Genomic DNA, 60,948 nt, shown 5'->3' with positions numbered 1-60,948 from the left:
CCAGGCATGTGAATGGAACCCAGGACCCTTCAGTCTGCAGGCTGACTCTCTATCCACTGAACCAAACCGACCAGGGCTAAATGAGCTGTTTTTAACCCTTTGCACTCGCTTGCTTTTTTCTAGATTCCTTTATTCTAATGCTAACCGTGTCGAGTCACACTCGACATCCGAGTGCAAAAGGTTAAACCTTATCTGGCAGAGGTGCATCCCTTTGTGATCATAGCTTCTCCCACAGGTGACCTGAAGAACTTTCTGTTGTCATCTGGTTCTCGGGGAAGCCCCAGCTCATTCAGAACTTGGGCCTCATTGATTTTTTTTTCTCACAGGGCCCTTCAGTGCAGCACAGGGGGAATCCTGGCCTAGTTTCAAACTTCAGCTTTTCTTTCATTAGTTGTACAATCTTAGGCATGTTTCTTAATCTCTTTCGTTTTTAATTTTTTTTTCTAATCCTCACCAGAGGATATCTTTTCCATTGCTTTTTAGAGAAAGTGGAAGGGAAGAAGAAAGGAAGGAGAGAGAGAGAGGGAGGGGAATAGGGAGGGAGGGAGGGAAGGAGGGAGGGAGGGAGGGAGGGAGGAACAGAGAGGAACTGACCTATTGCCTCCCATACTTGTCCTGACGGGGGACGCTCCAACCACTGAGTAACACTGGCCAGGCCATGTTTCATAATTTTTAGTTGGACTCTAAACCTAATAAATCTCAGTTCTCCCAACTATAAAGGGGAAAGAGACAATTCCATCCTCACCCATTTCCTCCAAGGTTGGGGAGAGGGAGCAATGTTTTAAAAGCTACAGGTGGGTGAACACTCAATGCCAGTAGCTGTCCTCTTCCCTTTCTCGGTGCTTGATTCTTTGTTCAAGCAGTTCCTTTCCCCTTCCTTATTGCAATCATCTGCAACAGCAGTCAAAATTGCCCTTCAAGGATTGCCAAATATATTTTTAAAATATATTTTATTGTTTTTTTACAGAGAGGAAGGGAGAGGGAGAGAGTTAGAAACATCGATCAGCTGACTCCTGCACAACCCCTACTGGGGATGTGACCGCAACCAAGGTACATGCCCTTGACTGAATCGAACCTGGGACCCTTCAGTCCGCAAGCCGACGCTCTATCCACTGAGCCAAACGGGTCAGAGCTTTTTTCCCCCTCTTAATTAAAAAAATAATAATAATAAAATCTGGCCTGGCTGGTGTGGCTCAGTCTTGAGCGTAGACCTGTGAGCCAGGTCATGATTCAATTCCTGGTGTGCAGGAGACAGCCAATTGATGATTCTCTCTCATCACTGATGTTTCTCTCTCTTTCTCTCCCTCTCTCTCTGAAATCAATAAAAAAAAAAATCTTAAAATCTGCCTTCTTGAAGTCTAGAGTGAAAATATGACATCCCTGGTTATAAAGGTGTTTTTGTTGGTTTTTTGGTTTTTTTTTTTGAGAAAATATAGTTGCCTTTCCCCAGGTCCCCCTAATATCCAATCTGCACACCATCTCTCCTTTCTCGGTCAGAAGGGTGCGCCTAGTCCTTCGGAAGACACAACAGCACGGCGGGTCAGAAATGTGCCAGATGCTCTGCTTTCAGGAAAGCAGGGCTCTCACCAGAGGTCTCAGCAGTTGGCTCCATCGCTACTCTAATCTCGGTTCAGGGTTAGTGTGTGACCTGGGACAGGAAGGGCACACATCTCTTCCTTCTAACTGGCAGGGTAAACGGTAGTATTTCCTCAAAATAGAAACTCCTTGGTTCTCCGCGCTTCTGCCACCTTATGCCTTCTGGTTTGCTGCCAAGGGCGCCAACTAGTCTTCGAAAGAGAAAAAGACTTGGCTGGAAAGGATGCCTCCACACAAGCTTATTCCTGGTGGGCATGGACAGCCCGCCGTGTGCAGGGCGCTCTCATCCCTGGCACCTCCTCCACTGTGAAAGAGGAGATAAAGTCAAAATCTAACCTCTAGATTTCTAACCTCTAACCCTCTGGGCCAGAAACCTAGAAGGAGGCACAAATATACACTGAGTGGCCAGATTATGATGATCTCTGAACGCATAATGATCTGGCCACTCAGTGTATATCCTATATAATAAAAGGCTAATATGCAAATTGTCCCCTCGACCAGGAGTTCGACCAGCAGGCAGGCTGGCCAACTGCCCATATCCCCTCCCCCTGGCCAGGCTGGCTGGACCCCACCCATGCACAAATTCATGCACCGGGCCTCATACACACACACACACACACACACACACACACACACACACACACACTGAGTGGCCAGATTATTATGAGTTCAGAGATCATAATAATCTGGCCACTCAGTGTAGTAGGAAGAACCATTAAGAAGAAACACTGCCCAGGAGGTTATTCTCGCAGTGACTAAGGCTGGCTGGGGTTGAGAAAGGTCTAGGCCAGTGATGGCAAACCTATGACACGCGTGTCAGCACTGACACGCGTAGCCATTTCTTACACGCAGCCGCTGAGGCGGACGCATGCCGAGGATGAAACATTTGCTGCTCCTGAGGATGAAACATTTGCGACTAGAGTCTTGGAGTTAGTTTTTTCCTCAAAGTGACACACTACCCGAGTTATGCTCAGTTTTTTGGCGAAGTTGGACACACCAAGCTCAAAAGGTTGCCCATCACTGGTCTAGGAAGCAGGGAACTGAACAATGTTTTCAAGGGACGGGGCAGGAGTAATAGAGTTAAGGTGGAAGGACAAGAGTTTCTAAGGCGGTAAATGAGCTTTGGCTTCTCTTTGAAGTCATGTGGAGCCTCTGCCAGGTAAGACCTCCTCCAGGAAGTTCTCAAGAGGAGCAAGGAGTGAGAGGTTAACGATTCCTTCAGCCTGAGCTCTCTATTCTGCCTCAGGACTATCGAAAACCCCTCTCCTCTTCTCCATGCCGTGAGGGTCTCTGCCCCAAAGCACAAATGATGCATCAGGGTCCTTCATCTCTAACCAGCAAGGAGATGTGGGGGGAGTGAATTCCATCACCAAAGTTCGGAGAGAGCAGAATTTGCCAACAACGAAGCCACCGATGGGGTCCGGTTGTCACGGAAAGTCAGGTTTCCAATAAAACCCTCCTTCCCTTGCAAGATGGCGAGGTTTCCCCCTCTGAGCCCGCAGCTCCAGGAGGGGACCCAGCCGCTGTGGGTGCTGCACGGTCAGGGGAACCCTGCCTAGCACTCCCCCACCTTCTCCTGGAGTTTAGCTGTCCCTTAGCTTGCCAACAGACACTCCCCCTGCGAACCTCAGCTGTTCTTACTCTCCGCCCCAGGACCAGAGTCCGAACACGACTCTATTCAGCCGCCATTTCCTCTGTCCCTCTAGCGATGGGGTCTAGCAACCGTGTGACTTCTCATGGAAATGATGCCCCAGGTCCTTCCTTTCCGGTTGTAACGCTTTCCATGATCATTGGAAATGCAAGAATGGGCTTTCATTTTAGAACACAGGTATGAAATAAACCAGGCACGGAAACACCAAAACACAAGATCTGCCTCAATTACCCCAGGGCCCGAAGGGCCCAAATCTCTTACTAGAGTTGCCCAGAAGGGAGCAAAGTTACTTGATTTGATTATCCCCAGTCTAGGTCAAGGGTATGACTGAGAAAGCAGAGAAAGGCCTTCAAGACTGGAGCCCAAGGAATTCACACACATGGGCCTCCACCCTCAGATAGCTGGGAATTAAGGAGACACTCTGCTGGGCTGGGGCTGGGCCCCCGTCCTTAAGAAGCTTGTTGTCAAAATACGTTCAGCCCAGCCAGCGGGGCTCAGTGGTTGAGCATCTGCCTCTGAATTGGGAGGTCACGGTTTGGTTCCCAGGGTGATCCCCAATGTGGGGCGTACGGGAGGCAGCCGATCCATGCTTCTCTCTCATTACTGATGTTTCTGTCTTTCTCTCCCTCTCCCTTCCTCTCTGAAATCAATAAAGACATTTTTAAAAATAAATAAAGTACGTTCAGTCTGGTGACATTTCATGGGCATTCATCCAAGTCAAGGGGCCCGATATGAATGAATTCTGCAACCCTACCGGCCCTTTCTGCTCTCCCAAGCCTCAGTGTCCACCCATAGTGCCATCAACATTATGAGCACGGGGTGAGACTGCCTGCTTCAAAACCCTCTGTCATTTACTGGCTGGCTGTCATCAGTGTTAGCTATTATTATATTACCTGCCAGCTCAGCACTCCCCTGCCTACAGACAGCAGCCAGCCTTTGAGGGGTGTACGTCTCTCCCCAATTTCCTACAAATGTCATGAAGCAGCCTTTCTTTCTCTCCCAGTTCCCATCCTGCCAACCCTATTTAAAGAGAAATTCGGAAAAAACAGTTACCTCAGTACTGTCACATCGCTCTTCCCTTAGCCAGAAAGGAAAGGTTCCAGAACATTCTCCTCCAACGCCTCCCCCAACTCCACCCCACCAGTTCTCCCTCCCTTGTTACCAAGGCTAAACTCAGGATGAATAACTGACATTTGTACGGTACCGTGCAGTTTTCAGAGTGCTTTTGCATACATGGTTTTATTCAGTTCCTAGCAAGCAGTACATGGCATCCTTAAAATAACCCTGTGAGCCAAGGGCATTATTTCCCCCCATTTTACAGATCTACAAACTGAGGCATAGATAGGTTCACAAGTTGTCCATGCTCACACAGTTAGGAAATAAGTCACACCAGGACTCAAAGCCAGGCCTCCTGACACGGAACCCACATTATCACGTCCAAGTTCACATCCTGGGAGCCTGAGGAGCCTAAAGTTTATGGCCAGGCACGAACCCCCACAGGGAACAGGGATCCCTTCATTTTTCTCCCTACTGGTCTGAACAGAGCTGTCCAGACCGAAGGACCACAGACACGAGACACCTGCAAAACACCAGGCCAGGTGGGATGAGGGAACCACGGAGTGGGAACCAAAGGCTCACGGGTGTGGGAGATCTGCGAGGGCACCGCCAGGTCATGGCAGAGACCACGGGCAGTCCAGGCCACTGCCTCCTCAAAGGAGCAACAGAGAAAAAAGCGGGAGGCCTTCCTCACCCCAGCACACCCTGCAGGCCTCCCTCACCGATGCTTCCACGGAGCGGGAAATGGACAAGCTCCCTCTGGCCGGGGCTGAGGAGCTAGATCAGAAGCCGGCACACACACACACACACACACACACACACATGCACACTCAGCAGTAAACCCAGAGCCAGGGAAATGAAACCTGGGCTCACCCAGACCAAAGGAGCTGCAGCCACCATCTCCTCCGATGCTGGCTGCCAGGCAGAGCTATAAAATGTGCCTCGACTTAATTTTTCCATGGACACCATCCCAGATGGGACTGCCAGGCTCCGGAGGAGCTGCAATTCTGAAGCCTCAGAACCACTCAGTTCTGGGACCCACAGCTGGAGTTGGGGAGGGAGGTGGTATGTGGGGGTCGGAGTTGCCACCCCCCCCCCCCCCCCGCTGGGCCATTTCTCTCCCGATATCTTTCCAAGGTCCAGTGTGGCAATAGAGCGAGTTTTCATTCGGGGACTGCTACAGGGTTGGAATTCAGTGCAAATTGCTTACATCTGCTTGGCCGTGCCCCAGTCAGGTAGTTGAGAGAGAGAGGAGGCGCCCTGTTGGCCCACTTTGGGGAGCAGGAGTAGCTGTGTGCTAAGGAATCTGGTGCCCTGCTGGGACCAGCCAGCCCAGGGTACAAAATCCTCCAATGGAACAGAGAAAAAAAACCTCAGGGCAGCCGGAGACAATGGATTCCATCCCAGGCTGGTTGGACAGGGACAGGGACAGGGAAGCCACAAAGACCCCAAATGGGGGTGCAGATGCCAGGAGAGAAGGTTGGCGTGAAGGAGCAAGAGCAATGGCAGACTCACCACCACACACACCACACAGCCCTCAGCCAAGGAGGGTGTGTGCACGCACTCGCCTCTTCCACGCAGGACCCTGGACCCTGCCAAGCCCCTGAGCTCCCCACCCTACCCCACCCCACCCCAGCTGGGCAGCCTCCCCCTGGGGCTTCCCGCTGCTGCACGGCTCCCCCGCATCAAAGCCACCGCTGCTGGGAGCTGAAAATGACTGACAAGCACAGGCCAGGAGAGGAGTGCTCTCGCCTCCCCGAGGGCCCGGAACTGGGGCCGGAGGGTCCCTCTCCCAGGATTTCTCCTTTTGCTGCAGGATCCTTATAAGGGAGAAGCCAAGTCTACCCTGCGTCTGGCTTTAAAAAAAAAAAAGGTATATATTCCCCAGGCTAGATGATGACTTTTCACCCACTGCCCGCGAAAGCACCACCCCCACCCCCCACTCCAGGGCAGCTTTGCTTTTTATTTCTCATCTTAAACAAACAAACCATTGGTCGGTTCAGATCGCCTAGCAGCTGGGAGCTGGGGAGTGTGCTGAACAGGGACGGGGCGGGGAAGGCCCGGGAGCTCGAGGCGCCCGAAACTGGCGGAGCGGGGTCGGCGACCTGCTCCGGCTGCGAGCTGGCGCGGTCGCCCTCCCGGCATCCCGGCTCAGCCCCTGCGGGCACCCTCGGCTCCTGCCATTGTTGCGCCTCGGCTGTCGCCCTGCTCGGCGGGGCAGCCCTTGACCTCCGCTCCCTCCACGCCGGGCCACCAGCAGCCCCTGGGCGGTCGCTCTGGGCCGGGCGGGCGTCCTACCTGTGCTCCCCGCGGGCTCTCCTCGAGACCCGGCCGCCGCCGCCGCGGCTCGCCCCGCGGCTCCCGGCCCCGCTCCGGCCGCGCACAGCCCTCCGCGCCGCCCCCGCCGCGGGCTCCGCGCGCTGCAGCGGTCGGGAGGCAGGAAGGGGCGCCGGGACCTGCTCCGGGGAAAGAGAGTCCTCGGCCCCGAGCGTGCGCAGCCCGCAGTCAGGCAGCCCCGCGTGAGACAATAGCGGGGGCCGCGAGCGCGAGCAGAGAGGCCATCTCCCGGGGACCCGGCGCACTGCACGGCGACGCGCGGCGGCCAGACCTGCCCCGGGCGCGGGACAGGGCAGCACAGGCGCGCGGCCGCCGCGCCAGCCTCGGCCCCGGCCCCGGCGCCCAACTCGCCGAATCCCAGCGGCAGGCGGGGCGGGCCCGCAGCTCCGACTGCCCTCCACCCCTCCCTCCCCTCCCTCCCCTCCTTCTCTCTCCACCCCTCCCCTCTTTCATTCCCCTCCCCTTTCCTCCCCGCCCTCCCCTCCCCTCCACCGTGTCCTCTCCACCTCTACTCCCCTCCCAGCCCCCTCTACCTCTCCCCCTCCCCTCCCCCTCGCCCCTCGCCCCTTCCCCGCTCCCCTCCTCTCCTCTCCCCTCCTCTCCCCTCCCTCCCGCCGGTGCGCCTGCCGGAGAAACGCGCCGGCGGCGAGTTTTGCTTGGAAAACCCTAGAGCCAAGATTTCCACTTCCCACTCGGGTGAGGGTTTCTGCAGATGGCTGTTACTCTTCCCTTTGCACTGTGTCCAGGGAAGGCCGAGTCATTCTGCTGGAAATGACAGAGTTTTGAGGTCCCTCATCGGTTTGAGGAATTTCCCCAATCCTTAGGAGAGCGATGCCCGAAAGAACCCCTACTTGAGGACTGAAGTCCAGGTAGGGGCCTGGGGAAGCTGTGTCGGCGGCGTGGTCACACTCAGCCTCCTTGGTTTTTCTGTGAGCCCCAGTGGGTCCTGGGACCTGAGCCTCAGAGAATAGCCATCAACAACCCGAGAGGGGCGAGGCGGGGAGGGGAGGTGGCGGGTCCTCCAACCCAATTGTGGGAGGTAAAACCCCTCTTTCATGCAGTATGTTATATTCAACAATTTGACTCTTAAGCACCTTTCTTTGAGTGGTGGTCTCTAGAAATTTCCAAAGGCTACGCCCAAAAGAAACCAGGAGATGACCAGCTCCTCATTTGCATTTGGTTTGCATAATAACTATGATCTATGATCTCAAAGTACATTTTTTTTTCTCAAACCATGAATCTTTGTTTTCCCCCAGGACTCTCCTTTCTTGCCAGACTATGAAAATCAACACCTGGTTCTCAGCTCCCGCCTCTGCAATCCCCTTCAGGTATCCAGGGTCTAAAGACTCCTAACCTCCTTCAGATGCCCAGGACTCCCAGCCAGAGTCCCCACGAAAACATCTGCCAACCTTCCCGTCCCTGGTCTCAAGGAAATATTTGCTAAAGTGCTACCATTAGTCTGTTTGGGATGCACCAGCGTTTAAAAAAAAAGACACAGATGTCAGAGAGGCCTTTTAAAAATGTCCTCATTATTATGAAACTGCGACAAACTCAACACAATCCTTAGATTCATAGAGTGAGAGAACTAAACGACTCCAGAGCTCAGTAAGAGGATAAATGTTGGGAAGGGAATTTGAATGCCCAAAGGAAGTCCTACAGAGGGGAGAAAGCAATTAAAAAGTGAGTTCACAATTCAGAGGATTTATTGGGAAATGCTTTGTTCTCGTGTAAGATGAAATCTGGGCAGATGCACTGAGTGAACCACGGGGAGGGGCAGAAGTTCCTCTTGAGCCTGCTGCTAAGGTCGCTTCTAGCTCAAAACCAATTGCACACAGAGAGGCACCTCTTGGGGTGACTGGTTCTGGACCTCCACATGAGTGCAGGTTGGGAGCTCAGCAAGGGGGCCATGACAATGTTCGCAGTGCAAGATCAAAGCTATGCCAGGAGTGTGAGAGCTGGGCCGAAAAGGCAAGGGCAGACACAACAGATAGTTAGGAAGTCAAATCAGTAAGAGTTGATAATGTAGTGAATGCAGGGAATCAGGGAGGGGAGGGAATCTAGTATTACTCCCCACTTGACACCTTAGGAATTGGTGGCAGGTGATGCCATTCACTAAGCGAGGGACTGTAGTAAATCAGAGACCAGGTGTTGGGGGAGCCATCGTGAGTTTAATTTTGGACATGTGGGGTTTGTGGCATCGACAGAATGTTTGGGGGAGGATGTCTCGTAGACAGTGGATTTATGAAACGAAACTCAAAGTAGAAGTGTGGACAGGGGACATCAGTTTTGGACTCTTCACATTATAGGTGGTCAGCAAAGTTAGGGGCATGGGTGAGATCACCCAGGTGGGCATATAGAGGAAGGAAGGGGCCTGCAAAAGAAATCAAGAAAGCTAAGAACTATATGACTTTGCTCATGTCTCTATGTATAAAAAGCCTAAGGGACCTTTGGACCGGTAGCTATGACATACACTGACCATCAGGGGGCAGACGCTCCGACCAGTAGATTAGCTTGCTGCTGGGGTCCGGCTGATTGGGACTGGGCGAGACAGGCCAGACGTGCCCTGGAGCCCTCCTGCAGTCCCTCCCTGGTTTCAGTCTGATCCCACAGGCCAGGCCGAGGGACCCCATTGGTGCACAAATCCGTGCACTGGGCCTCTAGTATGGTATATAAAACTGAAACTTGTGAACACAAACAGCATCGTGGTGATTGCCAGAGGGAAGGGGGTGGGGAGGGAGAGGGGGCCTAATATACGGTGACAGAAGATGAATTGACTCTGGGTGGTGGGCACACGGTGCAATATACAGATTTTTTTTTTTATATATATATATATATATATATATATATAATTGATTTTTTACAGAGAGGAAGAGAGACGGATAGAGAGTTAGAAACATCGATCAGCTGCCTCTTGCACACCCCCCACTGGGGATGTGCCCGCAACCAAGGTATATGCCCTTGACCGGAATCGAACCTGGGACCCTTGAGTCCGCAGGCCGATGCTCTATCCACTGAGCCAAACCGGTTTCAGCAATATACAGATCTTGCAACATAGAAACCCACACCTGAAACCTGTATGTTCATGTTGACCAATGTTACCCAATAACTTTAATAAACACATATTAAAAAAATAAATAAACCAAGGAGAAACACTGAAGTAAGGAAACTTTTCTCTATCAGGAAAGAGATTGGAACAGAAGCGCAGCAGGAACAGTCAGGAGGACAAGGCTGAAAATGGACCTTTGGATTGGCAAGAAAATCACCAGTACCAGTGGTGGGAGAACAGTCATTGTCAAACCAGGCTCCAGGGGGTTAAGGAGCAAGAGACACATGAATATAGACCACTCTTCCCAGAAACTGGACAATCCATGGGAAGGAGAAACGTAAGGCAGTGGATGGGGGAATGCAGAATCAAAGGGAAGATTTTTGTTGTCTGTTTTTTGTTGTTTGTTGTTGTTGTTTTTCCAGATGGGAAAGGCTTGAACTTGCTCATAGGCGGAGGGGGAAAACAAAGGAGATGGAGAGATGATTAATGAAAAATGCCCCGGAGGAGATGGGATCTAGGCACAGGAGGGTGGCGTTGCCTGGGCTGTGTTTGGGAGGAGGAATGCACAAGCCGAGGCCTTTGTGGTAGACCCAGAGGTTAGAAGTTGAGAGAATCGGTTGCCACCTGACAGCGTCTAAGTCATCTCCTGGGAGAGAAGGGGTCAAGATGGGGCTGAGGATTAAGGAGAGTGGTTAAGGTTAAAATAGCCATTGAAAGGAATGAGTGGTAGCTTGTTAGAGGAATGGACTTGTAGGCAGAGCTGAGGATGTGGCTGGGGTCAGATATTCTAGCATGTAGTGGTTTCGATATGAGTGTTTTTATCATTTTCTTCAGCTGAGGATATGGCTGGGGTCAGATATTCTAGCATGTAGTGGTTTCGATATGAGTGTTTTTATCATTTTCTTCTGCAGATCTGGGAAGCCAAAGTGTAGAATGTTAAATCAGGGCTGGGGGTTGCAGAATAGGTACCTTTGTAGGATGAAGGGGAAAGAGGGCTCCGGACAAAAGAGGAGGTGCCCAAGGAGGGACATGACGCTGAGGGAAAGCTGTTCATCTCGAAGGGGGAGTTAGGAGCCCGGGGCCACCACAGGTGTTGCTCCCTCCAACCTTTTCTCCAACACCCCAGCCAGAGTGATGTTTCTAAAGCAAACACCTGCTTCCCTGCTGAAAACCTGCTAACATACAGCTCCATAAAGAAAGGCAATTTTCACTTTGGTTTTTAAAATTGGACAGGTACATGCTCAGTAGAATTTGTCAGATGGGAGGCTCCATAGAGCTCTTAGCTAAAATGCAAACTACTTAAGAAAAGCAGCAAGGCCTCCCACCATCTGCCCCTTGCTTCTCAGTCTGGACTCAGAGGACAGGGACTTCTTGTTTGTCCTTTTATCCTCAGAACAGCACCTGCCGTGCAGTAGGCATTCAGTAAATAGCTCTCGCCTGCATCCCAACGCAAACTTCATGCTTGGTCTTACTGATCTCCCTGCAGTTCTAGTCTCCCCAGGGGGCCTTCCTACAGGCTTTTCCCACAGCCTGGAAAGGGCCTCCCACCCCCAATCGCCACCGCCATCACCCTGCGTGGCCGTGTTTCTCCACGGCAGGCAGAATAATGGCCTCCCAAAGGAGGAAATGTCTGAAATGTCTGCTTCCCACTCCCTGGAACCTGTGAATGTTATCTGAGGGAGGCGGGGAAAGGATTGTGCAGATGTGATTAAGATAAGGACCTTCAGAGGGGGAGGTTAGCCAGGATTACCCAGGTGAGCCCAATCCAATCACATGGGTCCTTAAAAGCAGAATACTAGTACCTTTGCCAGTTGAAGCCAAAGGGAGATGTGATGCCCTGGCTGGGTGGCTCAGTTGGTTGGAGCATCTTCCTGTGCACCAAAGGGTTGCGGGTTTGATTACCTGCCGGGGCACATACCTAGGTTGTGGGTTTGATTCCCAGTCGAAATGTGTGCAGGAAGCAACTGGTTGATGTTTCTCTCTTTCTCTCTCTCCCTCTCCTACTCTCCTTCTCTCCCCATTTTTAAAAAAAAAAATCAATCAATCAATAGCCCTGGCTGGTTTGGCTCAGTGGGTAGAGCGTCAGCCTGCGGACTGAAAGGTCCCAGGTTCGATTCCGGTCAAGAGCATGTACCTGGGTTGCGGGCACATCCCCAGTGGGGGGTGTGCAGGAGGCAGCTGATCGATGTTTCTCTCTCATCGATGTTTCTAGCTCTCTATCCCTCTCCCTTCCTCTCTGTAAAAAATCAATAAAATATATTTTTAAAAAATCAATCAATAAAAACATATCCTCCAGTGAGGATTAAATAAAAGAGGGGACACCCTAGCCAGTTTGGCTGAGTGGATAGAGTGTTGGCCTGCAGACTGAAAGGTCCCGGTTTGATTCCAGTCAAGGGCATGTACCTGGGTTGCAGGCTCCTCCCTGACCCAGGCCTTGGTGGTGGGGGCGTGCAGGAGGCAACCAATCAATGTTTCTCTCAGATTGATGTTTCTCTCTGTCTTTCCCTCTCTCTTCCACTCTCTCTAAAAACCAATGGAAAAATATCCTCGGGTGAGGATTAAAAAAAAAGGTGGGGGGGATGTGATGATGGAAGAATGGTAAGAGAGATACAGCATCCATTACTGGCTTTAAAGTTGGAGAATGGAGGTCCTGAGCCAAGGATAGTGAGCTGTTTCTAGAAACTGGAAAAGGCAAGGAGACAGAGTCTCCCCTAGAGTAAGGTGACCAGATTTTAACATTGGTAAAGCGGGACACCATTGACCGGTGGGGGGGCGGGGGGTTCTTTTTTTTTTTTTTTAATATATTTTATTGATTTTTTACAGAGAGGAAGAGAGAGGGATAGAGAGTTAGAAACGTTGATGAGAGAGAAACATCGATCAGCTGCCTCTTGCACACACCCTACTGGGGATGTGCCCGCAACCAAGGTACATGCCCTTGACCGGAATCGAACCTGGGACCTTTCAGTCTGCATGCTGAAGCTCTATCCACTGAGCCAAACCGGTTTCGGCCAGGGGGGGGGGGGGGCGGGGGGGGTTCTTGATTAAAAATTTGGTCTATATTGTAATCGCTTTTGGTTTTTTTAATAAAAGGAAATTCACTTCTTAGATCATCGTTGAATTTGCATCCTCTTTTCTTACTCATTATGTTAAAAATCTAAAAAAAATAATTTAAAATTATATTATAAATTATTATATACATATTGCTTAAAAACACAGTAAGTAGGTACATAATTATATGAACATATTTTATTGTTAGTTTATAAATTAAATTAATTTGATTGTTATAAAGTAACTATATTTTAAAAATTATTTTAATCCTATATTTCTTTCTAAATAATAAAGTATTATTTTTCCTCTGAATTTGCCGTAATGTAAGTCGTAAGTGTCACTTTCAAGGCCGGCATTAGACTTTTTTTTTTTTTTTTTTTTAAATATATTTTATTGACTTTTTACAGAGAGGAAGGGAGAGGGACAGAGAGTTAGAAACATCAATCAGCTGCCTCTTGCACAACCCCACTGGGAATGTGCCCGCAACCAAGGTACATGCCCTTGACCGGAATCGAACCTGGGACCTTCCAGTCCGCAGACTGACGCTCTATCCACTGAGCCAAACCGGTCAGGGCAATGGCACTAGACTTTTTGCTGCCACTATAAAATATAAATAATACGAGTACTGTCTGCTAAATTCAAGAAAATTTATGTATTTATGAAATAAATAAATAAATTACTTAACTAAATTATCTGAATAGCTGATTTGTGATGACATCACTTGTTTAACTAGCTTACTAGCACGCAGTACGATGTGTATCGTCTGAGAGACAGTTACAAAATGTTTTCGTCGTTGCCAATCCCCAAAAATGCCATTGTTCATTAAGTCCAAACAATGGTGGTCGAATTCTAACAACTGATCAACAATTCGAACTTTGATAAGCAGTTCTCGATAATCAGTTCTCAACAATTATTTGTTATTATTAAAGTTTAACATTATAAAATTAACAAAAATAATATAAAACTCATATCCTGGCTAAATAGCCACATGGCCGCCGAAAACCGTATATTCCCTTCCCGTTCTCCTGCCGTTCCCTAGCTTGTCGTGCATTCTTTCCAAAAATTGGGACTTTTTAAAAACGCTGCGGGACGCAGGACAATTTGTTAAAAATTGGGACTGTCCCGCCAAAAGCGGGACGTCTGGTCACCTTACCCTAGGCAGTGATGGCGAACCTATGACACGTATGTCAGCACTGACACGCGTAGCCATTTCTGATGACACGCGGCCGCATGCCGAGGATGAAACATTTGCGACTAGAGTCTTGGAGTTAGTTTTTTCCTCAAAGTGACATACTACCCGAGTTATGCTCAGTTTTTTGGCGAAGTTTGACACACCAAGCTCAAAAGGTTGCCCATCACTGCGAGCCTTCAGAAAGGATCACAGTCTGCTGGCTCTTGATTTTAGTACAGGGGGCCCATGTGGGGCTTCTGAAGCTGTAAGGTAAGTTGTGTTGTTTTAACCCACTGCATTTTCAGTCATTGGTTACAGCAGCAGTAGCGAACTCATATACCCTACACCTGGTTTTCCAGGAAGCTTCCCAAAATGCCTTCTAAAGATGCCTACCCACACACACACTAGCTGCCTGGATTGTAACATTAATCACAGTGTCTTAATTGCTTGCATTCGTCCGAATTGGGGAGGGCATGGAAGAGAGGGTTAACTAGTCTATAAGCTCCTTCAGGACTAGGCTATCTTTGTTGGGTTTACCTTTTAATTGCTAGGTCTACTTCATCGCCTGATCCAGAGCTGGTGCTCAATAAGGACTCGGTAAATGAGTGAATGAATGAAGATTTAACATTCTACACCCGAGAGTGACCAGGCTAGACAATGGGGCACTTGAGCATTTATGACTCCAGGGGTAATAACAATAGGTTATTAGGGAGCAAGTGGTTGAAATGAGAAGGAGGGGAAGGTGATTGAATCCATTTACTTGTGCTATGTTCTCTCATGGCTCTGCTATGGGCTAGGGCAGTGGTTGGCAAACTGCGGCTCTCGAGCCACATGCGGCTCTTCGGCCCCTTGAGTGTGGCTCTTCCACAAAATGCCACGTGCGGGCGCGCACGTACAGTGCGACTGAAACTTCGTGGCCCATGCGCAGAAGTCGGTTTTCGGCTCTCAAATTAAATTTCAATCGTTGTACTGTTGATATTTGGCTCTGTTGACTAATGAGTTTGCCGACCACTGTCCTAGGGCAAGGGAAACAAAGGAAAAAGTAAACAAATGGGACTACATCAAACTGAAAAGCTTCCGCACAGCAAAAGAAACCATCAACAAAATGAAAAGGGAACCCCCTACAATGAGGTATCACCTGCCAGAATGGCTACCATCAATGAGTCAACAGTGCTCGCTTCGGCAGCACATATGCTAAAAATTGGAACGACACAGAGAAGATTATCATGGCCCCTGCGCAAGGATGACATGCAAATTCGTGAAGCGTTCCATATTTAAAAATAAATAATTAAATCAACAAACAACAAGTGCTAATGCGGATATGGAGAAAAGGGAACCCTAGTACACTGCAGGTGGGAATGCAGACTGGTGCAGCCACTGTGGAAAAAGAGTATGGAGTTTCCTCAAAACTTAAAAATGGAACAGCCATTTGACCCAGTAATCCCACCTCTGGGAATATATCCTTAGAATCCCGAAACACCAATCAGAAAGGATGTATGTACCCCTATGTTCATAGCAGCACAATTTACAATAGCTAAGACCTGGAAACAGCTCAAGTGCCCATCAGTAGGTGAGTGGATAAAAGAAGCTGTGGTACATTTGCACAATGGAATACTATGGGGCTGTAAAAAAGAAGGATCTCTTACCCTTTGCGTCAGCATGGATGGACCTGGAGCTTAATATGCTAAGCGAAATAAACCAGTCAGAGAAAGACAAATATCACATGATCTCACTTATATGTGGAATCTAATGAACAAAATAAACTGATGAACAAAATAGGTCCAGAGGCATGGATACATAGAAAGACTGACAGATCTCAGAGGGGAAGAGGGTGGGGAAGGCTGAAAGAGATTAAACAAAGACATGTATGTGTGTATGTATAGGCCATGAACCCAGATAATAATGTAGTTTAGGCCTGGGATGGGGCAGGGGCTGGGTGGAGGGTGGGGAGGGGGGTAAAGGGGGCATCTATAATATTGTCAACAATAGGAAGGAAGGAAGGAAGGAAGGAAGGAAGGAAGGAAGGAAGGAAGGAAGGAGAGAAGGAAGGAAGGTGGGTGGGCCTCAAATATAGAATCTGTCAGTTTAGACTGACCTCTACTGGGAGAATTAAGTTCAACAGTCTATGTGAAGGGAGAAACTTGAGGGAAACACTTATGATTTCACTAAAGGCCTGGTGCACGAAATTTGTGCATGGGACGGAGGGTGGGGTGGTCCCTTAGCCCGGCCTGCACCCTCTCCAATCTGGGACATCCCTCTTGCAATCCAGGACTGCTGGCTCCTAATCGATAGCCTGCCTGCCTGCCTGCCTGCCTGATCGCCTCTACCCACCTCTGCCTACAGGCCTGATGCCCCTAACTGCTCCCCTGCTGACCTGATCGCTGCTAACTGCCTCTGCCTCGCCCCGCCACCGTGGCTTTGTCCAGAAGGACATCCGGAAGATGTCCAGTCTAATTAGAATATTACCATTTTATTAGTATAAATGCTAAATAAGGTACAGGATAGCACTCCTGGTGTGGTTTGTAATGCAGCATAGGAAAAGCTGATTCGGTTCATGTGACCTCAGATAGGACTTTGCAACGTTAACAAACCGAACTTTCAAATTTAACTGTTGCCCATTCGATAAAATTATTCTCCAGCCAGCTGTCTCCAATCTAGCACCTCTCTTTTACCTCCCTCCATTCCAGCCAGATTAATTTATTCATCCACCCCCCAAAACAGAACTTGCATGCCCCACTTTCCTTCCAGACTTACCATTTCTCCTCCCACTGTGCCTAGCTCACTGCTGTGGAAATTGTAGGTGCTCAATAAGCAACTTGACAGATTAATCTCATTCAGTCTATTTGATTTTAAACAGCTGTTTTATTATCCATTCAGAACAGGACAATAAAGCCACTGGGCAGGAAAAAAACGTGAAGGCTCCTTTAACTATCTGCCTTAAAAAAAGGTAGTGTACAGCTGAGACTAATATAATACTGTATGTTAACTGCGATTGAAAAATAAAAAAATATATAAATATTTAAAAAGTTAGGTATAATGCATCTTACTCATAAAAAGAGAGCAAAAAGTTTTTCTGTATCTAATACGGTGGGTGCTTAAGAAATGTCTGAATGAGTAAAGGAATATCTGCCTGGCTCATTACAGTGTCTTTTGTACACATCTCTGATCATGTGTTTTCTTTGCTGAAAACTCAAGGACCTCCACCCTCATTATATAACCCCTGCCTTTCCGTCCATTCTCATCTCCTGCCACTCTTGTACTTGAATTCTTATGACTGCATCTATGACTTTATTAAAATTGTTTGCTTAAATGCCTGCCTTCTTTCCTAGACTGTGACTAGGATCTGTGTTACTTATCTCCTACTCTAGAGCTAGCCTGGAGCCTAAGCAATAATAGATAATCAAGAAATGTTTGTTCAAGTAAATCATCCCTTTCCTTTGCATTTTGAGTCTTTCACTTCTAATCTTATTCACAGTGGGAGGAGTAACAGAGTTGTAAATTGTTAGATTTAGAAGGCTTCTTACAGATCATCTAATCAATTTCCCTTATTTTATAAATGCGGAAATCCAGGCCCGTTCAGGATCACACCATTTGTTGGTCCTTATTCTAAAAGAATCAGACAATTGTAGGAAAGAAATTCCTCCAACTGAGGCTGAGCTATTTTGTTGTTCATTGTGTTCAAAGCCTCAAGTTCCCAGAAACAAAAATGAATTCCCTTATCAGTCTTTAAAATTTCATAATCTTGTGTTCCACACCCTATGCGTCAGGGTTGATAAGTCTGATTGTAGGAAAAACTGGGCTAATCTGGAAATTATTATTCTTAATACTGTATATTGCTTCTTCCACGGGTGCACACATACACTGCTTTAGAAGGACTCAGGGTGTGAGTCTGACTTGAAAACTATAACTTGTCTGGAAAAGAGGGAAAGGCAAAAATTAATCAAACTCTGAATTAAAGGTCTAAAGCTCCCTTTCTCTCAAAATGTAAATCCAGAACCACATTTCCACAGTCCCTTCTCCTATAGTAGCTCCTCTATTCCTGAATCAAATGTGTCTTCGTTTGTGCTAAGGGATGCTTATCTAACAGCTACATCATCTAGTAAAGGGAAATGTATTTTTCTTTAAAGGGAAAAATACTGCAATCTGGCTCAGCAGAATAAAATTAAGAGGTCCTATCGGGAAAGTGATATTCAGCTTGGTTGCCCATTTTTCTGTAATTTCATACCATTGAGTTTTAGAGAATCCAGTAGATACTGACAATTTATCAAATATGAAAGAGCTTGAAGAACACATGCTTTAAATGTAGAAAAATAGAAAAGCGAACTTAAAAAATTTTTTCTTCAAAAAGATACTTTAAAACTAATTAACACCTAAATTTAATTTTTTGGAAAAGCAATTTATTACAATTATATCAAGTAAAGAGATGAACAGCATTTTTCCAAGAGCGCCCGGATAGCTCAGTCGGTAGAGCATCAGACTTTTAATCTGAGGGTCCAGGGTTCAAGTCCCTGTTCGGGCGTGTCGTTTTAATGCCAATGTTGAAGTGTATTTATATTTTAAGTTGAATTTACTTTGTTTTTCATTGATTTCAGACTATGATAAATGTTCTCAGGAGAAAAATGACTGTGCGCAATTACTAATTTCTTGGTGAGTAAGGAGGTTTTGCGCAGTAGTTTCGCAGCGAAAAGGAATTTGTTTTTTCAGATTACTAATAATCGAGAAAGCAAAAAAACCCCAAACAAAACCTAACAAAGACAGACGTTAACGCAATGCGCTCCGTTCAAAACAAGAAAGAGAAAGAAAAAAAAAAAGCCAAAAACGTAGCGCCCGAACAGGGACTTGAACCCTGGACCCTCAGATTAAAAGTCTGATGCTCTACCGACTGAGCTATCCGGGCTCTCACGTGGAACTGTGGCTGTTGCAAACCCTTACAAAAAGTAAGGACTCTTGTGCAATCAAGCCCTTCCGCCCGCATTTTGTGACACTTTGAAACACGCGAAAGCTCGGGATTCGTGCGCCAGAGAAAAACGTAAGACCTAAATAAATCTGATCGTAGGGTGGATGTCAGTTCTAAAGCCTCCCCGATAAACAGAAAAAAAACAAAACAAAACAATGAGCCTAAGAGAATACAAGCTATTGGGTCGAACTGTGTAATATAAAGTGGGAGAAAGGACACTCATAGTGGGATTGTATTGTAAGTAATTTTACGCGAAGAAAACCTTGGGGTCAGAAGCCTTATTAAGCCTGAGAGACTGGAAAGCCGAACATGTCTAACGGGGAGACATTATTGATCTTGGCATCGGAAGGCTGTTCTCGTCCACAGCCATCATAACCTGGGCACTGCCCTCTGCACAAGGGCTGACGTTGAGAATTGCCCACCGTGGGGCGTAGAGTGAGTGGGTCAAGAAAGGGGTTTTGTTAGCTGTTCCTTAATTCCATCTGCGATACAAATTAACTACAGCCACCATTCTGTATATAAGGCTTAACTTATTTGACTGGGTGGAGGGAGATATAATAGAGAATTTAGAAAGCTGGCGATATCGAGTTAATTCTGGGCAAAAGGAATAACGTTACCCCTAGATTTATTCCATTCGTGTACATGAAAAACAGTAACAAGGACTACCATATTAAGTGTTCTCTATAAGAATCACCTCACCAGAGCTAATCGTCTACCCAGAGCTAATGGTAGAATGGGTTCTAAAATTGGCTGTGTGTAGATGGGATGCTGAGGCATCGAATTAATAACATTAGACTGCCTTTCCCCTCCTTCCCTCCCCGCTCAAAACCCTTTGATTCTTCCCCATTATTTATGGAATAACAAGTGGAACTTTTTTATAGCAGCATTCAAAATCCTCTCCAATCTGGTCCCAGCCTACATTCCACACCAGTGTCATTTAATAGAAATATGACGCAAACTACAGGTGTCATTTAAAATTTTTTTCTAATAGCCACATAAAGTAAAAAGAAACAGGTGACATTGAATATATTTTATTCAACCCAACATATCCAAAGTATCGTTTTGGTGTGTCATCAACATAAAACATCATTAATGAGATATTTCGCATTATTTTCTTTTTTTCCTACGAAGACTTTCAATGTGATGTGTATTTGACACTTACTGCACGTCCCAGTTTGGGCCACCGCATTTCAGGCCACATGTAGCTGGTGGTTATTCTATGGGACAGCGTGATTCATCACAATGTCCATCTTCTACACAATACCCAACACAAATCAAAGCCGACCCTTCCCCGTCTTAAGACCGTGTCTTCTAATTCCTCACCCTGGGGAACGGAGGGAGAGGCCTTTTTCTGATCAGCTGAAGGCTGCCTCTGAGGCTGCCCTTCGGTTTCTCCCCTCCCAGGTTTCTGATCGCCTAGGACGCGTCTGCCAGGATCACAAGACCTCGCCATTTCCCCGACATGGTCACTCTCTCCGCGGTCTAGGCCTCGCCACTCTGTCTCCCGGAAGAGGGTCTACTCTATGGTGGGGAGAACTCGTCCCCTCTAGCTCTCCAGTCCTCCAGTGGACCATCTATGGTCTCCCCGGAAGCTCCTGCGTGAGGCGGCTGGGAAACCGGAAATTGCGCTCTCATTGGTCGCCACCCGGGTTTCAAATTGCGGCTGAGGCCTGAGGACCTTTGACTGACGTCCTCTGGGCTTCGCGCGGGAGCGACTCGCGAGTGGCCCCTCAGGTGTGGTTCTGGGGTTTTCGGCGGCGCGGCGCCGGGAGGCCGGGGGGGGGGGGTGAGGGGGGGTGGGGGAGGGGGGAGTGGGGAGCGGCAGCTGCGCGGCGGGCGGGTTCCGCGGGTCCCGAGCGGGGAGCCGGGCGGGATGAGCTGGCGGCGGGGGCGGCCTGGGACGGTGGCGCCGGGCGGAGCGGGCTGTGGGGAAAGGGCTGGGAGAGGAGGACCGCGGGAGGTGAAAGCCGAGGTGCAGTGACCACCTAACCAGTAGTCGGGGTACCATGTTGCGCTGGACGCGGGATTGGAGGGAAACTGAGGCACTCCGGAGCACGGAGGTGGGGGAGAGGGCGGCGGGAGAAGGCCTTGGAGGTGCGTCAAGAGTTTAGGGCAGCGATTTTCGGGGCTGCGGGTCCAGTGTCTCAGAGGCCTGGGGTGCTTGTTTGAAGAATGCTCACTTTGGGGCCACATCCAGACCTCCCAAACTCTATCAGGAGATGAGGCTCAGGAATATGCGTTTTTATCAGCACAGCCCCCTCCCCTCCACCCCCCGTTGATTCCTGTACATCCTAAACTTTGAAAACCACTGTTTTAAAGCGACGCCGTGAGAAAATGCTGCTGCTCATTCTGTTGGCGTTTCTGTTGGCGTTTTTTTTGGGGGGGGGGGAGGGGGGAAAGGCTGTGAAAGAATTCACCACTGAGAGAAGAGATCAAGGCCGAGAGGAAGCTTAATTTACTTTCCTGGAAGGGAAGGAAGGGAAAGGGCCGGTGCTTTGCTAATCAATACAAGGGCCACAGTGATAGGAAGGGAGGAGGATTTTGGGGTTGAAATTGAGCAGACCTGAGGGGGTGGTAGTTTGTTAGTTCTTCAGGAGACCATGTGGGCAGATGTCCTAGGGAGGTGCCTTATCAGTCTTCTTCCAAAGCCTGTAAAACACGCTTAGAGCACGAGTTACGAAGAGTTCAAAAGAGGCTTGTTTGAAGGGGAGGGGGAAGGGAACTGTCTACTAACTAGAGACTTCTGGGTGCAAATTATCCCCGAGTTGTAAAAAAAAAGCAGGGAGGCGGGTTATGCAAGAATGTAACCTTGAAAGTGGGTTATCTTGTCTTGCAGTTTGAATTGAGAGGCTGTTTGAATCAGAGGAACTAACCATTTTGGGATTAATTACCAGGTGCTTCTCTTAAAGTGTGGAAGGCCACACAGCAAGGAAGAAAGAGGCCTTTTTCTTGCTCTCACACTCATCCTTTCTCCCGCGACCGCACTGGGCAGGATCACAGCTTTTTACAGTCCTTAAGTGACAAAGAGTGTGTGCCAGCTTAAAAAAAAATGCGCAGAAAACAGAAGTGTGTGAAGTTAATCTCTCATCCCTAACCGGTTTCCTCCTCAGGCTGGCTACTGTTAACTGCCTGATGTTACAGCTTTCCTGACTCTACACATACTCACATATTTAAACAATTGTGCGATCATTTTGTTTGTATTGTTCTGCACCTTAAGTTTTTTTTTCAAACAATATCAGGGACAGCTTTACATAAAATATACATGAAACACTTTCTTTTAAAGATTTCGTAGTACCGTGTTACAGGGCTGTACAACAGTTTCTTTAAACAGTTTGCCGTTGATGGATTTTTAGGTTATTTCCTGGCATGTTGGTTTGGTAAACTCTTGTATACTATCTTTGTACATGTGTAACAGACCTAGTAAGAACTAAAAAGTCAGAATAGTCGTGTGTTGTTTCCTTATAAGAAAAAAAGTTTTTATTAACTTGTTAAAAAACAAAATTCAACCAAGTAAATTTGAAGAGCCAATTGGCTTTAAATATGGGCAACATCCCATCTAGCAATTAGAAGGGGTTGTACAAAATGGAAGATTTTTATAGGAAGATGGATGGAGCAAGGGAAATGAAGGATTACTTTTTTTTTAATCCTCACAGGAGGATATTTAGAGAGAGGGGCGGGGGTGGGGGGGGCGGGGGGGGGGGGGAGGAGAGAAACACGGATGGGAGAGACACATGGATTGGTTGCTTCCTGCATATGCCCTGACACAGGCCCAGGTTGGGGATTGAGCCTGCAACCGAGGTAAGTGCCCTTGACTGGGAATCGAACCTGCAACCCTTCAGTGCAGGGGGTCAATGCGCTAACCACTGACCAGGGCAAGAAGTTCATTTAAAAAAATTTTATATATATATATAAATATATATATATATTTTTTTTTTTACAGAGAGGAAGGGAGAGGGATAGAGAGTTGGAAACATCCATGAGAGAGAAACATCAATCAGCTGCCTCCTGCAACACCCCCTACTGGGGATGTGCCTGCAACCAAGGTACATGCCCTTGACCGGAATCAAACCTGGGACCCTTCATTCCGAAGGCTTGATGCTCTATCTACTGAGCCAAACCGGTTAGGGCTGTTTTTATTTTTATTAGTCTTAAAATCACAGTTGTCTTCAAAGGTAGAGATTTAAAAAGATTTTTTTATTGAATTTATTGGGGTAACGTTGGTTAACAAAGATAGAAATTTGAAGATGAGATGTAGAGTCGTTTGAACTAAGTGTAGGGTAAAAACCACTTCTTTTTCATCATCATGATGAATAGAACTATTCTTGCTCTATGATTTCAATGTAGGAGGGGATAGACATAAAAACATAAATATAATATGGTAACTGTTAATAGATTTGCTCTGGTGTCACCAGCCTCCCTTGGGGAGTCAGAAAAGCCTTGACCAAGGAAGTGACTTTTGACCTAGATAGAAGAATGAGTGGGAATTTTTGAGAACAGAAAATGGAACATAGAAGGAGGAGAAAGGACGGAGTGCTAAGGCCCGCCCTCCCCCAGTTGAAAAATCTGATACAACTTTTGACTCCCCCAAAACTTAGCTACTAATAGGTAATGTTGACTGGATGCCTTACTGATAACATAAGCAGTCGATTAACATAATTTGTATGTTACATGTATTCTATACTGTATTCTTACAATAAAGCTAGAGAAAAGAAAATGTTATTAGGAAAATCATAAGGAAGAGGAAATACACTTAACAGTTATTTATTGGAAAAAACTTCGTGTATAAGAGGACCCGTGCAGTTCAAACCAGTGTTCAAGGATCAACTATAACTGGCAGCTTGGTATAGTGAAAAAGGATAAACTTTTGACTTGAGCAAGTTTTTTGACTTCTTTAAGCCCCAGTTTTCTCTTTTAAGGCTTAACAGTTATCAGGCTGCACTCAAAAGAGGTTCCAAGTGGAAAAGGAACAAGATCTAGCTTTGGCCGAAACCGGTTTGGCTCAGTGGATAGAGCGTCGGCCTGCGGACTGAAAGGTCCCAGGTTCGATTCCGGTCAAGGGCATGTGCCTTGGTTGCGGGCACGTCCCCAGTGGGGAGTGTGCAGGAGGCAGCTGATGGATGTTTCTCTCTCATCGATGTTTCTAACTCTCTATCCCTCTACCTTCCTCTCTGTAAAAAAAAACAATAAGATATATTAAAAAAAAAAAAAACCAAGAAAAGATCTAGCTTTGGATTCACAGTCCATCAACTGACTTCTTTTTCTCACATACATCCTTGATCAAAGCCTTTGCTCATGGTGTTTTCCCTCCCACTTTTTCCAGTATTCTCCCATTTGAAAATCCTTCCACTCCTATCTCCATTCCCTCTCATCCCTCCTCTGCCTAAGAGTCAACAATAATTTGTCCTGCTCTGAACTTCCATGACTCTTAAATCAGTATCTTTTTTAATGGCACACTTTCTGCTGGTGTTAGAGCCAAGTAAGCATCAGAAGAGTAGGACAAACTGGATGCTAAATGCATCCATTTATATCAATTACAATAAATGGTTAGAAAGATGATTTGACAAATTGGATTTAAAAACCCAAAGTTTTAGATATATGCTTTTTACGAGGGACACACAAAAAATTTAAAGGTATGCAAAAAATTGAAAGTAATTTGATAAAATACATACCTGGAAATATTACCTATAAGAAAGTTGGCATGACTATACTAATATAAGATAAAATATATTTTAATACAGGAAATATCTTATTTGAGATGGAAAAAATTACTGAGTAATGATAATCACTATACAATGACAGTTTACCAAGAAGATAAAGCAATTTAAAGCATATATATCTGATTAAAAGTCCTTAAAATAGATGAAATCCTTAAAATAGATTACATCTCTTTATTATTTATAGGTCAAGCTGGCAAATTAGCAGATATGGGAGATTGTAAAAAACCAACAAGCTTAACCTAATGAACATAGAGTTTTTTGCAAGCATACATTACAGAATTGATCAAGTAGACCAGAGGTTTTCAACTGGTGTGCTGCAAGAATTTTTAAAACATGCACTATTTAAAACCTGACTATTTTGTCAGGGGCACTGAGCTCTTTTCCCTTAGATTGTCAAATAAAAAAATGACAACAGCTAACACAACAATAGCTACTCTACTCTGTGTGAATGAATCAAAATTATACCTTTTTTTTGTCAAATCAGCAAAAAATACTTTTTGGTGTGACGCAGAATTTTAGTAATTAGCTTATGTGTGCCATGAGATGAAAAAGGTTGAAATCGCTAAATAGACCATGGCGCAAGCCATGAGGGAAGCGTGCTACAACTTTACAAAGGCCCTGGTATCACTAGGCCATAGGATTTTTTTTTTTTTTCTAATTTAAACTTTTTTTTTAAGATTAACAAAATAGAGGAAGGGAGGGATAGAGAGACAGACAGAGAAATAAGAGACATTGACTTCTTGTTCCACTTACTTAATGCATTCATTGGTTGAACCTTATATATTCCCTGACCAGGGATTGAACCCACAGTCTTGGAATATTGGGTGGATGCTCTGAGCTACTGGGTCAGGGTTAAGTGATAGAAGTTTTTCAGCTTCATTATCCATTGTGTACCAAGACGTCCTTATGTGGCACATGACTGTAGTAAGACCTAGAAACAAATCAGCACACACTGGAATATTATACAACAGTCAAAATAAACGACATGGATGAACTTTGCAAACATTATGCTAAGTGAAATGTCAGACACAAAAGGACAAATATTGTTTAAGTTCACTTATATGAGTTGCCTAGAATAGGCATATTCATAGAGGCAAAATAGGATAGTGGTTACCAGGGTCAGGGGAGATTAGGGAGGTAATTGTTTAATGAGTAGAAGTTCATTTTGGGGTGATGAAGTTCTGGAGATGGATGAATAATGGTGATGGTGTACAATATTGTGAATGTACTTATTGTCACTGATTTGTACACCTAAAAATGGTAAATTTTATGTTATATATGTGTAGTTTACCGCAATAAATTTTTTAAAGAACTGAAGTGACAGTACAGCAAAATATTATTTTAGTGAAACAAAAATCCCTAAAATAATCCAGATATAACATATCTGCTTTTATTTATTTTCATTTTTTAATATATTTTTATTGATTTCAGAGAGGAAGGGAGAGGGAGAGAGATAGAAACATCAGTGATGAGAGAGAATCATTGATCAGCTGACTCCTGGACCGGCCCTCCCCTCTCCCACTGGGGTCCAAGCCCACAACTGGGCATTGAACTGTGACCTCTTGGTTTGTAGGTTGATGCTTAACCACTGAACCATACCGGCCAAGCAACATGCTTTAAAAAAAAAAAAAAGGTAAAGGCAACCAAACTATACACACACACTTTTTAGGATTCCATTTTGATGCACTTAAAGTGCACAAAAAGCAATGGAAGAAAATAAAACCTTAGGAATCAGGATGGTTGTTGGGAGGCAGGGGAAATGGGATGGGCAATATGGTTGTCAGAGTCCTAGTTTGTAGATGCTTATTGCATTATTATTTTTATATTTTTTAGAGAGATGACGGGGGTGGGGTCGGGAGAAGGACAGAATAAAAAAGAAAAACGGGGTCAGGGAATTAACCTGCAACCCAGGCATGTGCCCTTGACCAGGAATTGAACTTGCAACCCTTCAGTGCATGGGCCAACGCTCTACCATGGAGCCACACCAGCCAGGGCTGGTCAAACATTTTTTAAATATATATTTTTTATCGTTTGGTTACCTCATACATGCCCCAACCTGCAACCTGGGTTATGTGACCTGACCGGGAATTGAACCTGCCACCTTTTGGTTTATGGGACGACATCTGACCATCTGAGCCCCTAAGCACAGCCAGGGATGCTTATTGCATTATTAAGAATCGGAAGTGAGCCAGGTATGGATAAACAGAGTATGTCTTGAAGCAAAGGATTGTGGTAAATTCTGTGCACTTGAGGTCTAAAGGGAAAAAAATGCCAATAGTGGGGATTTAAGAGCGCTTCGGAGTTCGACATTTTGACTACAGCAGTTTATTAATTGGCACATAACATCCTTATGTTTCTCCTGCCTCATCTATAAAATAAAGATAATATTGCCTACGTCATAAGGAATATCTAATATTAAATGGGGTAACACATGTGCCTGGTACAGAGTAAACTCTAAGTCTTTGCCATTTGTTTTATCTAATGCTATGCAATAAACCACCAAGCAATTTAGTGAGTTAAAGCAACAGCTATTTTGTTTATTTATTACCATTCTGTGGGCTGAGATGTGGTTTTTCTGGTGGTTTCATTTGTGGTCTATCATTTAGCTGTAGACAAGTGTCAGCTGGGGCTAAAGTGTCTGAAGACGTGTGTTGCTTTTTCAGGGTATGTGTGCCTGAAAGGCTGGGGCTCAGATGAACAAATAAGACTCTCCAGATATCCCTTTTTCCCCCTTAAATTTATTGGGTTGACATCCACACAGCCTTTCTGTGGGATCTCCAGTAGAGTAGCCGATTTTAGGGGCTTTGAAGAACATAAAAATGAAGCTGCCAGGACTGGAATTGGGACGTTTTGGTTCTGCTGTGACTAGAAAAAAAAAATTCTGAGATGTTCTGAATTAAATTACAGCTGCAGGAGAAAGAGAACAGTTAGTAGCTGTGGACCATCTCTCACAAAAGGATGCTTATATTCCTGTATATCTGTTGGAATTTAGGCTTAATTTGTAGGTGGCTATTTTTAAAATTATGCGGAGGAGAATATCCAGACGACATAGAACCCCAGGAGCCTCCGCTTTTTGTTTACACATGAACGTGAACTTTTCCAATCCACTGCCCTCAGCTAATCCATAGGAGCTGACACTTCTTTCTTGCTGACTCTGTGTCTCTCCAGAGCTGGCCCTGTTTCAGTTCAGTTTCTCCCACCCCCTCTGTCTATAGCTAATGTAAATTCTTTCAGAATGATTTACACCCCCCTCCTCCCCCTGCATCCCCCATTTGCCAGGACAGTAGACCTGTCTCTTCACTCAGCCATGCTGCTGGTAGTCAGGCTTCATGCTCCAGGACCTAGTCTTTCTTGCTGTCAATGGCCTAATCCTTTCTTTTGTAAAAGACTTTCCCCCTTGGAAGTTAAAACTTCTGAACCTGGGACCCTTCAGTCCGCAGGCTGACGCTCCATCCACTGAGCCAAACTGGTTTCGGCGTAAGTTAAAACTTTTTAAAAAATATATATTTTATTGATTTTTTTACAGAGAGGAAGGGATAGGGATAGAGAGTTAGAAACATCGATGAGAGAGAAACATCCATCAGTTGCTTCCTGCACACCCCCTACTGGGGATGTGCCCCCAACCAAGGTACATGCCCTTGACCGGAATCGAACCTGGGACCCTTCAGTCTGCAGGCTGACGCTCTATCTACCGAGCCAAATCCACCGAGCCAAACCGTCCAGGGTGGAAGTTAAAACTTTTTGTTTAACAGTTGGGTCCTATTGATTAGCTTATGTCACAGAGCCAGTGGGGAGATGTGATTCATTGGGGACCATTTTTAGAAATCATCCACACTATTATTAATATTTGTGTCCATTATGTTGCTGTGCCATGTATATAATAGTTATCTTAGGCACTGGGAATATATTAATGAACAAATAAATACAAATCCCTCCCTACTTGTAGCTTGTATTTTACATGATAATTAAAATGTGTAGTGTGTTGGTTGGTAACATGCCCTGGGAAGAAAATTTAAGCAAGAAGAGATAGGGAACTCTGGGGGTTGGGAGTTGTAGTTTGAAAAATGGGAACTGACATTTGAGCAAAGACAAAAGGAGGAGGCTAGGAGCTAGAGGAGCAAAGGTGGAATAGAAGAGGGACATGAGAACTAGGTAAGTTAATTTAGGTCAAAGCAAGTTAGCCCTAGCCAGTTTGGCTCAGTGGATGAGTGTCAGCCTACAGGTCCCAGGTTTGATTCCAGTCAAGGGCGCAGGCCCGGTTGCGGGCTCGATCCCCAGTAGGGGGCGTGCAGGAGGCATCTGATTAATGATTCTCATCATTGCTGTTTCTGTCTCTCCCTATCCCTTCCTCTCTGAAATCAATACAAATAATATTAAAAATATTTTTTTAAAAAGCTTCAAGTTAACCCCAATGTGTTTGCCCGCTCTCTATTTCCCCGTACCAGTGATTTTCCATAGAAACTAAAAACAGCTACAAGCTCAACTTCTAGAGACAGTTGGGGTCTTTTCCTCCTCTTGTGAGGAGATACCATTACTCTGTGAAGTAGCTTTTCTTGCTTATCCTCTCTGCTCAATAAACTTGCTCTGGTTTTAACCTCTTGTCTGGCTTGAGCCTTGAAATCTTTCCTTCATGAAGCCAAGAACCCTCTTGGCTTGGGCTCAAGTCTCCCCTAGGGACTTACCCCTCCGGCATCAGAAGCAAGAAAACTTTAAAAAGGCTGATGCAGTTTGGAGATGGGTGGTTGGATTAGTATAGGGAGAAGTGCTTAGATTTTGAATACATTTTGAAGACAGCTTCAGAATTTATTTATGGACTGGGTGTGGAGTGAGAGAAAAAGGAAGCTAAGAATGATTTTAAAGTCATTAACCTGAGCTACTGAAGGATGGAGTTGCCATTTACTGAAATGAGCAAGACTACAGAGCTAGCAGGTTTGGGGAGATCAGGATTGGTTTTGAAGGGGACCAAAATTTTGCCTCTTAGGCTATTGATTTTAAACTGGTTATTAAGAAACAAGACTCAGAAAGAAACTTGGACCCTCTTCCCCTTTCTTGCCTGAGAGTTTCAGGTGGAACTCTCCACCTTAGCCCAGTCTGAATTGAGTGTGGTGGATAGGAGGGTGTCAAGCTGGGGCTCATTAACTAGCCGCCCCTCACAGCATCTCATTGTTTCTTAGCAAAAATTTATCTGGCATGTATGTTCCACTCTTCCTCAGTTCCTGTAAATGGCCCATTCTCATGTTTGAAATCTAAGATCCCATTCCCTCCTCTTCTCCTTTGTCTAAAATGTCATATATAGCCCTGACCGGTTTGGCTCAGTGGATAGAGTGTCGACCTGCAGACTGAGGGGTCCCAGGTTTGATTCTGGTCAAGGGCATGTACCTTGGTTGCGGGCACATCCCCAGTAGCGGGTGTGCAGGAGGCAGCTGATCAATGCTTTTCTCTCATTGATGTTCCTGATTCTCTATCCCTCTTACTTCCTCTCTGTAAAAAATCAATAAAATATATATATTTTTTATTATTTTTTTTTAAATTTCTTTATTGATTACGGTGTCACATATTTGTCCTCATCCCCCCATTCCTATCCCCCACCCCTCCCCACGGATGCCCTCACCCCCCTGTTGTCCTTAACCATTGGTTAGGCTCGTATGCATGCACACAAGTCCTTTGGTTGATCTCTGTCCCCTACCTCCAGATCTTTCCTCTCCTACCCTCCCTCTGAGGCCCGACAGTCTGATCAATGCCTCCTTGTTTCTGGGTCTGTTCTTGTTTTTCTATGTTGTTCATCATTTCCCCTAGATGAGTGAGATCATGTGTTACTAGAAATATAAGAACCGAATGTGAGACGAGCAATAATAGTTATGCTGACAGGCAAATGAATCAGTCTGTAGTGAGTTTCTTTCTGGACCAACAGTTCTTTTGAGACCCAATTTCAATGTCCACCAGTTCCTTATGTGTACATGTCGGCACTGACTTTTCAGTTCTGGATGGTGGACAAATGGTGGTAATGCAGGTCCGACTCCCTCTGGTTTGGTTTCGCCTGGACGCAGGGGCACGGCTTCACCCGGACTCAGGGGCGCGCGGCCTCACCTGGACCTGGGACCCAGCATCACCCAGGCCCCGGGGCACGTGGCCTCTAAAATATATTAAAAAAAAAAAAGTCATATATACCCAATTTTCCTCACTGTCTTTGGAATTTTCATGCTTATGTGAATTCCTTGTGCATATATATTAAAAATTTGATTCTCTGTTAATCTCTGTTAACCTGATTATTAGCTCAGCTAGGAGAACTTAGAAAGTGGGAGGGAAGGTATTTTGTAGCCCCTATTTTATTTATTAGGTTTGAAATGCCAATTAAAAGATATTAGACTGCCCTTTTTTGTAGCAAGGGAAGCTGATAAGAGGGAGGAATTGATGCCTGTAATAGTTGAGTCTTCTCCGAAGAGTGAGGAATCTTGTTAGTTTCAGGTAGACTATTGGCTTTTCTAGGCTCTTTTCACCCTTTTCCTGATGTGGCTTGTTCACTGAGTGTCACCTTTTTACTAGAAAAAGGCTTAAAGTAAACTCAAGCAAGTTTATTTAAAATTGTCCGTTTCCTTTCCTACAGTTTTTCTTTAAGGAGAAAAGGTAGAGGTGAGAATATGGAATTAAAATCTTACTCTCTATTTCAATTCATGCTGTATCTTTCCTTGATGATGTATGTCCACCTTGGTTTAACCCAATTTGTAAGAATTTAGTTGCCTTTGACCAGAGAAAATTTCAGATGGTCTAAATATAGCTGTTTGAGAGTGAGAAGAAACAGGAATAATTAACAGTTAATAGCTGTGGGCCAATTAACAAAAGAGTGCTTACATTCCGGAATATATATTGGAGCTTTGAATCAAACCCCAGGCATCGGAATCCTGCATATGCATGAACTTTTTGGACTGTTGCTTTAACCAATCAAAAGTAGTAAATCTTTCTTTCTTACAGACTGTGCTCCTGTCAAAGAACTGCCCATACTTGACCTTATTTTCTCCCCACTTATCTCAAGAGAAAGAGCAAACATGTGATAAACAAATTCTTACTGGTCCACCCACAAACAACGGGACTAAAGGAAACCGGCTTTGCTAGATTTTTCCCTGACACATTTCGATTATATTATGATATTAATGTCCCTTTTTTTTTTTAAACATATTTCATTGATTTTTTACAGAGAGGAAGGGAGAGGGATAGAGAGTCAGAAACATCGATGAGAGAGAAACATCGATCAACTGACCCCCTACTGGGGATTTGCCCGCAACCAAGGTACATGCCCTTGACAGGAATCGAATCCCGGACCTTTCAGTCTGCAGGCTGACGCTCTATCCACTGAGCCAAACCGGTTTCAGCTAATACCCCTTCTTTTAAGCAGGTTTTTCTATCTGAATTCTTTTAGGCAAGTGAAAGGGGAGATGTCAAAGTTCTTTCTGAGTCTTTTGTTTCCTAATAACCAGCTTAACTCAATATCCCAAAAGACATATTTTGGGGTGGCAAAACTTTGGTCCCCTCAGTCCCACCTTTGAAACTTTAAAAAGTTTCATGCTCCAGAAGCAAAGTTGGTAGATTGCATAGATGGTTCTTACTCTTGATTAAGCTCTTCAGTTTTTTGCAGTATTTGAACTAGGAAGTGATCAGAAGGGTATCAAGCATCTCAGCAGGGGTATATTACATTTGTGTAGGGCAGTGATGGGCAACCTTTTGAGCTTGGTGTGTCCAACTTCGCCAAAAAACTGAGCATAACTTGGGTAGTGTGTCACTTTGAGGAAAAAACATTATTTCGCAAATGTTTCATCCTCGGCATGTGGCCGCCTCAGCGGCCGCGTGTCATCAGAAATGGCTACGCGTGTCAGTGCTGACACGCGTGTCATAGGTTTGCCATCACTGGTGTAGGGCGTTCTGACGTGTCTTATTTCTGATGGCTGTTTTTTTTTGTAAATCCTAGAGAGAATTTTCTACTTTAGAAGAGATTTTGTAATTTTTTATCCTTTTAGATTTATCAACAGATTAATTTCTTCACTGCCAAAATGGCATCACTTTCTACCTCTGCCCAGTGTTCAACATCTGACAGTGCTTGCAGGAGCTCTCCAAGACAGATCAAGCAGGTAAAATGTTTTAGGCATTCCTATTTCTCTTTTAAGTTAAAAAAAAGTGAATAAATTGAATTGGGGATGTAGCTGGCTTAACTGACTGTAGGATTTTATGGAGAGCAGAAGTATTTTAAAATGTCATCTTAGGGAAACTAGTCAACAGTATTAATGCTCATAAATTTGAATGGATCATTGATTCCATAAATGTATGGAAGTTACTGTTTGTTCAGTGGTACATTTTGAAAACTAGAGTGTATTGGGGTACAGGTGGCTAGTGGGGAATTTGGGACCAAGTTATATAAGTTAGTTTTTGTCTCTTACTTCATTCTAATTTGTTTGTTTTCTTTAAATAAAATTTTAAATTGTAAATATAGCAAATGTAATCTTAGAAAAGATTCAAACTTTATAATGTACTTATCTTTAAAGTATTTATAGTGGCTTTTTAAAAAATGTATTTTTATTGATTTTAGAGAGGAAAGGAGAGGGAGAGATAGAAACATCAATGATGAGAGAGAAACCTTGATTGGCTGCCTCCTGCACATCCCCTACTGGGGATTGAGCCTGCAACCTAGGCATGTGCCCTGACTGGAATTGAACCATGGTCAATGCTCAACCACTGAGCCACACTGGTTGGGCAGTATAGAGACTTATGACCCATGCCTTTCCCCAAAGTCCCTTTCCCCTAACACAGTGGTCAGCAAACTGCGGCTCGAGAGCCACATGCGGCTCTTTGGCCCCTTGAATGTAGCTCTTCCACAAAATACCACGTGCGGGCGCGAACATTCAGTGCGATTGAAACTTCGTGGCCCATGCGCAGAAGTCGGTTTTCGGCTCAAAAGAAATTTCAATCGTTGTACTGTTGATATTTGGCTCTGTTGACTAATGAGTTTGCTGACCATTGCCCTAACATAACACTGTTAATCAATTTGATGTGTCTTGTTCCAGATCTTTTCCTCTAACATACCAAAATATGTAATTTTGTTTTGTGTTTTCATAAAAATGTACACTATATAATATTATGTAGCTCATTTGATTAGAAACGTGGAATTTAGATTTGATGGGAAAATGTAGCCTGTAATAAATGGTTTTGATGTAATTTGCTATCTCTGGAAGGATACAAATTAAGACCTCAAACCTTATGTAAAAACAAATTGCAGATAGATACTTAGATGTAAAAAAAATGAAATGATTAAAAATATTGGAAGAAAATTTAAGAAATACTTGTGAAACTTTAGAATGAGGGAGGCCTTATGATAACTGTGGAGGCTGTAAGAGGAAGAGAGAGACAAACTTGACTAACTTGACTATACAATTTAGAAAACTAAATTATGTGGCTAAAGACAGACTCCACAATCAGAGTCAAGAGATAGCAAGCAAAGTCATTTTGCCTTGTTTATATGTTTATTTGCCAAACATAGTCCAAAGTATTTTCCATCTTTGGACTATTGTGAATAATGCTGCTATGAGCACTGGTGTACAGATAGTGGCTTGAGTCCCTGCTTTCAGTTCTTTTTGGTGTATACCTGTGAGTGGAACTGCCGGGTAATGTGAGATTCTATGTTTAACTTTTTTTTTTTTTAATATTTTTATTAATTTCAGAGAGGAAGGGAGAGGAGGAGAGAGATAGAAACATCAATGATGAGAGGGAATCATTGATTGGCTGCCTCCTGCAGGTTGGACCAAGCCCGCAACCCAGGCATGTGCCCTTGACTGGAATCGAACCTGGGACCCTTCGGTCCGCAGGCTGATGCTCTATCCACCGAGCCAAACTGGCTAGGGCTCTATGTTTAACTTTTTGAAGAACTGTCAAACTGTTTCCACTGTAGCTGCACCATTTCATGTTCCCACCAGCGGTGCACAAGGGTTCTAATTACACCACATTCTCACCAACACATATTTTCTTTTTTCCTCTTATAGCCATTTAGTAGTGTGAATGTGCTATCTTTTGAAAGTATAATTTTTCAGTAAGTAGTCTGTTCATCTGTAGTTACTCTATGCTTTGAAAGATTATATAGTACTAGAGGCCCAGTGCACGAAATTTGTGCAGTGGGGGGCGGGGTTCCTCAGCCAGGCCTGTGCCCTCTCGAAGTCCGGGAGCCCTCGGGGTATGTCTGACTGACAGCTTAGGCCTGATTCCCTAAGTGGGGAGCGTGCCTGAGCCGGCAGTTGGACATCCTTAGCGCTGCTGCGGAGGTGGGAGAGACTCCCACCACCACTGCTGTGCTCACCAGCCTTGAGCCCAGCCAGGGGGCAGCTCCTGCATTGAGCGTCTGCCCCCTGGTGGTCAGTGTGCATCATAGTGACCGGTCGTTCCACAGTTCTGTCGATTTGCATATTAGCCTTTTATTGTATAGGATTAGATAAGTATCTACCACTTTTTAAAAAGTTGAAGGAAGTTCTCGTTCCCTAGGGTATCAGAAATCAATCTAATTGAAATGTAAATATCAGGTTTATTTTATGTTTTTATTAGGTACGACCAAAACTGCCACTTCTGAAGATTTTGCAGGCAGCAGGTGCGCAAGGTGAAATCTTCACTGTTACCCAGGTAAGCTATCAAAGAAAATTGTTTTAAGAACAGCTCAGAAGTACAAGCTGATGAATCTGTACTTCTGAACTCAGCTGTAAGGAGGGAAGTTCTCCTGAGGTACTGGAGAGGCAACTTTTGCTCTGTTTCAAAGACCATGGAGCTAAGTTGAATTTCATATTTCCCTTTTGAAATTTGTTGTCAGCTAAACAAAACTAACCATGAGTTTATTGATCTCGGAATTAAAATGCAAAACATGTATAATATTTTAAAAAATGAGGCTGTCTGTGATTTATAGAATATGCTACCAGGCAGGAACTAAATGCTGTAGCTTTGCATTATAAATGTGTCAGGTAATTTTTTGAACACTGTGAGTTATTTTATTTTATTATTTATTTATTTATTTTTTGAACACTGAGTTATTTTAAACACTTAACTTATTTAGCTTCTGAAGTTTTTAAAAAAAGCAAAAACAAACTGAATTCTTTATGTAGAAAAGAGTATTAAAATGTTCATCTCTGCCAAAACCGGTTTGGCTCAGTGGATAGAGCGTCGGCCTGCGGACTCAAGGGTCCCAGGTTCGATTCCGGTCAAGGGCATGTACCTTGGTTGTGGGCACATCCCCAGTAGGGGGTGTGCAAGAGGCAGCTGATCGATGTTTCTCTCTCATCGATGTTTCTAACTCTCTATCCCTCTCTCTTCCTCTCTGTAAAAAATCAATAAAATACATTTTAAAAAAAAAGAAAATGTTTAAAAAAAAATGTTCATCTCTTTGAACTGTGCTTGTCTTTAGTAAGGTGAATGCTTCCTAAACAGAAGAAACAAAGTTATCAAGCTTTCTTTGAGTATTTTAGGAAGCTTAACACCTGTCTGTAATACCCCACTCCTGAGCCATTAAAAACCCTCAAGGAAACAAATCTGGAGGCATTTCAGATTTTTTAGAATGCTCACATTTCCTTTATCATTTTAAATTATGTATAGTCCATAATTTTGGATGATATCTCAAATTCTGCTAAGTATTACTTTTTTCAAACTTATTAAAGTGTGGATTGTTATTATTTATTTTTTAAATATATTTTTATTGCTTTCAGAGAGGAAGGGAGAGGGAGAGAGACACAGAAACATCAATGATGAGAGAGAATCATTGATCAGCTGCTTCCTGCATGCCTCACACTGGGAGTCAAGCCCACAATTGGGGCATGTGCCCTGATCAGGAATCGAACTGTGACCTCCTGGTTCATAGGTTGACACTCAACCACTGAGCCATGCTAGCCAGGCAAAGTGTGGATTTTTATATCAAAATGGTTAGTTATGCTAGCTTCAATAGCATGGCAGAGTTTACTGGGGAAAAAGTCGGATAGAGTCAGTTTATATGATAAGCTCTGTTATGAATTGACCCTACCAGGTGCATACAGAGGAATTCCCTAAATATTTTAAAATGTTAGTTGTTAGTATGGGTATTAAGGCAGTATGATATAATGAGAATAGAGGAAAATTCTGTCATTAAGTGAACTTAATTATTAAGCAATTAAAAAAAAATCTGTTACCTAGAGAAAACATTAGGATAAAATTAGATCATTTGTAAGTTTTGAATCATGGACTAGTCTGTTTCCTTCCATTTTGTGAACTTGTGAGAAAAGCCAGATAGATTAAATTTTTTGATAAACACTTAAAGGGTGTTTTATGCACTTATAGTTTATTAACCATTGTACTTTATTTGTCAAAAATAATTATGTGAACACACAGTACGTCTGTTGTAGTTATATACCCCTGGACTTATAAAATTTTATGACCCAGGCAAATTTAAAGTTTATTCCTTTGAGTAATAGGAGAAACCCCTTTATTTGGATTGGTGAGAAAATTTTAAAGGTGACACTAGGTAAATTCACCACTTTTTCTCATTGTCAGACCGATACATTTCTATTATAAAATGTAAGGCTCTGTTAATGTCCAGAATGATAATAAGTGGATGAACCTAGTATTTGGGTTCAGTTATCCTGTTGTAGGACCCCAGACCCTTTTATGCTACCTCTTCCTCTCATAAACCTAACTTACCTTATCTCCTTATAATTAACCAAAGGCCTGGTGCATGACTGGCCGGGGAGGGATGCAGGAGGTTGGTCAGCCTGGGCGAGACTGCGGGAGGGCTCCAGGGCATGTCCGGCCCATCTTGCTCAGTCTTGATCAGCCGGACCTCAGCAGCAAGCTAACCTACTGATTGGAGCATCTGCCCCCTGGTGGTCAGTGCACGTCATAGTGAATGGTGTAACGTCCTTAGCATGTCATTAGCATATTACACTTTGATTGGTTGAACGGCCGACTGGTCCACTGGACACTTGGCATATTAGGCTTTTATTATATAGGATTTGTGTGTTTTTTAAAATATTTATTGACTTCAGAGAAGGGAGAGGGATAGAGAGAGAAACATCAATGATGAGAGATAATCATTGATTGGCTGCCTCCTGCACACCCCACACTGGGGATTGAGCCCACAGCCTGGGCATGTGCCTGAATGGGAATCAAATTATGACCTTCTGATTCATAGGTTGACACTCAACCATGAGCCATGCCAGCTGGGCAATTTGTATGTTTTTGACAGCAGCTGGACAGAACTCTTAATAATAATTTATTTCTGTGCAGGTCATGCACTTTCTAGGCCAATATATAACAATGAAGCAGCTTTATGATCCGCGGGAGCAGCATATGGTATATTGTAGTGGAGATCTTTTGGGAGAACTCCTAGGATGTCAGAGCTTCTCTGTGAAAGATCCAAGGTAAAAAGAGTGAGGGTTTATTTTTTGGGGGGGTGCTTATACCTAACTACTTAATCTTCATAAGTTATTAGTGGTTATCAATTCCTTTAGTCAACAAATATTTAAGGACCTACATATATCAGGTGACCTATGACACACTGAGAACATAGTAGGGAGCCACAGTCTCTGATTTTATGGAGCTTAATTAAAGGTAGTGAGAATGGTGCTCTTCCCCTTCTTAATCAAATTATCACACTACTAGTGGCCCGGTGTATGAAATTCGTGCATGGTGGTAGGGGGTGTCCCTCAGCCTGGCCTGCACCCTCTCCAATCTGGGACCCCTCAGGGGATGTCCAACTGCTGGTTTAGGCCCGATCCCACAGGGGGCATCCCTCTCACAATCCGGGACTGCTGGCTCCTAACTGCTCGCCTGTCTGCCTGCCTGATTGCCCCTAACTGCTTCTGCCTGCCAGCCTGATCGCACCCTAACTGCTCCCCTGCCAGCCTGATCGCACCCTAACTGCTCCCCTGCTGGGCTGATCGCCCCCAACTGCCCCCCCTGCCGGCCTGCTTGCCCCCAACTGCACACCCTGCTGGCCTGCTTGCCCCCAACTGCCCCCCCCCCCCCTGGGCTGCTCGCCCCCAACTGTCCCCCCTGCCGGCCTGCTCTCCCCCAACTGGCCCCCCCTGCCGGCCTTATCCCGCCCCCAACCAGTCCCCCCCCCCCCCCCCCCCCCCGCCGTCCTGATCACTCCCAACTGCCCTCCCCTCCTGGCCTCATTGCCCCTAACCGCCTCTGCCTTGCCGCCACCTTGGCTTTGTCCAGAAGGACATCTGGAGTTCTCCCGGTCTAATTAGCATATTACCCTTTTATTAGTATAGATAAGGTAAAATTATACTATGGGTGGGGTTTACGGTCTTAGGGATCAAGGAAAGGTTCCTAGAGAAATTGATATTTGAGCTGAGAGCTGAAGGATAATTAAGGAGTCAGGATTCAAGTAGAAGAGGCTGGTTGAAGGAGGGCTTAGTGCCAATTGCGCATCACGCATGAAGGATTGGATATTAGGGAGCTTGATGTGACTAGGTTAGAATTTTGTGAAACAGTTGTAGAGAGAGGAAGAGTGAGATGATGAGCAATGTAGAATTGCTGGGCAGCTTGAGATTGATGAGGGGCTCCTACTGTGATTTTTATGACTTGTGTGTCTTTCTCCAGCTGCATGGGGAATTTGGTTATTTATACAATCAAAGGCTAATTAGCAATTGAGAAGCAGTGTTGACTTTCTATAGCTTCATTTTGTCTTTCTTTGGAAAGACTCCCACCAGCACTCCCTAACTAACTCCTAGAAGAAAGGAGTAGTTGCAAAGGAAACTCCCCACTTCAGTTACTCTTAGCTAAATTAATAAAATGTAAATTAATTAGTTTTTTAAAAATATATAGTTTTTATTGACTTCAGAGAGGAAGGGAGAGGGAGAGAGAGAGAGATAGAAACATCAATGATGAGAGAGAATTATTGATTGACTGCCTCTACTGGGTATCAAGCCTGCAGCCTGGGCATGTGCCCTGACTGGGAATTGAACTGTGATCTCCTGGTTCATAGGTCAATGCTCAACTACTGAGAACATCTTGATATTTTAATAATTAAGAGATCTGCCTGGCTAGTGTGGCTAAGTAGGTTGGAGCCCCCTCCCATCCCATACACCCAGTCAGGACACATACCCAGGTTGAGGGTTTGATCCTCAGTTGGGGCATGTGCAGGAGGCAACCTATTGATGTTTCTCTTTCTTCCTTCCTCTCTCTAAAATCAATTTTAGAAAACAATAAAAGATTTATTCTGGGGAAAATACTCTGTCTCTCCATATGTTATGAAGTTCAGAGATAGTGTTTGAGAAATACACTTAACATTTTAATTGGAAACTTGGTTATTAATTTTTTATTTTATCTTTTTTTATTTTTTATTTACTTTAATTTTTAAAATTTTTACTTATTTTTTATTTTTTATTTTTTTATTTTTTTATTTTATCTTCTTGACAGCCCTCTCTATGCTATGCTAAGAAAGAATCTTGTCGCTTTAACCACTGCTACTGCAGGTATGTCTCATCATATTTTTTCAGTCTATATCATAGCTTTAAGTTCAAGGGGGCAAATGATGGAAGGGAAAACAAGGATCAATCAAGGTGGAGATGGAATGCTCTCTTGGCATGACTGGGAGGGATACCATTACACAGAATGTGATTACTATGTCACTTAACTTTTAATTGTGAAAACTTTCCAATATACTAAAGATAGATTGGTATAATGTGTGCGCCTCTTAGACTTAGCAATTTTTAACATTTGATCATATTTGCTTTATGTAGGCATACTTTTAACATTGCAAACAGATCACGTCTTTTTTCCTTTGAACATAACTATAGTGCCATTATTACACCAAACAAAATAATGATAAATTAAATAACTCCATAATAGTATCCAGTAGCCAGTTTCTGTATAGTTACCCTCAGTTATTGCAGAAATATCTTTTACATTTGGCTTGTTCAAAGTCCACATTTGATTCAGAGCCCCCACACTACATTTGGTTGCTAACACTCCTTTTGTTTTTATTTCGTTTATTTGGTGAAGAAATGAATCATTTGTCCTATAGCATGTCATTCTAGAGTTTGTAGATTGTGATGTTTAACGTGTTTCTCTGGTCTATCTTTGATAAACTAGTAGTGCTCGAATAGATTCAAGTTTAAATTTTTTTCGGGGAAGGTTTCATAGGGGGTGCTTTTGTACGTCTATTGCATTACATCAGAGTCATGTAAGGTCTTTGTGTCCTTCTTTCAGTGATAAGAGTCTGTGGGCTTACATGGTGTCAACCTGATCCATCTATTATAAAGGTCCCCCAAGAACCTTTCAACTAATAGTTTTAGCTGTTATTTATTTGTTTTTTAAAAAAATATGTCGTGAATATTCACCCATTTCATTCTTTGAAAACATTGTTTTTTTTTAACGCTTTTGTCTATTTTTTTAAAATATATTTTTATTGATTTCAGAGAGGAAGGAGAGGGAGAGAGAGAAACATCAGTGATGAGAGAAAATCATTGATTGGCTGCCTCCTGCACGCCCTCAATTGGGGATCAAGCCTGCAACCCAGGCATGTGCCCTTGACTAGAATGGAGCCTGGGATTCCTCAGTCCCCAGGCTGACGCTCTATTCACTGACCCAAACCAGCTAGGGCGCTTTCTGTTATTTGAAGTCCATTTTGTCTAAACCCGTGGTCGGCAAACTGCCGCTCGCGAGCCACATGTGGCTCTTTGGACCCTTGAGTGTGGCTGTTCCACAAAATACCATGGCCTGGGCGAGTCTATTTTGAAGAAGTGGCGTTAGAAGAAGTTTAAAAATTTGGCTCTCAAAAGAAATTTCAATCGTTGTACTGTTGATATTTTGCTTTGTTGACTAATGAGTTTGCCGACCACTGGTCTAACGCTTTGCTTGATTGCATACCTCTTAAATCCTGCACTTTGAGTTTAATTTATTAGGCATGTGCAGGAAACTGGCTGCTTTGGATCTGAAGTGTGGTGTGCTATAGATAAGTGAATTAATAAACTGGAGACAACGGAAATGCAACCCTGTCTCATTTCCAAATAATGAAACTTTTCCACTTAAGACAGCACTTTCGATTGGCTACCTTTCAGTAGGTTATTGAAACAAATAAGCTTGAAAAAAATGTATTCCTAATAAAGATTTACACTTTAAATGAGAAGTTGCTCTCATTGAAATGTGATTTTGAACTTACATTGAATTTTGAAGCCTTGTTGGTTTCATTGAGTCCTTGCCCACTTCACCCAGCTGTAAATTTCTATTTGATAGGGAAGGCTTTGGGAATGATATGGCGCTTTATTGAAATTCAGTCACTTGAAAAATAGTATGGCTTTTCTGGGATACTCACTATAGGCTTGAAATAGAGGATTTTATATTTGCTCCTTTACAGTAGAATTTGTTTTCTGATATTTCTCTGAATATCTAGAGAAGGTATAATTCTCACCTTTTTTCTCTCATTTTCTTTCTTGCACTTCCTTTGCAGAATTTAACATGCCATGTGTTAAAATGAACATTTCTATAGCAAACATTTCAGTTGATCCTCACAACAACCCTGTGGGGAAGGTTTGGAGATGAAGAAACTAAGATTTTAAAAAATAGAATGAGTGACTAGTCCAATTTCATATGCAACTGATTAAGTGGTACAGGAGATATTTCTGATTAGCCATCAAAACAACCCCCCCTTTTTTTCCCATTGTGCCACACATTGCTGCCTCCTTAATCCTTGCTTATAATAGAATTTGCTCCAATCAAGTTTTTAAACACATTTTTTTCTCTGAACATTAAATCTGTAAAACGTGTTATTTTTCATCTTGTCACTTTGGAATAATTTCACCTACAAAAATACTGCAAAAATATTATAGAAAGTTCCTTATACTCTTTATCCAGACCTTATATAACCATAGTACAAGTAACTTTGTCTTTCTGATTTGCACTTGGATTAGTACCTGTGGTTGATCTTTGTAAAATGGGTCACCTGTGCTGTTTTATATGAAAGGACGAATGAGACAAGTACTTTCCATATATCTATTTTACACCTTTGCAAATGAGCTAAATACTTTATTTTGATGGCTGAGGAAAATATTATTTAAAATGATGGTGGTTCTTTATAAACCATTTCTCCAAATTTCCACATGCATCCTAATAAAATGAATTTTATATGATAAACTTTGCATTTAAGAATTCCTTTGTACATTCTAGTTTTCTCAGATAACTTTTTTTTACTCATAACTGTTGTAACCAAATAAGGCTTTAGAATATAAATGATAGTAATCAAATGGCAGTAAAGAAGTGCTTCATCTGTGTTGTATGCTAACTGAACTTTGAAGACCACTGTGGTCACAAAATTCTGTCTCTTAAACTTCTCAGTATCTCTGTTTATAACAGTACTTCTAGAAATAATGCTCTTTATAATTACAATTTTGAAAATGTTTGTTTTGTGCAAAACAACTGAATTGTGAGACTAGTTGTAGGATCTGTATTCTCTGCCAGTCTATTTAGAGAAGGATTATTTTCCATAAGATCTCTGGACCTGATAGTAGCTGATGAACCCAATCCATGGTAGTCTTACATATAAGCATCTCAGTTATGCATAGCCTCTGAGTGGTCCAGATTATTAAATTCTCTGAAGCTAAGCTTTCACCTTTTGTTCTGTTTAAAAATTTCCAAGTCCTTGAAATACATTTCTTTCAGACTATCTAAGAATTTCTCCTAGGTTATTGTTTCCTTTGTTTCTTTTAATTGGTCTTGAGAAAAACTTTTCTGCTTCCTTGTCCTTCTTAGGAAATGTTTATAGTAACTGGGAAAAATGAGACTTGTTGATTTAAAAAAACCTAATCTATATTCAGGTGTTGGGAATTTAAACTATGAAATCATTGACATTTAGAATGTGAGTTTACATGAAGATGCTGTTGTGTTATAAAGCAAGTGAGAAATTCCAGATTTTCAGATTTCATTACCCTTTATAACTTTTTAACATTTGAAAATAAAAATTAAATGAAAAAGCCAGACCTTTTCTTTTTTTTTTTTAAAATATACTTTATTGATTTTTTTACAGAGAAGAAGGGAGAGGGATAGAGAGAGACATTGATGAGAGAGAAACATCGATCAGCTGCCTCCTGCACACCCCTTACTGATGATGTGCCTGCAACCAAGGTACATGCCCTTTACAGGAATTGAACCTGGGACCTTTCAGTCCGCAGTCCGACGCTCTATCCACTGAGCCAAACCAGTTAGGGCCAGACCTTTGCTTTTTGTTGTTTACAACTTAGAGGCAAATTTGATAATAAAATACCTATAGGAAGAGATGATAAAAATACACACCATTATTTCCTCTTGAAGTCACTTTTCTTATTAAAATTTGAAAGCTTGCTAAGGAAGAACATTTTTTGTTGGTTATTTTTCATTTTCCCCAGATTATATTTTGGTAACATATTTTGAATATAGCCTGTTTTGGCTTTTGTGATTTTTACCAGTTTTGATTTTTCCATTTCTTTTGGATGAGAGCCTTGTTAAACCAACATGGAGAGGTACATCTCTAGGGACCAAACCTGGCTCCAGGGTTGTTTGCTGAGGTCCTTTCTGTGTGGAAAGAATGGTTATTACCAGGGAAGGTTTTCCTTTTGTTTTACTTGCTATCCAGATGCTGCTCAGACTCTCGCTATCGCACAGGATCAAAATCTGGATATTCCAAGTCAAGACCACCTGAAGGTAAAATCACCACATGGTGACTTCTTTTGTTGTACAGAGTGGCCCCTTCTCTGTACCTATGGATCTATGACTCCCAAGACCTCTTGCTGAATGTGGTAAGAATTTGATAAGAAAGGTTCTTGGGAGTTCACAGACCAGGGACAGAGTGAAAATTCTCTGTTCTGTCCATAACAGAGTTCCAGTCTCTGAATCTTCCTTTGGGATGTAGCACTTCTGATCTTCAGTTCTTCCAGTTGCTTCTTCTTTGTGTGTGCGCTTGTGTGTGTGTGACAATGTATATTCATAGGTGTTGGAGGAAACTGCTTTTATTAGATTTTAACAGGCTTGTTGCAATTCAGTTCATGTCAGGCCAATTCTTAAAGCTTCCCCAAACCTGGGAAAACCTTATGATCATCTTGGTATATGGTGAGGATTTCACATGTTTTCTGAATTATGCCTAATTATGTAATAGGCTAAAGGGTTTATATTGATAGCTTATTTTTAACAGTACATTTTGGTTGTTTGTGCAGAGACTTTTTTCTCCCCCCAGGTTTGCGATTCTCTTAGCTCTGCTCACAATGGGTTGAGATGTTGCCTTTATTTGATGACTGGGATGAATGCGAGCTCTCTTTCTTGTGTGTAACCCATTGTGTGGCACACTAACTGGTGAGCCAGAAAGGAACTGCTGCATCCCCTGGTCTCAGTCATTTCCACTGCACTGATAGGTGCCTTTCCCTTCCTTTCAGCAAAGTGCAGAGGGAAGTCCCAGTTCCAGGAAAAGTACTGAAGAAGGCAATATGCCCACACTGCCTACCTCACAGAATAAATGCACACATTCCAGAGAAGGTAAGTTTTGGATTAAAGCTATGTGGACTTTTCTGTTGATAACTTCTAGGAATGACATCTATCCAAATTAAGCACTAGCTATAATTAATACCGTTATATAGAGAAATAAAAAATATAATGCTGTCTCTTCCAGGTGAAGTAGGAGGTGCATATGTCATACTTCTTCCTCATTCTTTTCTGAAAATCTTTTTCTTTAAATCCTATAACTGCTGTTAACTTTGAAGATGATGGCAGTGCTCTTTTAGCAACCTAGGTTACTGGGATGGAGCAGACCCTTCCTTTAGCTGGTAAGCTAAGAGAAGATGGCTACCCACTTACCAGTTTGAAACCTGGTCACTTAGCTGCCTTGGTCTTTTAAATATTGGTACCCCTGTACATACTTGATTTGATTAGAATTTTTATTTTGATTTGTTTGCTTGATGCAAATTTTCATAGATTTTTGAAGTTTGCAAAAATGATAAAATATACTGACTATCTCAGAGCAAAGAATAAGACATAGAAGCCTGGTAATTCCTTTGCCCTTCGGTGGTAGGAATCAGATCTTTGCCATATATGCAGATGTGGTATGGTTAAGTTAAATTAGTGATATATTGGAAGTTTTCCCAAGCTCTATTTATGAAATATCCCCTAAATTATTTTCTGCAAAAATGTATAAAATAAAAAATTCCTCAAAGGCACTTATGTCATGATGGTTTCTAGTCTAGGCTCACATTTGGAACAGTGGCAGGAAAGTTATGCTGTTGAAATTGTTTTAAATGTTTACATTAAAACTGAGTCAATTTCTGTATTTGTTTTCCTCAAATTTCATTTGAGTGTAAATGGATTATTGGGTTACCTAATTGCCTTGGAGCTTATTTCAGTCTGTGGTATTAATGTAGAATTTTGTTTCTTTAAATGCAGGTCTTGGCTTACTTTATACTTAGAAGGCTGTTTAAAACATAAGAACAGCCAATTCAAGAGACTATATGTAGTTTATGATGTAAGTTTTGAGAATAAATAGCTTAGTATTTTTAGGGAGAGGTATAGGTAGAGAGGACACATTTTTTATATGTGGGAAGAATGGCCTATTTCCATTCCCTGCATAAGAAGTTACAGAGCTTGACTAGGTGAAGATATTTAATATCCGTCTTAGGAGTTTGGTTCCTGGTAACTTCAGCAAGGAGTAAGTAAAAAGATAGTTGACGTTTCCCTGAGACAGATATACCTTTTGATAGACAGGATCAACATACTTTGTAAGTAGATAGGATAAACTTTTATTCTAGCAGGGACCCATTATTGCAGAAATCTTTTAAACCATATGTATGTACCTCAGCACATTTAAACACCTGTGGTTGCCACTGGTATGTCTGGTACATTGGAAGAAGAGAGAGAGAGAGGAGAGGAAGAAAGTAGGAAACAACTAAAGCACGAAAAGAGATTGCATGATGGCAAAGAAAGAAAAGAATTTCATGTGGTAGCAACAAACGTATGTTAGTAACTGCCTTGAGTGTCATTTAGATGTAGGACACAGGATCTTTTACTTGAAATATGTGGGGCCTTAATTAATGTATTTTGGATTTGCAGTATTTGTAAATTTTAAATATCTTAACTCTGAAATAGCTAATGAAGTCTAAACAGGAGAGTAGATGTGAGCTCGGCAACTGAGACAGGTATTTGGTTTCTGATTCTTTCTTACTGGGAGCAGGAGTGACTTTTTACTTATCTTATAAAGAGATTGTAAATATTGCAAAGAGTCTTGCTTCTTAAGGCTTGTGTACATAGTTATGCTTTTCATTTGACTTCTGTAGACGAGACATCTAGGCTGGACCTCGGGCTTGAGGAGTGGGATGTAGCTGGCTTGCCATGGTGGTTTTTAGGAAATTTGGGAAACAGTTACACACCTAGAAGTAATGGCTCAACTGATTTACAGACACATCAGGTAAATTTCATGTTTGAAGAGAAACTTCTTTTTTTCTTTTGAAAAGAGTAGCATTTGGTTGATTTCTTTCTCTGTCATATGTCACATTCAGGTTATCCAAAACCTAGCCAACCACTTATTACTTCCACTGTCATGCCATAATGTAAGCCATTGTCATTCTGCTCCTTTATCTTATGTTCTCCATTGCACTTCTCATTTTGTCAAATGATTATTTTATTGTGTTTATGTGTGTATTGACTGTTTATCCCCACTGAAATGTAAGTCCAGGGCTTTAATATTATTAACCACTCGATTCTGTTGCCTAATAGCTGACAAATCATAGTCAGTCGTTCGGTGAGTATTTCTTCAGTAAATGAATGGACAAATGATGGCAAAATAATAAGTTGTTTCATAGGAACATTATAGAAAAGCATGTCATAAATGTCCATAGTTGAAAGAAGAAAGAAAGTTATATTTAAAGTTGTTTAAGAAAGCAAAGAGAAGGTTTGAGTTACTGTCAGTATTTCTCATTTTTTGTTCAGTAAACATTAACCATTAAAGGAGAGATATCTTACAATTAACAGGATGTGTTCTAGGTTCTCAGAGTGCCACTTTGGGAAGGAATGCAGAGAATGGATTCTTTTACTTGAGCAACTATGAGTCTTTAGCTTTTAGGCTCTTCAGCACTGTTTCTCATGTTATATGTGATCTGTTAAAATACAAAATCTGACTGTCCTCAGCTGTAATAAACATACTCTCAAAATTAAAAAGAAAAACAAAAGTCCTTACCAGGCATCTCTACATCCATTAGCCTTTACATAGTAGGTATTTGTTGAATGAATAGATGTCCATTGGAGAAAGACTGGGTGTTTGGGGATATGTGAGCACATTGAGTTTTGGTTCATTTATGTTGGTTCAGTGTCTCTGATAAGCCTCTGACTATAAAGCCTCGTGTTTTTTTTCTGTTAGGATATAGGTACTGTCATTGTTTCAGATACGACAGATGACGTGTCGTTTTTGAATGAGTCAGTATCAGAGCAGTTTGGTGCTGGAATAAAAGTTGAAGCTGCTGATATTGAACAAACAAGTGAGGAAGTAGGAAAAGTAAGTGACAAAATGGTATGTTGAAATATTTCACATTGGTTGTATTTATGTGTGTGTAGTATAATCTATTCATATCTGGTGATGTGACCTATACTATTCCTCTTATACACCAAATGACTCACATAATCACCCCACCCTCTTTCTTAGTATTTTTCTGTATCTAATTTTAGGATTCACACTCATTTAACCAACGCTGCCTAAACACATTAAGCGCCCAGCCTGTTTTGTCTTCCGGATGGAAAGTATAGTGTCAGTCACTGGTGACTGACTGGGCGCTTAACGTGTTAAAAATAGAGTAGGACTCCATGGGTAAAGCTCCTCCTTTGTTAGAAGCAATAATCTACCCTTTTCCTGCTTGACTAGTTTCTCATTGTAGTTTTTTTCTTCTGGAGACTTTGTGTTGCTAACAATGCAAGGTTCTAAATGGCCACAACAGCCTGTAGAGAGAAAAAAATCTGTATTTCTTGGACGTGTCAATAGATTTCATAACCATTTTATACCCAAAGGGAAATAGATGAGTTTTTCCATTATAGATTTTAAATAGAGGGAAAGAGGGAGCTAGAATTCTGAGTACATAGTGGGAATACACCAAGATGAAGAGTCATACAAACATGTGTTCAAGTCTCAAAATAAATTGGGAAGCAGGTCCCAGTGCCTGACATGGTCAAGAATCTCAGTAAATATCCACTGAATAAATAGAGCAAAAAACAGAACTATATTGGATCATTCTTTTAATTTAAGAGATTTTCATAGTAATTTGGGTTCCTGAAAGGGATGGCCCATGTGTTTGTGGTGGGCAGATAGATGGTTGGGTTCTCTTAGACTAGTTCTATGGGTAGCATTAGAAGGGAATGCAAGTGGCTAGAATGAAGACAAAGCTGACATTTGGAAACTTCTATAGAGATGGGACTTAAAATACTTAAACTATTGTGACAAAGTTGCTATACAGAGGGTCATAATTGTATATAATTGGTTTTCTTCCACATACTGTGTCATAAAACTAAGGTTTTAATTTTTAGAATTTTAAATTCTAAATTATAAAATTTAGAAGACACTTCCCACATTTCTTGTTGTTTCCTGGTCTGTAGGCATGTTTTTATACAACAGCCAGAGTATTACATAACTAGTTGTACTTTTGAATATGAAGAATAACATTTTAAAATACTTTGTTTTCATTTTTCACATCTAAATTTCTTATTTTATACACTGCTTTTACAATGCCTACCTAGATTCCCAAGATAAATTTCCACATTTAATAATTTATGACTTTTCTACTCTAATACTGTTGTTGTTTTTTTAAGATTTTTTATTGATTTTTGAGAGAGAGAGATTGATTGATTGACTTGATAGATCGATCAGCTGCCTCCTGCACGCCTCCTGCCGGGGATCAAATCCACAACCCCAGCATGTACCTTGACTTGGAGTCAAACCAGCAACCATTCAGTGCACAGGATGACACCCGAGTAGCTGAGGCATCCCAGTGAGGGCTTTTTTTTTTTTAAGTCATAATTTAGGGCACCCTCTCTCTTCTGGGTGCTAGGTGTGTACAAAATCATTTTTGGTCTCATATTTAAGCTATCTCCTTTTAAAGTGTTAATGATGGAGGCAGGATATGAGCTTTAAATTGAAGCTCTTTCATCTTTTCTGTTCTCAGGTAATAAACTCATGTGAAATAGGTAAACCTTACTAATGAGATATCTTTGCTGTCACAGGTGATTGAAGTGGGAAAAAGTGATGACCTTGAGGACTCTAAGTCCATATGTGATGATACTGATGTAGAGGTTGCCTCTGAGGTACGATTCTCTAGTCTGAGATGGTAATGTTCCGACAGTTCACTGTGAAGAATGCTATTTCCCCCCCATTTTTGTTTACCTTTCCTGGGTGTTAAGAGATGTTGGTTTCTTTACATTTTGTTAGAGGTTTTTATTAGAATTTGAGAAGAGATGAGTTGAAAAGGGATGACTTGAATGCCTCTCTGTGTGCCTTTCTCCTGTTATAAAAACTGTTTGGACACGATGCAGTGGGTACAGTTATTCAGAATAGTACTGCACTGCTTTTCCCAATAGCACCTCTGCAGTGCCAAAGATAGACTTATAAGCTATCTAAAATTTTTTGTTGGTATAAAAATTATATTTTTAATGTTTTCTTAAAAAGAAATGGAAAGGCTGTTTCCACACAAGTTTATATTAATTGAGGGCTAATAAATGATTTATTATTAAGCTTTTAGGTAATAGTTATGGATTTGTCACCAATTAACAACTAATGTTTAGAGTCAAATGTGTTCCTTACTTTTCTGTTTTCATGCTAGGTCCCCATTTTCCTTTTAGTGTTCCTCTCAACTACCTCACTAGAAAAAAGAGGGGTGGTAAGGGAAAGATAAGGAAGTTGATTTTACTTTTTGCTGCTTGGGGATAGGAAAAATTTTAGGTTGTCTCTGGTGTTGATTCCTCTCCCACCCCTACCCCACCACTATTGACCATTATGGTAATTCATTGCAAATTATCTGTGCATAGCTAGGTAATAAAGTGGAATATATTGATCCATTAAGTGTTCTTGACCCAGGTAGCAGGGTTAAGTGTTTCCATCTTCATCAGACTTATATGGCTTTTTGGACCAAGAAAACCTATTAAGCAAATAGACCGTATTTTATCAAATCAAAGATGACATTGACTTTAACAAACCCTGTTATTTTATGTACTACTAGAAAAGAAAAGTTGATGCCAATTAGACTATGACACACCATCAGTTATGAATTCCATATCTTTATGAAGTTCCTTTGAGTGTTTGTGTAGTACTCACACGGGAGCTGAGGATCTTCAGCTGGCACAAGAATGTTTTGAGACTCTAGTGAACATCCCATTTTAAAAAATGGTTGTGTCCCTGCTTCTTGGTCTAGAGGCAATTGAGTTATAACTTCTAAACTTGAAGTGCTTGATTGATCTTCATTCTGGAAACAGTCAAGTCAGTCAAATCATTGATCCTGTGAAAGCCAGGCTATGATCACATTAAATACTCTGGACTTGTTCCAGGTAGCTACCGTTGAATTAAGCAAGTCATGTAAAATTTATTGAGCTCTAGTATCTCTTAATTTTAATATGGAGAACTAGGAAAAACTTACTTGGCATTCAAGGACAAGAACATTCTTTTCCTTTTTTTTTTTTTTAGAACATTCATTTTTTGAGGGTTTGATTTAGGCATACAGTTAGCTACCTAAGATCCTGAGAGCAGTGAGAAAGCATGAATAAATAAGTTAGTAGTTTCTAAATCTCATAATTGTAGCTTATTAAATAGTAGAAAAGAATGACAGTAGTATCTCTTCATTCTTTAGCCTCTCAACATAAGTGTTAGTTATAAAAAGAGAAATGACCTAACAAGAAAGCAGAAAAGCAAACCATGTAAATTCCATTCATACTAGAAAGCCAAAATAATTAATGTATCTTTTAAAAAAGATTGCTATATTAAATTTTGGCTTGAATTGGCAATTGTGTCACTATCAAAGTGGCTGTACAATGTATTTTAATTCTAGGCTAGACCTGTGGTGTGGACTGTCTGGGCTCTCAGTAGCTTAGTGAGATGATGAGAGTTTGGCCCACCTTCCTTTTTTCTCAGCGTCATATTCCCACTGAGTATTAATTGGCTGCACTTCCCTTTGTAGGATGAGTGGCAGTGTACTGAGTGCAAGAAATTTAACTCTCCAAGCAAGAGGTACTGTTTTCGGTGCTGGGCCTTGAGGAAAGATTGGTATTCAGATTGTTCCAAGTTAACCCATTCTCTCTCCACGTCTGATATCACTGCCATACCTGAAGAGAAGGAAAATGAAGGAATTGATATCCCTGATTGCCGCAGAACCATATCAGCTCCAGTTGTTATACCTAAAGATACATATAAAAAAGAAGAAAATCCCAAACTCTTTGATCCCTGCAACTCTGTGGAGTTCTTGGATTTGGCACACAGTTCTGAAAGTCAAGAGACTGTGTCAAGCATGGGAGAACAATCGGCTAACCTTTTCAAGCAGAGAACAGAGACAGGAAGCATGGAGGATTGCCACAATCTTCTGAAGCCATGTAGTGTATGTGAGAAAAGACCACGCGACGGGAACATTATTCATGGAAGGACGAGCCATCTTGTCACTTGTTTTCAGTGTGCCAGGAGATTAAAGAAGACTGGGGCTTCATGCCCTGCGTGCAAGAAAGAGATTCATTTGGTTATTAGGGTTTTTATAGCATAGCTGTGAATCTGAATTTTAAAAATATTAACAGGGGCAGGTCATGTATTCAAAATGTCGGTCTTGAGCATCTTCGTCCAGTCTGACCCATTGTTTATTTATTCATGTAAACGTCGTGTTTCAGACCATTTTTGCTTGTAAATATATGGGAATAGAGAGTGAGTTCTTTAGAACTAGACTTAATTTGGGGACTCAGCAATAAAAGGTATGTTAATCACTTCATCCTCCCTTCAGAGCTGAGGATCTGGACCTTGGTTGGTGTGGCTCAGTTGATTGGATGCCATCCTGTGCACAAAAGGATCATGGGTTCAATTCCTGATCGCACATACCCAGGTGGCAGATTCAATCCCTAGTTGGGGCACATACAGGAGGAAACTGATCCTGGTTTCTCTCCCCCTTCCTTTATATCAATAATTTAAAAAAAAAAATCCTCACCCAGCTGGTGTTGCTCAGTGGTTGAGCGTCAACCCGTGTACCAGGAGGTCACAATTCGATTCCTGGTCAGGACACATGCCCGGGTTGTGGGCTCAATCCTTCTCATTATTGATATTTCTCTTTCTCCCTCTCCCTTCTCTCTGAAATCAATTAAAAAAAATCCTTGGGTGAGGATAAAAAAAATTAGAATCTGAGAGGGAACAACTATCAGTATAAACAAAAATATGTTCATTTACTAAATTACTTGAAGATTAACATTTCTTTAGTTAATTTTATTTTCTGTTTGGGAATGTTCATTTTTAATTCAATTACAGTTGACATTCAATATTGTATTAGCTTCAGGTGTATGGCTTAGTGGTTACATATATAATTTACGAAGCGATCCATCCTCCTGTTAGTCTTGTACCCTCACCTGACATCATGTTTACTTATTACAATATTATTGACTCTGTTCCTTATGCTGTTAAAGAATGTTCTTAGGTATTTAAGCCCAGGTGCCTATTAGAAATACAGCAAAGCTAACAATGGGAAAAAAGAATCCAATTAGTCAAGGTATATAGTGCTGTAGAACACTTTATATGTTGGCAATCAGGCTGCATGGTTTAGAGAAGCCAAAAGAAAAGTCTTAGAAAAACAGATTTCTTCCATGTGTGGTGAGAATAATGCTAACATTTTTTGCTAACAGACCCCTAAAATAATTTTGAAAGTATATGTCATCTTTTGCACATTTGAAAATTGAGGTACAATTAGCAAACAATGTTTTCCCTTCTGTAGACATGTAAGCACACAAACCAAGCTCTAGAAGGACACCTGTCACCTTAGAATATTCCCTGTGCCCCTTTCCAGGCAGTCCTACCATTTCACGGCTCTCACCCTAGATTAGTTTTCCTTTTGGCACATGTTTAATCCGACATCTGAATTTTAAGAATAAGATTTTGCCCTAGCTGGTTAGGCTCTGGATAGAGAATTGGCCTTCGGACTGAAAGGTTCTGGGTTCGATTCTAGTCAAGGGCCACCCACATGCCTGGGTTGTGGGCTCAATCTCCAGTAGGGGACGTGCAGGAGGCAGTCAATGATTCTCTCATCATTGATGGCTTCAATCTCTCCTCCCTCTCTGAAATCAATAAAAGTATATTTAAAAAGTTTAAGTACTTTCAGAGGATATATACTATCCAGTACATTGTGTATGTGCTTTAAAGATATTTTTATAAAAAACTTGGAACTGCAGATTGAGCTGATGGAATTTGTAGAAAATGTTCTGTCATGTAAATGGGCAAAGCCTGTTCTCAAAGTAATGAGCCAAATCAGACTTAACTTTCAGTCAAAAATGTTCACTTTTTAATTAAATGTATTAACATACACTTTTGGCACAACCATCTCAATTACAGTTCCGAGATAGAAAGATAAGGCTAGAATTCTTCTAGCTCTCTTTACTGCACTCTGTCCTCTTTTGAGAGTTCTCTGAGTTTTTTGGTATGTTTTTTGTCCTTGTGTTGTTGGTTTTTTGGGGGCATTGTGAGGCAGTGCCCCATAGGAAAATCCTAGTTGTGTGAGAGGCAGTCTTTTGAAAATAGGGAGTGTGGTGATTGTGCAAAGGAAAGTATTAAAGAGAAGTGTTAGATCTGAACAGTCTTTATCTGAGCATATAAATCTTTGGACTATACATATGGTAATTAAAAATCTTTAACTTGATTTCCTTATAGATATCCCTGTCTACTTTTCCCATGGAAAAAAATCTTGGTTTATGCCCAGGGTTACCAATATGTCAGTTTGAAGAGCAAGGCCTTAGAATTACCAAATGTAAGGATCTTAAGAATCACCTACATGACTTGTTTTAAAAGATTAGCTCACACAAACACCCTCTCCCCCGTCCCCTTCCTCAAATCACAAACACACACACTGATCCTTTGGCCTGGGCCAAGGATTTCCATTTGAACAGGTGTTCCTGGAAGCTGGTACAGTGGGCCACAGACCACACTTTTGGAAGTCTTGCCCTTAAAGAAAGGGGTTTTCCAGGTATAGGAAGTAAAATGAGTTCCCTTTATTTAGCATCATATTTAATTTCTAGAGGATAAGTTTTGTTAAAGTTGGAGAATTTAAAAACGAGTATGTACTCAACCTCTTTTATATTGCACATGAGACTAAAGGTCAGAGGACTAGTGAAAGTCACAGAGCCAGAACTAGAATCCAAATCTAAACTAGCTTAAACCAACTTGCAGTAAATCTTTAAGCCATTATTGCTTCTCGTTATTTATTAAATATTTAAATGGTGGTGCTTTGTTGAATTTGAGACAACCAATAACGTTAAAGTACTAGAGGATATGACTTGGCAGCCAAAATTGGACTATACAGAGAATCGTGGCTTTTAACCCTTTTTCCCAGAAGAGAGAAGGCCCAGGAAATGACTGGCTTTCTTATATAATCAGATAAATTACTCCTCCCATTGGGAGGACAAGGAAAGGTGTCAGAGGAACCTAAAGCATTTTCTCCAGAATTGTTCCTTCTAGGCGAATGCTGCTCAAAAGTCTGCCTCTAGGCGTTAGGGACAAGGTGTCTCTCCCCCCCCCCCCCCCCCGCCCCAATAAATGGAATCAATCCTTCTGAGTTTAATATTTTGTTAGGCTATGGTAAATGTTCTAAAACTTGAGAGAGAGAAATTATTTTCCTCCCTATTTCCCCCCCAATACTCCTCTCTTCATGTTAGTTTAACAGCCCTTAGTTTTATTTTTTCCAGTCAAGTGTTTTTGCAAGTGATAACTTAAGAGGCAGGGAGGGTTGGGGATCCACACTAGTATCCTGTTATTCTCCTTATGTTAAGTTGTAGTATTTTAGAAAACTTAAAAATAACTTAAAAATGTTATTGTGTTTGTAGATAGTCAGATGCTAATTTTGGTACACCCTTGCACAGAATCCTCCAATGATACTCAGTTTTCTTCCTCTTCCCTTTTGTTCACCTGGGTTTTTCATGTTCCTGTTAGTACCGAGTACTTTGCTTAGAAGATCCTTGAGCTGTGTGTTTGAGCTAAAAATAGAATAAACCTACACTTGGGCTTACTGTGCCTTTATGGAGCCTTTTGAGTGACTGAAAGTGCTACAGAGACGTGTATCTGCAGTATTTCTTGGTACCTTATCTGAAATCCAAGATGCTGCTTCTGCAAATGGTTTTTCCTTTACCCAGGATCCTTACTCCATGTCTTTTGGGCGTATAGCACTAGAAGCAGAATTCCTTATTTCTTGAGGATAGAATGGGCCAGGAACCTTAAAAGGGCCAAATAGTGCAATCAGCAATTCCTCACGTGCAGAAACTAGACCGCCTTCATCTGTTTCCGATTCTGTTCTTTTTTCAGTGCCACTGCATTACAGGTACATTTTACTCACTGCCACTGCAAGCATTTGTAGGGGACGTCTTTGCTGTTTACTCCTGTGAGATAAGTTCTTGACTTCCAAACACTACCATTTGTCTGTACTTAGAGTGGTCATATGCTTTGATTTGTTGGAAACTGCCAGCTTACTCCCATTTTTGAGCATGCTGTCTTCATCTCTTTCCTTGCACTCAGATGTCTTCACTGGGATGTTAAATTATATGGTCTCCGTATAGGCCATGCTTGAGTTGAAATCCGGATTGAGAGGAAAGAGCCTGTTAAAAGTAGGTGTCAGTGGAGTTTATGGTATCTGTTGTATTGCTACTTAGACTTGTGATTAATGAAATCATCCCACGTTAGTAGCACATTTCTTGTTTTTTTTTTTTTAATTTAAATTAATATTTATGTTATCCTGGACAGAAAGTTCAGAGCATCGATGACAAATCCTTACAAAAGCCAAGCAAATTTCTAGATTATAGTTAAAAATGTCTCCCATCCTTTAATATTAACTCATTATACTTGCACTGTACTTATATTTGATATGCTTCTGTACTTGATACTTAAATCAGACTTTACTAAAATATCAGACCAAGCCTTTAAAATAACATAACCATTTCTCCACAGTCCGTCTATGGAATTGCATAGGTTCCCAATCCAAGCTTGAATAATGGGGTTGGCATCCAGCCACGCTAGCCTGTAACCCGTCATGAACTTTTCTAATGTAACGGAATCACTGCCAAGCATTTGGAATATGTAGTTGTGTTTTAATAATGTATATGTATTTAGATGTGTATAATGCTTTGTGGGACATTATGTTTGTAAGAATTTATTTTTAAAGACAATGATCATTTGTAGCTTTTTCAATGCCAGTTCAATGCACTGTTGGCTCCTTTGAGAAGTCATTAATGAGAAGTTGGTGACTGGTAGATGTTGGGTTCTACCATGTTATAGTGTTACCTCTTGGTTCTCTTTAGAAAGGAGGAGTCTTGTTAACCAGCTCTCTGGTTTTTATTATGCAGAGTTGTGTGAGCTGAAAGTATATGTGGCTTTAGATACTGTGAATCTTGTTTTCTGTTTAATCGGTATCGGCTTCAGTTGTTCAGACCCATGTTCTAAAGAAGAGCTCATATTGATGGTTCTTCCATTCATGGGTGTCCATGTGTGCACACACAGTGTCAAGATTGATGATACTTTTGCTAAAAATGGGTCTAGATTAGAAACTAGCTGTGATTAAAATCTGCAGGTCAAAAGGTAAGGGATCCTGCATGCTCTTTCCTGTGCCAAAAGTGAAGAGTACACTGTTTGCAAATGTCTGGGATTTTGTACTGCCATAGGGTGTGTGCAGGTTACGTTGCTGGAATTGCCCAGATTTGTGATTAGCGGAGTTGTGGTTTCGCTTAGGAGGAGAAATATTGAGGACCCTAAGCTGAAAATGGGTGTCTGAGGTAGTGGTTTTTCCCAATTGCTTTGACGTGTCCTTTCTTGGACAGCTTTTCTTGTTTGCCATTGCTATAGCCTCCCTTTATGGGAGCTACCAGATCTCTTTCCTTCTGTGGGAGAATGTCCCATGAGCATTTTAAGATCTTTTGATGGAATGAGCATGCAGTCCCAACTAATGCTGTTTTTGGTGAATGTAGCATTGTTAAAGAAAATATAATATATCTGTACTTTGATTTACTGTACCTCTATCAAGAGCTTTTCGAATGGCTAAAAATGTTACAGAGAAAGAGATGTATCTGCAGAAAAGCTAGTCAGTATTTCTTGGTAGCTTATCTGAAATTCAAGGTGCTACTTCTACTTATCCTGGAGCAGAGCACAGGAAGTAGAATTCCTCATTTCCTGGAGGCAGAACGGGTCAGGGACCTAAAAGAGCCAAATAGTGCTATCAGCAATTCCTTTCTCAGGACAGTTGCTGGAATTTGGCAAATGCTTTATTGAAAACTGATATTACAGCACCAAGAGTTTGTCAGGGCATCTTATTTCTTATCGCAGGCGTTTTCAGTTCTCTGTTGACCTAACAGTGGTTAGCGTGGTGTCAGACAGTTCCCCTTCCTCCCTCCCTCCCTCCCACAGTATTTTTCCCTTGGAGCTCAAAGTCATTCTCTACTCTTGGGTACTGCTTTTACACCAAAGGCCTTCTGTGTGCCATGTCTTTAGCTAAGATTCTGCCTTTCCAGTCAGTCCCCGGAATGTTTCTGTTGCAGCTAGTTGGTGGATTCTAGCAATAAGGAAGGGAAGCTGTGACATCCGAGTTACTGTTGTTACAGTTTGTGACTGCAGTTCCCTTGGTGTGTGCCATGGGGGAATAGGGCAGTGAGCTCCCCCGTGTCTCAGCACTGAGAAATGGAGGTCAGCCTTCCCTCTTCCGGGGGATTGTATCTTTCTCCTCTAGATGGCATTGTTTTTTTCACTTTCTTTTAATAAGAATCAAAATGTCTCCTTTGGTTTTTCCTTCCCCTTATGAAAGCAGTGGAGGGTGTATTCAAAGGGGAATGAAACGTTTCTGGCCCCTTGGCACTTGGCAAGGAAGGGGTCTTCAGCAGCCTGTGAGTGGGACTCTCCTGAGCTTGTAGCTGGACACTGAAGTGCCTCTCAGAGATGAGGGGTCAGATTATTCCACCACCGAGAGTCCATTCTCGACCTTTCCACACCACAGTTTTTCTCTGTACCTCATAGTTTGTTGTGGGGATTAACCGTGGGGGAGCAACGTAATCTAGTGTAACTGCCTTGAGTAAGATACTAGAAGTTGTTATGCCCTTGGAGACCAAGCTCTGGGATTTTCATAAAGGGGGAGAAAATAGCGATTCAAAAAAGCTTCGAATAGCGGCCCGCTCACTGGAGCGAAGGAAGGAGACTGCCGTGTGCCCGCCTGGTCTTTGTAAGTCCACTGAGTTAATAGCCCTGCGTCACTTGTATTTGCACTATGTAATGCTTTTAATACCTGTTGGTTCTGTTGTGCTTTGTGTAATAAATACCTTCCATTTTGCCATTTTGTGGTGTCATTATTGGGAAAATAGGGAATTTTGTTTGTATACAGCAAACTCTCATTTCCTGTTTTGACATACGATCTTTGGTCTGATTTGGGGACGAAGAGAATAGCTTTTGCCATAGAAGTTGTTATAGTCAAACAACAATTTTTGATATTTCCCCCCAGTTAGCTATAGAATCATTATATTTCATTTTTAGGTTCCCAATTCTGAAGGAAACTTCAAACATTTGCAGAGTATTTTTTAACTGAATTGTGGAGGTTTCCCTCCCTAGAGACCTTGAGAACTAGAGAATATAGAGCAGGTGTCCTCAAACTACGGCCCGCGGGCCACATGCGGGTGTTTTTGCCGTTTTGTTTTTTTACTTCAAAATAAGATATGTGCAGTGTGCATAGGAATTTGTTCATAGTTTTTTTTAAACTATAGTCCGGCCCTCCAACGGTCTGAGGGACAGTGAACTGGCCCCCTGTTTAAAAAGTTTGAGGATCCGCCGAAACCGGTTTGGCTCAGTGGATAGAGCGTCGGCCTTCAGACTCAAGGGTCCCAGGTTCGATTCCGGTCAAGGGCATGTACCTTGGTTGTGGGCACATCCCCAGTAGGGGGTTTGCAAGAGGCAGCTGATCGATGTTTCTCTCTCATTGATGTTTCTAACTCTCTATCCCTCTCTGTAAAAAATCAATAAAATATATTAAAAAAAAAAAGTTTGAGGATCCCTGATATAGAGTGCCTGCGTGTCCGGAGTGGTTTAAGCAGGCCCCAGGCACACGTGTGTGCAGAACTCTTCGGAGCCCATGATTATATCAGCTTGTCTACGTGCTTTGCTATAGAAGAGGTTTCACGTGGTGAGAGGATGGATTTGTCTCGAGTTTACAAAGAGGTGCCAGGTGAATTGTGTCAAGTGCAAAGGTACTGAGGGTTTGTCACAAAGTACTCATTAATCACTTGCTTAGCATCTGCTAGGGACCGTAGCAGTGGTTCTTAAACTTTCGGGGATTATAGCCCCCTTTAAAAAGGGAATGAAATTTAAGAAATCTCACAAAACACAACATTTTGTGTTCCCTTTCAGGAGCTACATGGAAGCCACTGGCCTGTGGCCTTCAGGTTCTGTTTGGAGGGGTTCCAGGAAGGTGAGCCTGCCGCAGAGAGCTTGCTGGCCCACATGCTTTCCAAAGGCTATTCCCTCAGCACCGAGGCCATTGCGATGAGGGAAGGGCTGGCCAGCTGTCCTGCGCTTATGGCCAACACAGTAGTTGCAGGTTGGTGCCCGCTGCACACTGTAGGAGGCACCCTTCCCAGGCTGCCATGGGAACAGCACCACCTGGGCTCCTGGTGCTGCTGGTGAGCTCACTCCGTGCGGACCTGGTACCTCTGGTGAAGCCGCAGCTGAGGAGGTGCCGGCGCCCAAAAAGCCCAGGGAAGGAGTCCAGACTGAGCACAAGGATCATATTAATTTGAAGGTTGTGGGCAGGATGGGTCGATGGTGCAGTTTAAGAGGCACAGCCGTAGCTGGTTTGCTCAGTGGATAGAGAATTGGCCCAAGGACTGAAGAGTCCTGGGTTCAATTTCAGTCAAGGGCACATGCCTTAGTTGCAGGCTCAATCCCTGGCCCCCGTTGGGGTGTATCGGGGAGGCAACCAATCGATGTGTCACTCTCACATCAACGTTTCTCTCTGTCTCTCCTCCCTTCCACTCAAAGAAAAAAGAAAAAAAAAAGCCTGGCCAGCATGGCTCAGTGGTTGAGCATTGACCCAGGAACCGAGAGGTCACCGGTTCAATTCCTGGTCAGGGCACATGTCTGGGTTGCGGGTTGCAGGCTCAATCCCCAATAGGAGGTGTGCAGGAGGCAGCCAATCAATGTTTTCT

At 42.7% G+C, this 60,948-nt stretch overlaps 1 protein-coding gene and 3 non-coding genes across 4 annotated transcripts; 3 read left to right on the top strand and 1 right to left on the bottom strand.

The window, feature by feature from the left end:
- The first annotated feature begins 15,075 nt into the window (after nt 1-15,075).
- LOC114227331 (U6 spliceosomal RNA) lies at nt 15,076-15,183 on the top strand. Its single transcript, XR_003613369.1, has one exon. It is a non-coding gene; the product is annotated as a U6 spliceosomal RNA (small nuclear RNA).
- A 3,168-nt stretch (nt 15,184-18,351) lies between these two features.
- On the top strand, nt 18,352-18,424 carry TRNAK-UUU (transfer RNA lysine (anticodon UUU)). Its single transcript has one exon. It is a non-coding gene; the product is annotated as a tRNA-Lys (tRNA).
- A 305-nt stretch (nt 18,425-18,729) lies between these two features.
- Nucleotides 18,730-18,802, bottom strand: TRNAK-UUU (transfer RNA lysine (anticodon UUU)). The gene has a single exon. It is a non-coding gene; the product is annotated as a tRNA-Lys (tRNA).
- Nucleotides 18,803-20,531: 1,729 nt separating this feature from the next.
- MDM4 (MDM4 regulator of p53) lies at nt 20,532-52,697 on the top strand. Its single transcript, XM_054711703.1, has 11 exons — nt 20,532-20,596; nt 32,589-32,699; nt 35,155-35,229; nt 37,849-37,982; nt 39,994-40,049; nt 44,183-44,250; nt 44,976-45,075; nt 46,863-46,993; nt 47,942-48,091; nt 49,789-49,869; nt 51,732-52,697. Exons 2-11 carry the CDS (start codon nt 32,622-32,624, stop codon nt 52,302-52,304), a joined length of 1,446 nt encoding a protein of 481 aa, XP_054567678.1. The 5' UTR covers nt 20,532-20,596; nt 32,589-32,621; the 3' UTR covers nt 52,305-52,697.
- The last annotated feature ends 8,251 nt before the right edge of the window (nt 52,698-60,948 follow it).

Source organism: Eptesicus fuscus, chromosome 22 (genome assembly GCF_027574615.1).
Source record: "Eptesicus fuscus isolate TK198812 chromosome 22, DD_ASM_mEF_20220401, whole genome shotgun sequence".
Taxonomy (NCBI): domain Eukaryota; kingdom Metazoa; phylum Chordata; class Mammalia; order Chiroptera; family Vespertilionidae; genus Eptesicus; species Eptesicus fuscus.
This window is presented reverse-complemented; position numbering and strand designations above follow the sequence as displayed.

What these genes read in the sequence shown, in the direction of transcription:
- MDM4 (XM_054711703.1), top strand. Translation starts at nt 32,622, where the DNA reads ATGGCATCACTTTCTACCTCTGCCCAGTGTTCAACATCTGACAGTGCT. An exon ending in AAATCTTCACTGTTACCCAG is followed by an intron (nt 35,230 to 37,848) that starts GTAAGCTATCAA and finishes ATTTCTGTGCAG; the next exon opens with GTCATGCACTTTCTAGGCCA. An exon ending in GAAAAGTAAGTGACAAAATG is followed by an intron (nt 48,092 to 49,788) that starts GTATGTTGAAAT and finishes TTGCTGTCACAG; the next exon opens with GTGATTGAAGTGGGAAAAAG.